The 65,012-nt window shown below is 33.9% G+C and overlaps 3 protein-coding genes and 1 long non-coding RNA gene across 5 annotated transcripts in view; 2 read left to right on the top strand and 2 right to left on the bottom strand.

Moving 5' to 3' along the window:
• The first annotated feature begins 19,029 nt into the window (after positions 1-19,029).
• On the top strand, positions 19,030-25,270 carry LOC144845331 (uncharacterized). The gene is made up of 2 exons (XM_078702596.1): positions 19,030-19,499; positions 22,996-25,270. The coding sequence occupies exons 1-2, from the start codon at positions 19,160-19,162 to the stop codon at positions 23,847-23,849; spliced, it is 1,194 nt and encodes a 397-aa protein (XP_078558722.1). The 5' UTR covers positions 19,030-19,159; the 3' UTR covers positions 23,850-25,270.
• A 6,824-nt stretch (positions 25,271-32,094) lies between these two features.
• On the bottom strand, positions 32,095-53,506 carry LOC144845355 (uncharacterized). Its single transcript, XM_078702625.1, has 18 exons — positions 53,381-53,506; positions 50,898-51,194; positions 49,191-49,310; positions 48,597-48,710; positions 46,763-46,888; positions 46,506-46,634; positions 45,827-45,973; positions 41,172-41,294; positions 39,373-39,484; positions 38,753-38,886; positions 38,273-38,398; positions 37,602-37,905; positions 37,235-37,471; positions 36,032-36,290; positions 35,294-35,438; positions 34,103-34,294; positions 33,243-33,419; positions 32,095-32,430 (listed from the first exon to the last, which is right to left on the bottom strand). Exons 1-18 carry the CDS (start codon positions 53,436-53,438, stop codon positions 32,399-32,401), a joined length of 2,832 nt encoding a protein of 943 aa, XP_078558751.1. The 5' UTR covers positions 53,439-53,506; the 3' UTR covers positions 32,095-32,398.
• Positions 53,507-53,858: 352 nt separating this feature from the next.
• On the top strand, positions 53,859-55,765 carry LOC144845357 (uncharacterized). Its single transcript, XR_013612544.1, has 4 exons — positions 53,859-53,881; positions 54,653-54,741; positions 54,902-54,993; positions 55,376-55,765. It is a non-coding gene; the product is annotated as an uncharacterized LOC144845357 (long non-coding RNA).
• Positions 55,766-61,219: 5,454 nt separating this feature from the next.
• The window catches only part of LOC144845356 (very low-density lipoprotein receptor-like), an 11,946-nt gene continuing 8,153 nt past the window's right edge, over positions 61,220-65,012 (bottom strand). For both annotated transcript variants that reach the window (XM_078702626.1, XM_078702627.1), the window contains 7 exons: positions 64,733-64,858; positions 64,414-64,539; positions 63,436-64,081; positions 62,911-63,311; positions 62,221-62,611; positions 61,791-61,926; positions 61,220-61,290 (listed from right to left, as the gene is read on the bottom strand). In XM_078702626.1, the coding sequence (XP_078558752.1) occupies positions 61,273-61,290; positions 61,791-61,926; positions 62,221-62,611; positions 62,911-63,311; positions 63,436-64,081; positions 64,414-64,539; positions 64,733-64,858 (1,844 nt within the window). In that variant the 3' untranslated portion in view covers positions 61,220-61,272. The remainder of the gene's footprint in view (positions 61,291-61,790; positions 61,927-62,220; positions 62,612-62,910; positions 63,312-63,435; positions 64,082-64,413; positions 64,540-64,732; positions 64,859-65,012) is intronic.

The raw sequence follows: 65,012 nt of genomic DNA on the forward strand, positions 1-65,012 counted from the left end.
ATAATAGTTATTAACTATCACCAAAAATTTGTCGAAAAAAAAATCATTTAACTGAAATACAGACGTTTTTTTGTTAAAAAAATAACTTTGACTTCCAGTCAAAGTTTTCGATCAAAACATATCCCATAATGAAACGCGCTTGTTTGGCTACTATGTATGCATAATCATAAAACTTTCTCACGATCTGTGTGAAAATACCTTCTCAACCGTGACGAGTTGTAAACAATCCTAATTAGCATATGCATAATGCGTACTCGTGGTTTGAAATCTTTGTTTACTTTCGCTCGCGACGATTTTCCAGACGAAATGTAATCAAACTAATTTACCTGTTAATTACGTAAACTTGTTGCTTTTGGCTCGAATTTTCGACTTAAAATGAATAACTTTAATATTACTTTGATATGGCGAATTTAAATTTAGAATATTTTGACCTTCATTTTTTTGTGTTTCAAGGGACAATACATCTTTAAGCTACAATTGAAAATAAGTCCCAGAGGATGGGTGTATTGTAATGTTATCAGAATAATGGCAATTGTTTGTAATGGGAAAGTTTCAAAACTATACATGTGAAATATTTGCTAATAATATCACATGCTATTAAAGATATAATTATTGTCCCCCTGACAAAGTAATTTTCACAAATATTTTTGTTGAATATGCAATTTTAATGTCACGTATAGTTATTCAATTTCACCAAAAATTGGATCGAAAAAAATGATATAGTGCATACCCAAAAAAAACTGTAATTCAAAGCAAAAAATAGGCTGGAAGTCAATGTGGTTTTAGTTAAATTAACCATTTATTTTGTCTTTTTATAAGTGATATTTACTCTATTTTTTAGATTAGCTGTTTGATTAAACACCTCTTCTAATGCAGTGAAGATCTTAGTGTCTCCTTGTCTTACAAATCTTCCTTAACTTCTCTTTGAGCGATCGTAATCAATATTTGTTGAGGTATAATAATTCCCTCTAATATGGTAATGCCTGTTGTATTGAGTCAAATGCTTTCTGATAATCTCTAAATCAAAGATTTGGTGATATTCATTTCATTTTTATTTTAGTTGATTGATAAACTGTATAAGATGGTCCTACTGTATGAAGCCTTATATCTTGGTTTATTTCTAGTCGGTCTCTGATTTTGTTTTTTGATTACTTTTGTAAATTATTTGTGTACATGTGATAATGTTCGTTTGGTCGGTAATGGTTGATGTCAGTTTTGTCATGTTTTTGTGGATTAAAGTATATCATTGCTTCTCTTAATTTCTTCTGGTTTCAACGATTTTATTGTATAGTGTTATGAGCTGGATGTGTTATTGCCTCATCTTCATCATCAGTGTTGGAGCTTTGTTTTCTTGCATTTGCCTTAAAGCCTCTTTCACTTTCTCTACAAGAATGGATGGTAATATTTTTGACTGCTCACTGGTTTGTTTTCCTTTTATATTCCACTACAGTATGTTCTTGGAAAGAAATCAGCTTTGTAATTAATTTGTCTTTGATACTTTTCAGATTTCTAATATTTTAAGCATATGTTTTTATTTTTCACTCTTTCCTTCGCTTTTTCCTCACTGTTTTCAACATTTCATTTTTTCAGCATACTTCAAGCAATAAATTGGTAATTAGGTCATGATTTATGAGTATCAAAACGCATTGGTTAATTCTTCTTTTCTTTCTTTAAGCTCTTGATTTTCTTTCTTTTTTTTTTAATGTTAATCAATTTTAAGTTTATGTAATTTGATGTTGATATTAAGTGTTGCTCTTACGGTGGGCCTACCATGCGATGGAATTAAATAGGATATTGTATTTAGTTCTGGTCCAGTAAATTTATATTTTGGGTATATTATTATAAGTATGACACACGCACGCTTAGCAGTATATCCTGGTCATACCTCAAACTGCGATAACTGGCATTTCCAGTAAAAGTATGATAATATTTTCTATTAGAGCTAATATAAATGTTTACATTCTGAACAATTTGACACCAAACTGAACTTTTTGTGACATTTGGTTACAGAGATAGACATACTCAAAGGTCAAAGGTCAGTAAATGACATTTCCTGTGAATTTGGAAGAACATGTTTAATTAGAGTATAATTTATATAAATATGTATACTCTTAACAATTCGAAACAAATTTCAAGAAAATTTGACCAGTAGTTATTGAGATATAGTCAGTCGAGGTCAAATGTCAGAACATTCAGAAATTACATTTCCGGTCGTTTTTTAAAAAAAAGTTCTATTAGAGCAAATATAAATATGTACCCTCTGATCTATTTGACACCAATATCATTTCAATTGCCAAACCCGTTGCCGAGATATGGCTATGATATGGATAATAACAATTGAGGTCAGAGGTCACAGAGGTTAAATCAGATTTCCAGCTTTGTTTTGGTATCTCCATATCATGTTCTATCAACATTCCAAAGGGCACACTTGTATCCACTATGGTAACATCATTTCACCTTAAGGACCGGACTAAACGTATTGTGATCTATTACTGAGGAAGTCCAACACCCAACTACAAATCGGTAAAGTTACACCCAATTCACGCATCTTGTCAAACAGTCTACGTGGAACCACTGTGTTGAATGCCGAGCTGAAGTCAATAAACAACAGCCTAAAATATCGCTTCTCACGGTCCAGGTGTTCTAGTACGGTACCTTATGCAACATGCATGTGACCGCATCTTCAGTAGACCTATTTGAACAGTACGCAAACTAATGCTGGTCGAAACCAACGGGGAGTAACTTTTTCAGATGATTTAGAACCAAACGCTCAAAGCATTTCATTACAGCCGAAGTAAGGGCTATTGGACGATAGTCGTTCAGTGTATCAATGGATGCTCTTTTAGGTATAGGTACAATATGTGCATTTTTAAACGTACCAGGGACTACATGAGACCAATTGAATATATACGTAAATATAAACGCGAGTTGATGACAACACTCCTTTAAAATACGAGGGCTGATACCATCAGGGCCAGGAGCTTTTTTGACATTTTGATGCTTGAATAACATACGAGTCTCATTCTCAGAAATCTCAAACGGAGTATTGATATCTGACTCATTAACAGTAATGTCATTATCATCATATGGAGTTTCGAAACGACAGAAGAACGTATATAGATTGTTAGGCAAGTTAACATCATTTGAATTAATATTTATTGACTTCGTTTTGTTTGTCATATTATTTACACCTTTCCAAATTTCGGACGATTTGTTGGATGAGGCATCCCCTTCTAATTTTTTTGATTTAATCTTTTTTCGCGCTCTTTATACCTTTACATGTTGATACCATTTTGGAATCTTCTTCTTCAGGTTTACGTGATTAAAATCCCCCATCGTAATAAGTGTTCCTTTTGGAGACTTTGTTTCAATATCTGATAGTATTGTTGACAGATTGATCGCTGCATCGTCCGGTCAGGGAAGAGTTAAATTACAATTTAACTCTTCCCTGGTCCGGTGAAGTTCTTTGCTACAATGGTTTATCAATTGACATTATTATCTTTATATACAGATGGTTACATAGCGCCCTCTAAAATATTATTTTAATCAAAGACCGTGTGTGATTGGTCAAAACTTCGCCGAAGTTTACATGTAATTCTAGCATTTGGAAAATATCGGAGATGTTTAAATCTTTCGTTAAACGAATACAAATTTACGTAAATTGTAGAATTACCGGATTATGGTCATGTCACTACGTCGGTGGCCCCAACACAATAAAAACAATACGTATTAACGTCATTAAAGCACGCTAATGTGCATGCTAAGGTGTTAAATTTACCGTCTCGTTTTGTATTTCAGACGTTAGTGCTGGGAATCATGAAAGTGCTTTACTAAGGAACATTAGTTAATAACAATTACATTTAATATCTTAATACCTACCGTATATGTAAGCTTGTTTTAAAGCTCTTTTTTACAAATGCACTGTAGTTATTTTATTGATATTTTAAACCATATTTTTTACCGTAGGATGGTAATTTTATACGTTACTGAAAGTTTCGAACGAAGTAATAATAGTGGGCCACCATACGAATGAGAAAAAACAATTACATTTATTTAGTGCATTTACGTAAAAAGGTATTACTAAATTGTTGCATGTACATAGATCCAACAAAAAGTTAAATAAAATAGAGTAGTGTTTAATGTGATCGTTATGTACTTCTTGAATATTATTATTACTCACATTAGCTGATTAAATGTAAATAGCTGTACAGTAATGATACATGCGACCTTCAATTGGCCTTTCTCAAGATGCTCTAACAACATAGTGGTTTTTTAACATATTGTAATAACTTATACTGTGCTTCTCTGTGGCCAAATTTTAATGTGAAATCTATGGAATCACTAAAGGTGTGCTTTAAAAATGCCTTACGCCTGCTCCTTACTAAACATGGTTATGCAGTGCCAGCACCATGTTTGTAGAAAACCACATTTTTGCTCATTCTATGAACTACAGCGTAAGGTGGTGTATGGCATGTTGTGTAGTTTGGGGAGGACAGGCAAAATGGTCACGAAATGCATTGATGATTTTGCTCTTCCATCATCCAATCTACATGGTAGATAGATGAAGCTATTGAATTTACCACGTGACTATGTGGCGTCGGTTTATTTATATATTTAAATATAAATACATTAGGCATAGAACATTAATTCTAAACTGCCCGGTGATAATTTAATTAATTTGAAACGATAAGATGAGGAAATCTGTGAAAATGAGAAAAAGTCGCCCCAACCGAGACTCGAACCCGCAACCTTCTGCTTGATATGCAGATGTCCTAACCATTTGACCACTGGGGCTTTCATGGTATAGTTCAAACCCAGCGACTCTTTAACACTCTCGGCGTGGTACGGCGAAACAGCACTAGTCTCTCAATTGTACGCACGCGCACCAGAGATCAAATTGTACAACCTCATCTATCAGTATTTTTATTCACGAGGCGGGATCTCCATAGAGATACTTTTCATATATATAAACACATTAGGCATAGAACATTAATTCTAAACCGCCCGGTGATATACTGAAATTTAATGAATTAATTTGAAACGATAAGATGAGGAAATCTGTGATAATGCCCCAACCGAGACTCGAACCCGGAACCTTCTGCTTGATATGCAGATGTCTCTCTCTCGACTTTTTCTCATTCTCACAGATTTCCTCATCTTTATCGTTCCAAATTAATTAATTAAATGTCAGTATATCACCGGACATTAGCTAGCGTTTGTGCTTTTTTCTTTATTTATATGAATAAAATAAAAACATACCTTTTGTCTGCTTGTGCTGCTGATATAACGTTATATTAGATCGAAACGTAAAGAACCCCAATACCTGTTTTAACTCTTTACTCACATTTGTTTGTTTATATAGCGAAAAAATACCTTACGTTAGCGAAACGTCAGATTGTTACGCGAATGTTACAGAAAATATAGGATAGATACGAGCTTTTAATCTAACCAGAACATCTAGTATTGTATTATACCTATTTTGTTTTGTTTTACCTACCTGGCATACGATTAAAGATATTATTGTCCTCCAGAAAAAATAATTTAAAAAATCTATTCGATTTTTGGGGTGTTTTTTTTAATTATTTAAGCGAAACCATTATTTTGTTAGGACAAAGGTGAATTTTTTTTAATACAAAATGGCTTATTCAAATTTTGATTTTATTATTTTTATTTTTCATGTTTTAGTTAGGGGAAAATAATATAATATATATAATAAGTACTGTACGGTTTACTTAAAATTATTCGAATTATATTTTACCATATAGCGATTGCTAGTATAATTTAATACAAACCTGAGACAAGCACATGCAAACGCATAAAGAATAATCCAATTGTTTTACTATTCAAAGGGAAATTGAACGTGTCTAGTAGTAGATTTATTTACGAATAATGATATTCAACCAGCTACTGTATTATACATCTGCTGTACATGTGAGGTCCATGTATATCGTTCGTGGACTTTGTTAAAGCTTATCAATACTAGTAATGTCTGACACGTGTCCCAGCGCATATTGTTTGTCTTTGCGTAAACTTTGCTTCCTTTTTTCTTATTCACTGTGAACTTTCGCACAGAGCCTGCAGGTATGACGTTTTCTAAGTAACCTGATAGGTTGTACTTTATATCACATGGTGATGAGGTGTTTGCGGTACCCGTTGAGGGTGACGTGATGGATATTTGTATTTGCACTACCTTTGTCTAATGTTATGCTGTTATACAGATACAACCTACAATTACACTTGATTGTCCTTAAAAGAGATAACGTAATGTGTTTGCTGTACCATGCGGGGCTAACGTGATGGATAGTATATGTATCTATTACAATATCACGTCATCTTGCATCACTCTTCCAATCATACAGGATGTGTTTGTAAACACTCCACCTTTATCATACACATAAAATAATGTGTATTTAATACACAGTGTTATTATTGTTGTTGATGTGTACACAGTTAAGCCTAGATTTTTTCTTCAAACGTCCAAAGGGACCTTATCATCAATTTTGTCATTTTAGGGACAATTTTTATGTAGATAAAAATTTTTTAAAAATGTGTACAAAAGTCAATAGCAATATAGTTCAATGTTATTTTTCCTTATAATGAAAATACTTTCCTGCTGCCATTTCAACATTCGATCCAATTACTGGCATCTGATTGGCTGCTGATAAAGCAGGGAGGGATCCAAGATTTTGTGAGGGTGCAATTGTAGAGAGTCCACACCCATGGTGGGGCTGAGTTGAGACGATTTTAAAAATAGAACACCTCTAGATGGTCGGAAATAGCACTCTCAGGTTATTGTAAATGTATTAACAATTGATATTTTAAATATGAAAACTAAAGTACTAGCCTATTAAAGGGTGACATTTTCCCCATAGGCCTATTTTGAGTAAAAGCGTCACAACAGAGCGCTTCATGCAAGTCAGTGTTTGCACATGGCGGAAAAAAGGTGCTTGTCCAGGGCCGTCGACAGGACCTGTGGCGAAGCGAACTTTGTTAAAATGACGCCCCAGATGGCCGGAAATGGTACTCTCGCACATAAAATTCATTATAAATGGCACCTCTAATTTGCAGGAAAAGACACTCTCATAATGTAGCATGCTACCAATGAGCAAAACGATCATACTTTTTCCCTCCAATAAACACACGTGACTAATTACAGGACGATATAGCATTTTGTTGCCGATTTCATTCACTCAGTATTTAGTTTTGATTGCGTTGCGTTCAAGTTCAATGCGAACGTACATCTAGGGGAAGCGCCGAAAAAGCGCAAAATTTAATGCGTATTATAGCTCAATATTTATTTACATCAATTTGTTGAAGAAATTAAATATATAAATATAAATAGGTATTGATACAGTTGGGTCGGTGGCCTAAAAAATCGGTTTCTATAATGTATACTACAGTACACAGTTACCACAGTTAGTATACTATATTATTATTAACATATCCTATATGATGATGATCTGTAGGTAACCACGGCGTTCCATTTTTGACGTATATACACTTTTATTTATGCTTGCTGACTGCCAGCGATCTAAACAATAGGCCTACGGGGCGGTGTCAATCGTTCGTTCCCCGGCTCGCTGTATGGGTACGATACAGTACGCGTCAATATAATGTTACATCCAGGGACCAAAATGCGTTTATTTTTCAGGTGAACATAGGCAATTCATTTCGCAACGGCAATGGTGACCTCAAATAAAAAGTAAATTAGCACAGCGCTGAAACAATGTGTTTCAATCAAAAGTGAAAGTACTTTACTCTTTTTTTATGCTTTTTTTCCAATTTTTTTTTCCTTATGGTAGGATCATTTTTTTTTCTTCAGATTTATAGGGGGGCGTGCGGAGGGTGCAGTTATGTATTTAATACCAGGCCCTGCTTTATGATCAAATAGAGCATTTTAGACTATATGTGTAGGTATTGCTGATTGTTAAACTGTAATAATTGATAGTAAATCATTAATTATTAAATAGAATATCAATACATTAAATGAAGAAAGAACAATAATTAAAACTGTTACGTAAGAAATATTTCTTGTTATAAATAGAACATTGTACACTTTTCATCATGCAGTTCTCCTTTTATACACAAATGAGCCGTTTCGAGATTTAAAATTACGGTATTTTCATCCATCAATACGGGTTTCTTTTGGAAGTTTGAAGAAAAAATGTAGTATATTATGATAAGGTCAGAGGTCAGAGTATGAGGCAACATTGTATTCAAGTGCAAGCTGATAAGTCTTAAAATTTCATTTGTTCTCTCTTATATTTTGGTTAAGTTTTCACTGCATGGTATTCTTTAATACTTTCTAGTCACCATTAAGGAAATAATCTTAGTAGATGAGTATTCTTAGCAAAGATTAAAGCAGATTTAAAACCTAGGCCCAACACAAAACAATATGGCCTCCAGAGGCATGCATGGTAGCTCATCTAGAGAGGCTAGCCCCTCTACTGCTAGGCCTAACACTAGGAACACTAAGAAGAAGGGAAGCGATAAACAACCCAGTTCTAAGGCAGATGCTGAAACAAAATGCACTAAATGTTTTAAACCAGTGGAGGAAAATATGAAGTTTTTAAAATGTGACTTTTGTGGAACAAAAACTTGTGTTGATTGTACAGGCCTAGCAGAGTCAGTGTATGATGCCATAGTGTCTTGCCAGCTACCAAACTTTATTTGGTCATGTAATTCTTGCTCTAATGCAATACCTACGATCAAGAATGTTAGTAAAATGATGAAAGGAATTATAGATGATCAAAAATTACTATCAAAAAAAGTTGAGGATCTTAATGATAAAGTGGATACCATGGAAAATCATATCGAGGAAAAGAGAAGCTATTGATGATTTTAGGGATAGAGAAGCAAGAAAATGTAACTTGTAATCATACACAATGTACCTGAATCCCATCATGAAGACTCAAAAGATAGAAGGAAGGAAGACACTGTGTACGTTGAAGATGTTTTCAATGCCTGTCAGGCCACTGGTACGACGTTATCCTCAGTTATAAGATTGGGAAAAAGAGAAAGAGAAGGAAACAAGCCAAGGCTGCTAAAAGTGACAGTTGATTCGGTAGCTACAAAGAGGAACATCCTTGGCGGAACAAAAAATTATAGGCCAAGATCGTCTCCTAAAATAGCTAATAATCCCGCCGTTTCCAGAGTATTTTCAATTGCCCTCTTTTTATTTTACCAAGGGCTAGCCGCGCAGAAAAGTTTATTTACAAATTTACTAATTTAGTTACACTGAGCATGCGTTGCTTTCCTGGGACGTCGCCACGCGTGTTGTGAGTGTGATGGTCGACTGGTCCTGGCTTCAACAATAAGATTTAAAGAGATTGGCTAAAAATACTTAGTATGTCTATTCTTGCTTACCTAGGGAGTTGTTCTAATTTGCAACTCCCTGCTTTTACTAGATCTTTCTTGCGTCCGGCTGCGGTGTATCTATTTTCTACCAAAAATAGCCTGATATATAAGACCAATTTCCGAGCACCTATGCCAGTGCTGACCTATGCGCTCAATTTTTCAAAATTTCTGGTGGGTAAAAACAACATTGGTGTTTGTCTAATTCATGATATTTAATTAATATCAATGTTTGCTAAAGAGCAAATCAAGTGTGGGGGCGGAGGAGGAGGATGTGCCCTTAAAAAAAAAGAACCACCCTGTAAAAAATCCTGGCTCCGGTCTTGATAACTTTCCTATCCAATCTGTTACCTCTCATAAACACCTTGGTATTATCATTGATAAGAGTCTTACCTGAAAATCCCATATCTCGTTGCTCTTCAAAAACTAGCTCTACACCCTGCTACTAAGTCTGTCAAGATTACTTCTAATGGGCGCATGACAACACGGCAGATCACTAACGGTGATCTCCTTATCCCCAGACCGTAGAGTACTTCAATGCTCCAACTTTCTCTTCCGTTAAATATCTCTTCCTCTTTAATTGCTTCCTATCTCCTGTTCTATCTTCTATCTCAGATGGCCAATTTATTGTTTGACTGATTTTTCTTAGACATACTGTTACCCTGCTTGGTCTCGATGGTAAATACCCTCCGAAACCTACCCACCTCATTTTTTTAAACTTCAGATGTTGGGATGTATGGCAACTCCAAAAATAGAGTAAAAACAACTGACCTCCTGTTGGAGGCGAATAGAAGGACTGATCAAAGAACATGCCGCAAATTTGAGAAAACTATGTGTTGTGATTGACTATTAAAAATGTCTGCGTGAGAGAATTGTGGAGAGCGTGTGAAAAAGACTGCCATTTCGGAATGTGTTTTGATTACCGATCAACTGGACCCAATCTTCCGACAATAGACCTATCAAGGTAGTAGTCTGGGAGGTGCGATGGGTACGCCCGCATATTGCGAAGTATAATAAGTGCAACTTCCGAGGACCTAGCAGTTCTATTTTCCTAGCTCAGCCCCAGTCAAGGTCTGGCTGCTTCTGGAGACATACATTTGTTTCATAGAAGTAGGCCGGTAATAATAAGTCCAATTTCTAGGGACCTGGCAGTTTTGTCCTTAGCTCCACCCAAACCATTGTGGGCTGGTCCTGTAGACTTTTGTTTCATATTTCAATGTATAAGTACAATTTCTGGGGAACTAAGCAGCTCTATTTTTCAAAATTTTTGAAAATGGTGGAGCTGCAGTCGTGGTGAGTCTTATTTGGTTTTATATTCCAACAAATCATGTAAAGTGCCATTTCCGGGGGCTTAATAGCTCTATTTTTTTTTAATTTAGGTCAGTCCCAGAGGGGAGGAGATTAGTACCGCATTTACATTGTTCGCATCTATAACCAGACAGCAACCGACATATGCCTCTGCAATACTTTATATCATATATGGTGATGAGGTGTTTGCGGTACCCGTTGAAAGTGACGTGATGGATATTTGTATTTGCACTACCTTTGTCTAATGTTATGCAGTTATACAGACACAACCTACAATTACACTAGATTGTCCTTAAATGAGATAACGTGATGTGTTTGCTGTACCAGGTGGGGTGACGTGATGGATAGTATATGTATCTATTACAATATCACGTCATCTTGCATCACTCTTTCAATGATACAGGATGTGTTTGCAAACACTCCACCTTTATCATACACATAAAATAATGTGTATTTAATACACAGGTGTTATTATTTTTGTTGATGGGAAAACACAGCTAGACGGTTTTTCTTCTAACGTCTAAATGGACTGTGATTAATAGAATAACAAGTGTATGAATATGTATGGTGGTCCACAATCCACAGTAGATTATTACTTGGTTACAAATGTTGTAATTTAGGGACAATTTTTATGTAGGTATAGTACTAATACAGTTCTAGTAATCACAATAAGTTTACAATGCGCTTAATGAGCTTAATTTGTTACTGTTACATAACATTAATTCAATGATTAAATTTGATTACAATGTTATTTTAACGCTGGTTAAATATAATGTTCAGTTACTGGCCATATGATTGGCTGCTGATGTAAAAGTTTGGTGTTAGATTTTTAGAAATCAAACATATTATACACTTTTCATTATAATACATTGTTTAGCTCGTTTTTATACCCAAAACGAGTTAGATTGTACCCTTAAGTTGATTCGAAATCAGTAATTTTTATCAATCCATTACATGTCCCTTTTAAGAAAAATGTGGTATGCCGAGCTTAAGAACGAGTGTAGTTTTGAACATTATATTGAAAAAAATAATTGTGAGTACGGTATCTTGAAAAGTTACCATTAGAAGAGGATCTTTCAGGATGATAATCTTCCACCGTTGTTATTTGTAATTTGCATGATGCCAATAACGAAGGTCCTTCGAAAATCAGGTTATGCTAATCTAAAAGGAAAATTTGATGGTAACCCATCTCTTGTTTCTGAATGATTTGAAATTCTTTGGAAAGAGTAAGCGGGAGATCGGCAGTTTGATTAGGAAAATTTGATGGTAACCCATCTCTTGTTTATGAATGATTTGAAACTCTTTGGAAAGAGTAAGCGGAAGATCGGCAGTTTGATTAGGAAAGTAAAAGTAATCACTAAAGATATAGGAATGGATTTCGGTTTAAAGATATGTGGTATAATTCAATTCAGTAATGAAAGGATGGCTATAAGTACCTTGGGATATTGAAGCTCGATAAATCAAAGAAAGGTAAATGAAACACAGATTGAAAAATGAATATGAAATGGACGAGATTACCAGTAAAGTCAAAATTAAATGGAAATAATACTATGAAGGCAATAAATATATGGGCGATTTCTCTGATAACAAAGAAACTCATGGATGAATATGATGATAAATAAAAATCTGGGGAAATGATGACTTTAAAGCTTGTACGGAAGCCTTAATAATGCGCTGCACAAGATCAGGCAATAAGAACGATTTAAGTGAAATAAATAAGAATAAGGGTTAAGTTGACACGGTGACGAGTTTGTTTATTTATTTGATATAGACACTCACAATTCAACAAACATTCTTAAGTATACACATAGTATAGGCCTACAATTAATACAGTTATTAATTAAAAATACAAACATCGAACGTTAAGCCTATACTAACTAAACTAATATATAAGAAACGATGACAACTATTAGATTAAATCTGCATATTACAATATAAACACAAAAGTTAAAATTAATCATTGGTTATCCACACTTTTTTTCTATCTGATTCTTCTTTCTTTCTACGAATTGTGTTCGCAGTGTATCTCTAATGCTTGTCAACATAAGATTGTATAACTTTGTCAGAAGATTGACCTCTAACTGTAGATGAAACATCGTTAAAAGCGTAAGTTACGCGCGATTTTTTGAAATGTTATGGTTGATCATAAATTCTGAACAAAATTCATTTTTTAATGAAACTTTACAGTTACAAAAGTGTATTTCATAATATGGAGCAATTTTTGACATTATGAAGAAATTGTTGGCATGCTACGCACACAATTCCGCGATTACGCGTATTTAAAATTTCAAAATGCGCAAAATTAATTTATAATCAATTTCGCGCACATTTCAGGTTAAGAATATGTAATTTAATGCAAACTAAATTGTGTAAAAATATACCTATTTGTAATCAGTTATAGCTCCTCAGGATGGCTGGTTACGTATTGTGTTATGGAAGCTGATGAGTTGTAGATATCAATTCATGTAAAATTTGTAGCTACCGGAAGTTTTGACGTCACCTTATGGGCCACTCGAATTTAAAAAATAGAATTTTTTCAATTTAATAGAGCGCATCGGGCTAATGCGTTCCTCGTTTTCTCCTAGATTTTATTATATTCTTTCTCAATCAATTCTCTTTCACATGAGTTACAAACACGTTTATTACGTCATCATATAAAAAAATTACTTCATTTCATCTATACAGTAAATTTCTATCTGTTACATCTCATCGGAATGAAAAGTGACCCACGTGAATAAAACTTATGGAAGTTGAATTGTAGATATGAATTCATATACAAATTTTGTATACCTGATGTCATAACGACATCATATGGCCAGTTGAATTCAAAAAGTTAGATTTTAATTTCTTTCATAAAAGAGAGCGCATCTCACTTTTACGTGCCCAAAATCCTTCAAATTTGTATTAATGTAATTATTTAGATAATTATCTTCTAAAATAGTTATCTTTATATATGTCAATTTTATGACGTCATCGTGTTAAAAATTGATTTAAAAGATGGGTCTCGTAATTTCATCTATGCTACGCTACATATAACATATACAGTGTATTCTGTGAATACTGTAAGATACAAAATAGAATTCAGCACTGTAAATATATTTAATTCATGACATTAGGATGGCATAATAATTGTCGACGTTCATAGTTTAACGTATGTGCATGTTGCATTTCAATTCCGCGGATAACCGTACTCGTCAAAGTGACAAGTTCAAATCTATAGTTACTATTTAATGTTATTATTAGAAATATTTTGTTTAAATATTAATCTAAAGGCAAATTACTGAAAAAATGACAATGATGTGGGTATCAGTGGCTGGATCTCAATGGAGATACAAAAAAGCGAAAAGCTAAATCAAAACGATAAAGTAAAACAGCCAGAAAAGCTAACAGAGCTTTCGGACAACACTAGCCCTTCATCAGTGCAATTCTTTAAATATTATATATACAGGGTTAAAATAATCATTATTATTAAGTCTTCTTATAAAAAATTATAAAAAATATTCAAAAAACAATTAAAAATTCCATTGATTCCAAGGATCACTATGTAAAAGTATGAAATACTTACTGAAACTTGTTGAAAGATTTCACTCTCAGGTATTTTGCCTAAACTATGTAGAACCGTAACCTTAATTATTATTAGTTCTTCTAGTTTTAGTTCTACTGCACTTGGAAGAGTTAAATCTGCATAACGGTTAGACCTACCGAGTGTCTTATAATGCTATAAGATGTTCTCTCCAACAACAGTTCTGTTTCTGACTCTTTTTAGCTTCATTCCATGATCTCCACCCTAATCTATCTCTTTATTTCTCAACCAGGTCGACCAACTCGTTTGCCTTCTGGCATCCATGATAATGCGGTCATACAATGGCATTCATAAATCATTCTCTACTATCACCCATCCACTACCACAATTTTCACTTCATTTTATTTTTGAGATTCGTCATAGCATTTTAATTAAAATATATCCAATGTATTCTTGTCTCCCTCATTGATTTTCCATGTTTCGAGGCTGTAGTAGTGAGGTTTTCAGTAAGTATTTGTTGAACTTCCATAATATCTGAGCTAGTTTCGCAAATGACGTCATTGCTTTCCTATTATGTGAATTTGTTGACTTCGTTAAGCTGATGGCCTGACCAATCTCAATAACATTTTTTTTGTCTTTTCGTATTTATTTTAAGTCTTGTTTTTTAGCGAATTCATTAATTTTAGTTTTGTTACCTTTGACAAAATATGCACATTAGATGAATTAAGCGGAGTCATCCGCAAAATTTAAGTCCTTAAGTTTGGTCGTAAATTTGGTATGGTATGGTAGAGTAATGGTATTACTTTCATCAGTTGTTTTCCTCATAATCCAGTCAACTATCAATCAATAATAAAGATCCAGACATCACATCACCTTGCTTCACTCCTGATTTGACTGTTAACCACTCTGACTTGACTTCATTATCTAAGACGACACATTCGCTTTCTTAATGAATCTTTATCCGTTTTATAATTTTGTTTGGTACATTTTTGTGATTTTCCACTTTCTTTGTGCACTGAATCGAAAGATTTTTAAACATTCGCGAATGTAATTATGTCATTTGTATAAGGTTTACTGCCATTCTACAACTTGCTCAACAATATTTCGTAGGACAAATATTCGTTCCAATGTGCTTCTGCCTTTTCTAAAACCAGCTTACTCAGCTCTTAGCATGTTGTCCAGCCACTTGATGCTTGATTAACAATCTACCAAATGATTTGCTAGGATCGGTAAGTGTTATACCTGTCCGCATTCAGCAAGGTCATCTTTCCTTGTTAATTTTAAGCTCCCGTATACATGTTTTTGAAACTTCTTCTTTATTCCACATGGTCTTAAATAGATTTTCGAGACAATCAATGTTTATGTCGGCTTTTAGCAATTTAGCTGTCTAACCCTCCAGATTTACCATTTTTCATTTTCTGTACTGGTGTTCTGATCTCAAGTTTTGAATTATATTCGGTACAAATTTTGTTGTAATTTTCTCTCATTTTCATTAACATGAAATCACTAGGTGTTTATGAAAGCATTTTATTCCAATCAATTTAAATTGATGTATAATTTTCATAAAATGTCATTCTTAAAACGAAAAAGTTACATTGTGGCATAAAGATAAATACAGATGAAGATAAGAACCGTTGATAAAATAATTGGTGAAATATACAATATACATATTTCATATTTAAAATTGTAGTGTACAGATAATTAACAAGGCCATATACATGGCTGTAGTCGCGTGCTCAAAATTTGAGTTAGTGTTTACTGACCAACCGACCGACCAACCAACCGACCGACATAGTGAGCTTTACATAGTAGTAGAAAGTATAATATTTTATCGAGTGAAAGAGTGAAATTACACTGCTTCCCTGATTTTGTCACACCCCATCGCCTCGGTCCTGTTGACCTGAGTGATGGGAAAAGCCCTGTACTATTTAGCAGGTAGCGGGACGATTCGGCCCTGCGAGACGATTGGCCCCAGGACTAACTTACACGCGAACGATGTAAACAAGTTACGCCCTCTGTTGGCCGTTTGGCGAATGCACGAAAAAAGCTTTCGAAATAATAATTGCATATATAAAATTACGGGTTTTTTTGTAATTTGTTTTATATGTTATATCAACATTGGCAATATCAATAAAGTATGTTATTAAACGGTAGTTCCAACACCTTTAAAAACTTGATAAATACCCCAAAAAATGTATATAAACAATCATTTATTGGTTTAGACTAAAGTGAGACGTTTCGGCCCATAAAGTAGGACTTTTCGGCCCAAAAACTGGCCCGAATCGTCCCAGGGCCGATCGTCCGGGAATCCATAGCACGTAGTTTCAGCAACGCACAGACCTCTCTCTGAGCGGCGTGCCGAAGACATTTTCTAGAAAATCAACAACACGTGTAGGCCTACCTCTTTCGAACAACGATGGCCAGAGGAAATTCAATAACTGGTGGTGAATAAAAGGTAACTGATATGCCAATAATCAACAACATTCCGAAAAGAATAGAAAAAGACTATGTTATTTGATTGGCTATAAAAATTGCGAGAGAATTCTGGAGCGTGTGTGAAAAGGAGTGCCATTTCGGAATATGTTGTGATTACCGATCGTCTGTACCCGATCGTCCAACAATCGACATAATGATACTTGGCCTAAAATCAGACTTTAGCAAATAAGCTTAGCCCTAACCTAGAAGTCTATGTAGACAATAATTTAATCAATTTTTATATTATAATAATAATTAGTGTAATCGTAAAATTTAACTGGCCATACGATGACGTCACAACATCCGATAGCCAAAATTTCATATCTATAATTCAGCAGCATCCATACGTTTTAATAATAATAATAACTTTTTATTCTAATGAGATTGAAATATACTGTAAAGATGACATTTAGTAACCCATGTTATTCTCATTCCCTCCTAAAAGCGGCCACCTCGTAAGCGATCACCTCCACCAAGGCGACTATCCATCGTATGCGACCACCCTTTCTTAAACACGCATGCACCTCTTACAAACGATCACCTTTCGAGATGACCACCTCTCGTAAGTAGCCATCTCTCTTAAATGACAACCATCTGCTTCTCCTAAACGACCACCTCTCGTAAAGAATCGCTTCTCTTAATTGACATCTCTCGTAATGACCACCACCTCTCATAATCGACCACTTCTCGTAACGACCATCTCTTTTAAACGACCACAAAGGACCGCTTCTCATAATCGTAGGCAACCACTTCTAAATACAGTGGTTGTTGTGTGCTTTGACAATTGATCTGTCATGTTGAATCTTTTTCTTTTATTTTTGTATATATTCAAAAACATATAATTATTGGTGACGTTAAAGGCTATATATACATACATACACTTATGCCTAAACTGATCATGGGAAAGTGAGACTAATGCCATTTAATATATTCCAATAAATAAAGGATTGTCATTATACTAATATACATACATGACAGTTTTAGTTTTCTTTATCATTGCAATAAATATTCATTTATAATTTATTTCGTCTTATTAAATGTAAATTTTGAGTATACGATATTTTCATTAGGATATTTCCAAAATGAAAGTTATACTTTAGCCTTTAACGTAACATCTAATTTTGTATAATAAGTGTTTTAAACAAGCCTACATCACAAATTCAACATACCTTGAATTTTCGACACGTATGCCATCAGTAGTATCCTATCACATAGTATGTTATGTTTTAATTTTAAAAAATGAAATGAAACATATTAAAAATGGCAAATAAATTCACAAAGCCGCCAGAAACAATTACTACAAGCGTGGTCTACATTACCACTCCAGGTTATATTTCCGACCTACGAATTTTGTAGACATCTGTTTTTTAAACAGAAAATACTACAATACTAAATTATACTAGAGGTGCGTAGACCTGTTCAATAAGGTTTATAGCACCAGTATTGAAAGATCCACATGATGGATATAAACTTTAAATCAGACCTACTGTTATTTTAATATTATGGAGCTTTCAATTATGGCATACGCTTTGATGTGTTTTGATCGTCCACCAAAACTGTGTCGAGAGGTGAGAAAGCTTTCCTAACTTTCCCGCTTGCGCAAAAATGAATTAACATGACCTAACTTGATCAAATGGTTGCCCTACTCTGACGTAATTTGTACTGTATACTAAGTATATTGATAATAATAGTCGGAAGTAATTCTCAGGTGGGACTTGAACCCACGACCTAATACCTCTAGACCACCGAGCTTGCGCTGATGGCTAAATATTAGATTTAAGCCCAAGTAAGCAATGGGTAGGCCTGCACCAACATGATTGTAACTACTGTGGTGTAGCTAGGGCACACAACTGATCAACACACTGACGCAAAGCTACTCCACAGCAGTTAAAAACAATTACAATCATGACTTAACTTGAATCGAAGACACCCCTATTTGTTAATTGAGAAAAATTAGTTAGCACATTTTACTTTTATTAATTGATTTACTGGGGATGACGTAACAATTGATGTTTCCGTAAATCAATAAACAAATCGATAATCCTTCACTTTTGGAAGAATAAACAGGAAGAAAAAACAATGTCTGCTGTTTATTTTGTGGCTATTGGTGCGTTTAAAGTAAAGTTTATCAACCGACACAGTAACCCCGCTAACGTTACTTTGCTAATTTCGGGAGCGTGAGCTTGTTTAATCAATGAATTGAACAAGGCCCTTGAAACGAAGTATTTTGTAATATGTTTACTGCAGTGACATTACAATTTTACCGCGTAACCAGCAACTGTTGATTGATTATATTAGGCCTATATTAAACAAACGCAAGTTCAAAGATAACAAATTCTTTCAAAATTAGCGGGCTCTCTGTTATAGTAATCATCCAGTAGAACTTTGGTTTATTCTAGAAGCGACCGCCCACTTTTGCTCGGAGCTATATATAATAAGAAAACGATCCACTTACATTCAGTCGATAATCTTTGGTACTTAAAGGTCCATTAAAATATTATGTATTCCCAGGCCGTTCAACTAGTGTGTATCCTGTTAATCGCTGCAGGCGCTAAGGCTTGTTTGCGTGAGGGTGTGCACACAGACCGCCAGCAACGTGGTATCGGCGAAAACGATTCAAAAAGACCAAGAAAAAACGACATTGGCAAAGCTTTAGAGTTAGCAACAAAACAAACTATTATGAAATTGCTTTCAATCGATGAGTCATTCATTAACGAATTAAACAGAGTTCCTCCTGAGCAGATACCAGAAGACAAATTAAGAGAGTACGACAACTTAGTACTAAAGAACCAGATACAGAGTGGCAAAACAGACATTCGTTTCAACATAACAGATGAAGGTAAGTCGGTTCTATCATTAAGATAAGTAGTTTAAAGTGGTGGTTTAACATAATCAAGAAAATCGGTCGCACAATGTTTGTTGAGTGGAAAAGATTATTTAGGAGGTTTGTTCATTTTATTTACGATTTATGTATGGGTTAGGTACTAAAATGTTTCTTTTAAAATCGTACGGCCGATATAGTTGATTATAGTATGATTATTAATTTGACAACATTTTGAGAGTTATCACACCTCCTAGTTTTATTAACATCACCATTCAAGGTCATGTATCTTTCCACAATAATCTTTAAAATACGGATACAATTACAATGTGTAGGTGATGCTTGACGTCCCCGCTGCCGTACTGCCTTCCTCCATACCTAATGTTCCAATGAAAGACAATGGCTTTGAATTGATAGTATGTCTGTCTGTCGTGTGTCATCCACAGCATCGGTCTGATATAAAAATTAATTGGTGGTTTAGATAGCTAGAACTTAGTTCAAGTATTGTTTATTCTTATTTAGAACCTTATTTGTTCACTAAATACGGCATTAATCTAGCAAACATTGACAGTTACAATAATAGTATGTTGATTGCATTGTATTTGCAAATATAATAGGGCTATCAATACTCAATTCGTTTACTCCTACACAAATATAACCTTTAATAACTTTAGGACGCATGGTATTGTTATACAGTTAGGGGTACGGTACTGTATGCCAATAATACAATATGTTTATGCATTTATTATATTTAAGAGTTCACTGAATGTTTTTATCAGATGTATTATGATGTTGTATACGACTTGACCATTCGCATTTAAAAATCAAATACAATTATAGAGGATTTGACATTTAGCCTACAATAATTTATTTTCGATATATGACTATGACGTTATCCAAATTCCTTCACTTGCACTGATGAAGGGCTAGTGTTGCCCGAAAGCTCTGCTAACTTTTCTGGCTGTTTTATACTTATCGTTTTGATTTAGCTTTTCGCTTTTTTTTTTGTATTTCCATTGAGATCCAGCCACTGATACCCACATCATTGTCATTTTTTCAGTAATTTGCCTTTGGATTTATATCGATATATATATATAGTATACTACGATGCCAATTTATAAATCATTTGCATAATATTATGCACTCATGTTAAGCTTATTTTCCACTAGGCGAGTTTGTTCGCGCGATTCGAAAGCGCCAGCATGTGTATTCATGTTTCCATCTTCCAAATCACTCTATACGCATGCGTATAAGCTGACGCTTTCGGTTCGCGCGAACAAATTCACCTAGTGGAAAATAGTCTTTAGTGTATATACTTTATTTTATGACAATTCGCAATAATCAATTACAGTTAGCCTCTACCCTAGACATACATATTTTTTCTAAATTTGTAAAAAAAAATAGATTTTGGTATATTTTAAATATTGTTCTATACTACCTATCTAAAAAATGTAAATAATACAAATGATATGTATTCAACCTCTGACCTCAATTTTCTCGTTTTCATATTTTTTCAACTTTCTGACCACATATGCAGGCGGCAATGCCTTTTCCAAATTTAGGTTTTCCCAAAAACAAACAAAATAATTTTAAAACAATTAATTAATTAAAAAAACTAATACTTGCGTACAATCTAGGTCGTGCCCACAGATGGTTCTTGAATACACAGTAATTTCAGTGTAAAAAAACTGGCGATTTCAAATGTACGTACCGCAGCACTATAATACATTGTCGTTTACAGAAACGAATAAATAGACACGATGAGTTATGTTAGTCAACTAAAATTAGCACCCTGGGAATTAGGCCTACTTCCGAACGAGAAACTTGTCATTAAAATTTGTGATTTGGACTCATTTAAACAAACCCAATTTGTGTTTTGTATCTAACATTAGGGTTGAGGGATGGGGAAGAAAATTGGTACAAAGAGGAACCATTTCTAAATATATTCTTTATCCACTCAGTAACGAAATAATATTTTGTTCATGTTTTATAGGCCTATAAATAATATACCACTAAATACAGTAAAACATTTGCGATTTAATTCTTTGTTAAAACTGTCACTGTCATAGTCGATTGAAATAGTAAAGTACATGTAACGATACACCACTACGATGTTTATATTTTTTTGTAGTTATTAATTAATACAAACGTTGAGAAGCAACTGTCAGTAAAGTTTATTTGTATATTGTGCGTGTATATATATAACAGTAGGGCCTACCCACACTCAGAGTAATAAGTTTATTTGTACATGTGTTTATATATCTAACAGTACCCACACTCGCAGTAAGAAATTTGAGATTCAAAACCCATTTTCAGTTATCAAAAACAATTATCGTAGAAGGAGATAGGTAAATGCAAAACATCTTCGTATTATTATGTGCGCGTGGACATCCATTAGACAGTCATGTATACTACGATCGGTAAACACCCCTATATGGGGCAAATCGTTGAACCTAAATTTATTTTAATTGTCAATAACTAACTACCTAACTCACTTTAGGCCTAATTAGTAAACAGGGTTAGGGCCTACATTAGGTGGTTAAATTAAGTACCGAAAGTACGAACCAACTTTATATAGGCTTAACATCGAGTAAACATTCTAGAAGTAACGCGCGATTTACCGAATTTGGCCTACGCTGATTTTTTTTTTAACCATATGTATTATATTTTTTGGGGGTAAAAGTCTATTAATATGTAAAATAAATGACCTTTGACTTCAAATATGACCTCAACATTTTTTTTCTCAATATGATTATTGTTAGTAGGCCTATAAACCCTATCCCATGATTTTTTTTCAGTCAGGGGTAGCGGCTATCCTTAAATTATAGAATGAATAAATAATATTTTAATTATCAATTATAATACATTTTAGAGTCAGTGTATTAGCTGATATATATAGATTGATTAATTATTAATTAATTTGAGACGATAAATATTAAACAAATCTGTGAGAATGAGAAATCCCCTACCAAGATTCGAACTCTGAACCTCCTGCTTGATATGTAGATGTCCTAACCATTAGACCACTGTGGCTTTTATGGTATTGTTTAAATTTGGTTTTTGTATTTGTGCAACATGCTTTACTTACAATTTATATGATGCTAGGCCTACACATTACATTCACACTTTGAAGACACCGTTTATTACAGTAATGGAAAACTTTAGAAATTATCTTTCGTCCTGTGACTGTTTAGGTTTAGTTGTTCAATAGACCCATTGCATATTGTTAACGTATCCCCGTTTGTAAAGATCATGTGGTTATCTGTAGGCCTAACTATACATTTGATGTTAATAAAATTGTCGTTATGAAGAATAATACATACGTTTTATATCTGGACATTTGATGATTGCTTAGGGATGTATTATGTTAATAAAATAACATTTATATTGCCTTGATTTTCGAATAATTATACTTGACTTACAAGCCTAGGCATATCTAACTTCTCACACGTTCGGAAATTTGAATGCGTTGTGAAGTTAAAATGATAAAATCTCTTTTGATTGTATTTTACAGGGCATTCGCCGTCGTTACTTGAGTCAAGACGTTCATGGAGGTCAGACGGTTCCACTGAACGGTTGTATTTTCGTACTCATTTTGCCGAAGCACGAGGTAGGAAAAGGAGATACATAACAAAAACAGCTACGTTGACATTTTATGTAAAGGCACTTCCCAACGTGAACACGCAAAGTATAGAGATCGGTGTTTTTGAGTTTTTCAACACAAGTTTGACAGCTCGTGGTCATGTAAAATCACAAACTGTTCCGCTGATCAATGATAAATGGCAGAAATTTTCCATTGACATCACAGATCTGGTTGATGATTGGTTAAAATTTCCAAGACTGAATTTTGGAATAGAAATTGGAACTACGACAGGAGAACCACTCAATAATTATTTACATTTGTATAGCCGTCGTTCGAGAAGTAGAAAAAACAACTCAAACGAAATACCAAACATTGAACAATACCCCGTTATAACAATTGAATTGCAGAAAAGAAGTAGAATAAATAGGGACACACAAACTTCAAAATTAGATTCACATGGAATGTGTTCAAAAAATCAAATTGGATGTTGTCGAAAAAATTATACAATTGATTTTGAGAAGCTAAATTTTGGTAATCTAATTCTCCGTCCTACATCAGTCAATATGTTTTATTGTCATGGTGCATGCGGAGATAATAATATTTTTATGAATGACATGCATACATTATTCAAACATTATGTGCATGAAAAAGACCCTGAGCTTAATGGTCCGTGTTGTGTACCAACAAGATTTAACGACTTTCCAGTAATAATACGCACTTCGGAGCGAACACTCGAAGTAATGGTACTTGAAAATCTAATTGCAAATGACTGCAAGTGCTCATGATTGCTGGGGGTTATCTCAAAAGTATATTATACTGCACACAATATACATTATATTTCTAGCTATTTTACTAGCTTTTTTTATTTAGCTTTCTGCCTATTTTATTTGTATTTCTATTGAGATCCTACCACTATATATAAATCCAAAGGCAAATTACTGAAAAAATGCTGTGGGTAGATCTCAATGGAGATACAAAATAAATAAGCAGAAAGCTAAACAACAAGGCCATATATACATGGCTGGCCCAGTCGCGTGTTCAAATTTGAGTTAGTGTTTACCGACCGCGACTAAAAACGATAAAGTAAAACAGCCAGAAATATAATCTCCTCGGAGTTTCCGCTTCGTGAGTTAATATACTGAAAGATGAGGGCGTGTAAATTTGATCTCTGATAACACTCTCTGCACGGTACGGCATATAAAATGAGGAGTAGACCTAAACGGTAATAAGTTATTTATATTTATGACTGGTTATCTTGTAATATGTTACGACCAGAAGCTTGATAATAACATTTATATTTGCTTTTAAAGACCCCCCAAAAACATGAAAAATTAAGATTAATAAAATCAGACTTTGAATAGGCCATTTTATTTTGTTAATCACTTCCGTAGCAACAAAAACTAATAAAAAAATAAAAATACATAATAATTTCTTAAATTCATCCAAAACTCAATTTTTGTTTTATTGGTTTTTATTTTCAATCCAATTTTTTGTCAAAGTGAATATATTTAGGTGACATTACAATGGCAATTGTAACCCCATACTCGTCTCGAATGATGAACTGGCTCCTTTAAAGTGTATACGAGTAAACCATGTACGCTGGACAAAGCAGGGAAGAGTTAAATTACAATTAATTTAACTCTTCTCCATACCGTCCCCCCAAAAACATGAAAAATTAAGATTAATAAAATCAGACTTTGAATAGGCCATTTTATTTTGTTAATCACTTCCGTAGCAACAAAAACTAATAAAAAAATAAAAATACATAATAATTTCTTAAATTCATCCAAAACTCAATTTTTGTTTTATTGGTTTTTATCTTCAATCCAATTTTTTGTCAAAGTGAATACATTTTAGGTGACATTACAATGGCAATTGTAACCCCATACTCGTCTCGAATGATGAACTGGCTCCTTTAAAGTGTATACGAGTAAACCGTGTACACTGGACAAAGCAGGGAAGAGTTAAATTACAATTAATTTAACTCTTCCTTGGACAAAGTAGATAACTATTAGGTGACATTATAATGGCATGTTCAGTAAACCATAATTTATTTTTAAAAAAGTTTCTGGGGGACGATCTTTAAGGAACGAACTTAATTATATACAATTTACAAAAAATACATGATTATAATTAGAATTTTAATTTATACAATAAATATAGTTATTTAGCTTTGACGGAGGCTTGATGCCTATGACTGAGTGAACGCTGCTTACTATACATTGTCATTAAGTATACTTCATTATTAATATTTATTATTTTGAATAGATTATTTTAAAAATCGTAAGTCTTCGTATGCCTTTTATTACTGTGTCTTGTGTCACAACCGTAAAGCAGGACAATCTACTGCTAATGTGTAATAAAACATCGAACTAATGTAGAAACACTAACAGCTGTACGGTTAACAAAAAAAAAGCTAGTGCATAATTGTGGCAATATCAGGAGACTTCCATAATTATAAGGATGACGGTTGCTGTGAAAAGAGGCGATTTTTAAAAAAATATGGACATTCGCAACTTTCTGTCATCAACCACCATAATTAATTAGGAGCGAGACGGCCTCAAACCGATGCCGAATGATATTGTTGGCTCTTTAGGTATGGTAAAGAGCACCCCTGTCTTAGCTCTCGGCCCTTTCACTCGCTGATATGATAATAAGAAGCCGATCCATTATTTTTACCACTGGGCTATCATGGTTCAAACTCGATTATACAAAATATAAGAACGGTGTAATCTATTCCGTTTTGTTTAGTAGCTTTTATTCAAAGTTGATGAAAGGATATATCAATATTAATACGTTCTGTCCAAATTATATTTTATTGCGTTCACTTTACAGCAGCTAGGCAGACTGAGAGGAGGTGACTAACAGAGCCTTTTAAAACGTCATCGTTTTGGGTACGGATGATTCAATGGACGTGATTTGCTTGATTCTTAGAAACTTTTATTCACATATAAAATCCTATTGTCTGATGCTGCCATTACAAATACAATTTGAATGTGTGTTTCGTAGTAAAGTTGTTTGTGATGATATAATGATCTGAGTAAACAAACACAGAAATCATTTGCGACTACTGTACATGATAATTGAGTCTTGAACTTCAAAACTGTCAGCGTGATGTGATAAATATTGCTTATGTTCTCTTTTTAAATAAACATAATCATACCTTGAAGGTCGTCAAATACGTAAGGTTTACAAATTGGGGAAAAGTTGAAGCATAGGCACGTCGTCTGGAGTAGAAATGTTTTTCATTCGCCCGATTGACTGATGGTCGATTACTGTTTCATTCATTAATTTGGCAGGCTACGCTACCTTTATCACGCAGGCGATTCTCGTACTGCATCATAATATTTAGAGACAATTTGAGGTATGTTGTGACAAGAACACCATTACCGTAACGTAAAGTTTACTAGGTTATTGAGTGTAGTGCTGTTACCTTTACCTCGTTATAAATAGTTCTAGGAAACAGAGTGAATCCGAGTGATTCAACACCCGCACCTGTAAGTTGTTTATGTACGTCTAAATACCGGGTCTAAATACAATTCAATTTTAAACCATTTTTTTATTAGTTGTCCGCACTTGTTATGTGCCTGTCCTGTTTCTTTTTTAGTTTTTTATATGCGCACTTAATTGTGGATAACTCGTTGTATTTGTGTTTTTTTTTATAGTTTTTTTATTATGCGTACTTTGCGTCTTTGTTATTGTCCTGTTTCTGTTGTTTATATTTTGTATTATGCGGACAACTCGTTGTGATTGTGTTGTTTCACCTTCGTTTTTGTCTGTATTATTGGTTATTCAAATGGTAAGGTTTACTAACCAATCTAACTTTTTTATTCGGTATATAAAAATATATTACAAAACGACAGTCAAGGACTGAAATGAATTGTATTACAAAATAATTAAAAATTAGTTAAAATTGCTATAAAAATAGAAACATCTTATGAGAGGGTGACCAGAATTAACACTAAGTCTAAATATATACCTAATTAAAGGATATGCTAGTAAAACTTTAGGCCTACATTACTAAAAGGTGAGTTCGCTTCGCTCGCTCACCCTCTACTAAGTTTTGTAACAGAATGTTCTGGCTCATAGACCTTTCGCCAACTTCTTTCGTTCCATTTTCGTGGGTCGGCTGAAATGCGTTTATAAGATATAGCCTAGGCCTATACATTATGAATGAATTTATTCGTAGAAATAAGCCTCATATAAATTCGTAAAAATAAAACATATCTGTTTCTCAGTGTCTTAGATGAAAATACAACACAATTAATATTAAGAAGTGATAAGAATTATGTTATAATACAAAATTGTATGTATAAGTTATATGTCGAGGGACGTAATTATTCCAAATGATGTTTTATGGGAAGGGGGCGGTTGCTTATTTGAGGGGGAGTTTATACAAATAATTAACATGGTTCTGTAACGGCCAAGTTTATTTCTTCTTGTACTGGATGATTGTTGATACTGAGCTGTCTGAGACGCAGTAGTATTATAATTAAAAAATGATATACATTTATAATACATTATTATGCATTTCAAATATTTTGTAAAAATTGATTAAACAAATACCATACAAAAATTAATGTATATTGCCATCCGCGATATATAAAAGTAAGCCTTTTCGGCCTTTAAAAATTCGTTTTAAACGGCCTGCAAACATTGCTCTGATTGTTTCAAAGCCTAACCCGATTTCAAACAATCTGTTAGGCCTATTATCAGTTCTCCCGATCTAATTTAATATTTAGACCCGAGTTCTATTTTCATCAGATATGCAGATCCCGCAATACTCTTCTGATGATTTATTAATTTTTTTTATCTTTTTTTTTTCTCTTTTGTGGCGCAAACACCACTTTTATTCACATTCATATTATCTCATGTCATTAAATAAAATCATATTATTTAACACATTTTTGTTAATTCCTAATGTCATCAGTAACATTTTTATATTTATGAATTCTGTATTACCTCCTTTTTTCATTAATTTTCTTATATTTTTCTATACACTTGACAATGATCATCATTATCATCTATCTCGTTTTAAAATATTTTACACATAAAGAACAATCCCTTTGTGAGTTTTTCATTTTCATTTGTTTCTTTTCATTTCACAACCCGGATTATACAATGTATTTATATAGCCTACAAGATAAAACGAAATAAAAATCATAATAGATCAGTACCACCTGTAACTCGTATCACAGTAATTCCTTTTCTGATAAATCGTATCAAATTAGAAATTATATTAGCATAATAGTATGTCTTAAAGCTACCCATTTTTTTATACTTTGTTTCTTCAATGTTATATAACATATTGCTTTTAAATGAATTCCATAAAGATTTACCGACTGGCTTATTTATTGCTGATAAAATTTTTCTTCTATAAATAGTGCAAGTGATTTATTAAGTATTGATGAGTTATTATTTTATTATACAATGACAATGTCATTTTCATTTTGCTAATGTTAATCACGGCATAAAAATAAACAAAATAGCAAAATGTAATATCGCCACCAACGGCCAACGTTGTCAGCTAGAGAGGGCAGCCCGGAAGTTGCAAAGTGATGACGCACCAACCAGAAATTACTTCTACCACGCGCCGACGGTTAAAAATCTACCGATGAAATCAGAAATTTCGTTTTAAAACCATTTATGATTCAATTCAATATATATTCCAGATTTTACATGAAAAATATAAACAATAAAACATATATACAATACACATGCTAGACCCGAGGGACTCCAAACGCACTATTTAACGGTTGTTCAATAGCACTTTTTTTTAGTGTGTGAAACAAAAAATCTTTTCGCGTTTGGAAAATATTGTCTATTGCTTTTGAAACAGCGCCACCTATTTTATACTTATACTTTTATGACTGTTTTCGCGATGGAAGAACATTTTTGGAGATATATATAATTATGTACTACAGTAATTTCGTATTGTAATATTATTTGGTTTTCTCATATCAATGTTAACAGCAAAAGTCAAATTCAAAGAATTGTAAATAAGGCCAGCAAAGTTATCGATGTCGAAGTGAAATCTAACTAACTTAGAAAAATTTACTAAATTAAATAAGACTCAACCCCCACCCATTACACACTTTTTTGTGTTTATGTGTGTTACCGCTGCGTCGGTCCTGTTTTTGTTACTATGAAATATGAAATACATTTTTTTAAATAAATTTTTAAAATATTACTACTAAAGTGTTGTTATGGATGCAATAATGGAAGGAGTAACGATAGATCAGCATGGTGAGAATAACCTATAAATGGTGACAAAACCGATGTAGAATTTTCAATAATTACAACCGTTTGCTTTAAAGCAGACGGAATGTTAAATACGTAAACGTTAGAGGTCTTTCGGAACAACAAAATAATGATGTTGAAACTAATTTTTAACTAACCTACCTGGACGGGTGTCTAGAAAACTCAGATATCTGACTTTTCTAGATCTAGAAAACTCAGATATCAATATCTGAGTTTTCTAGTTCCAAAATGGAACTTAGAAAACCCAAATCATCAAATGGATCGTTCCATTATTATTAGAGGGTAGCATATTTGAAATACTACACAGTATTATACGTTTTCTTACTAATAATAATAAGTATTGTAACTTGTAGTAGAAGCCTACTTCTCATAAAGAAATACAGTATACTTTACCCCTTTTAAAATGTAGGCTTAGCATTTAGGCCTAGCCTAGCTAAGCAAACTCAATTCAAGGCTCAACGTGTGGGCGCTATTGCGATGTATCGCGAAGAGTAGGCCTGGGTTGGCATTTATCAATATTTGCTTATATTTTTGCTTAAGCTGAAATATTTAAGAAGTGCTTAAGCAAATTACTTAAGCTTATTTATCAAACCGTCTTAGCAGAAAAATTGTCTTAGGTAAATTTTACTTTGCACATGCGCAAAATTAAACTCTAGAGGGCAGCAAATTATGTCTTAAGACAAAAATTCTTGTTTACGCATGCGTATTAGCTTTTTTCTCTTAGCGATGGCGGCGCTATAACATTTTATCTCCGTATTTTCACTCCCAATAGAGGGCGCATTCTGGCTACTATTGTTTTTATTACTTGAAATAGAGAAAGAGCACAACAGTCGGAAATACATACGAAAATCATTCGCTCTAAACTTAAATCAAATCAACATTTATTTATTTTTAGTCGCGTGGACGCGACTCTATAGTTCACTATGTCGGTCGGTTGGTCTGTCTGTCTGTCTGTCTGTCTGTCTGTCTGTCTATCTGTCGGTCTATCTGTCTGTCTGTCTGTCTGTCGGTCCGGTATCACTATGCATTGTAGCACGCGACTTAATGGCTGTTGGCCTTGTTATCAATGACAGCGACCCTTGGCAGCCGATACAGTTTTCTAAAAGTTAGTCAAATGGGTCGTACCTATCCCGAAAATATTAGTTTTGCTCGTCCAATTTCTAGGCCATCTTTATGAAGATCGATATCATTATTTTAGCGTCCGTAGTACAGTGGAAAACGCACTAGCGTAGCCTTTCCGAATGTTCAATGTTCCGGCCTAGCGCGCTCGCGTTGTCAAAAAAAAATGTTTCTGTTGCAGAAATGAGATAAGACGAAATTTTTCATCTTAAGGCAGGGTGTTGTTCGTCTTAGATTTAAGACAAAATTAAGCAAATTTTTTTGCTTAGATATATTGATAAATCTGACTTAGTCAAAATCAAGGATTTAAGACAAAGTTAAGACGATTTTTTTGCTAAGCAAGTTTGATAAATCCGGCCCCTGGTGCTACTAGGCTAGAAGTGGTCAACTCGTACCCAAAATAACTCGTACCTATTCCCAACTTGACCAACTCGTACATACCTCATTTTTAAGCCTACATTTTAACGGTAACATGCACTGTATTTTCTTTATGATTTAAGCCGCTTCAACATATTACAATATGAAGCCTGGTTTCCATAAAATCGCTACACCGTGTCGCCGACTGCTGTCGCCGACAGATCGTAGAGATTCTATGGAAACGCTAGAATATATCGGGGATCTAGTACGCGAGCGCTAAATATTCTTTAGTACACGCGTATACGATTCATCGCCGACAAAATCGGCAAAGTTGAACATGGTTGAACTTTGCCGATTTGTCTGCGATGAATCGGGGAGACCTCCCCGATGCGCGTCGGCGACATCTGCGCGTGTAGCGATTTCAATGGAAACGGTGTAGCGATTTTATGGAAACCAGGCTTTAGTAAGAAAACGTACCCAGTAATCAGTTTTAATAATACTCTAGTATTTCAAATGACCTACCTTCTGATTAATAATGGAATGATCCAAATGACCTATCAACCAATCATTTGATGATCTGAGTTTTCTAGTTCCATTCTGGAACTAGAAAACCCACATATTGATATCTGAGTTTTCTAGATCTAGAAAACTCAGATATATCTGAGATCTGAGTTTTCTAGATCTGAGTTTTCTAGAAACCCTACCTGGACGGATGAATCTCGGTGAACACGACGTTGCGTTAACCACAAAGAGTTACCAAACGGTAAGCCTTATCCAATTCCGGTCGCCTTACGAGAGCAGTTGGAAAAGAAGTAAAAACTAAGCTATAAATGAACCTAATTATCTGATACCTCGTTTGCTTCACCTATAGTTTTAGGCAAAAGCCCAGATGATACAATCAGATTTTGTGTCGATTTTCTAAAATTAAACCGGATTACAGTTGTTTTGATGTTGAGCCGATACCAGATGTTCGGTAAATCTCTTGCGTTTCCTACTCCCCTCTACCAATCAGATTTCTGACATGATGTTTTTAAAACTATATTTAAAACTTCGCAGCTACATTACCTCCATCTTTATTGGATATGTTGAGCGCAAAAAGAACATGCTTATAGGGGAATGTTTTTAATTTTAGAATAAAATGTACCAGGGGATCATCATAACGTAAAACGTTAACCTCAAGTTATCTCACAGCTAAAAAAAACAATGGGGTAATATGGACGGTGTACTGTATCTGGTGGCGCTAACAAATAATAGAGCCGCAATCCATCAATACATAAGTGAATTAATTCAAGATTTGTTGCTAATTGTTACATATTTATTAGGTGACAAAAAAATATAGACATGCAAGCTTCTTGTTAGTTACCATTAGTTACGTAAACCAATTAAACTTTACATAAAATTGGTAATATAAAAAGGATAGTAATCATTGCAGTCTAAATATCATAGAGGGCAGTATAGGAAAATAATATATCCTGAAAAGGAATCTAATCTATATGTTTATAAAAGGAAAATCAGTAATATTATGTGTTTTGATTAACTAATCGCAATCTTTGCTTGTAATCGTGAGCATCTTTGTTGAAGTCGTTTAAAATCTTTTCTACAACAAACACTTATTTGAACCAATCAAATCTGTAAGTAAAACAGAATACAATACCAGTGTCAGTTTATTATTATGTTTATGCCAAGAAAACAAGCTGGGAAATTAGACTATATAATTATTATATTAACCATATAATAGATAAATTACCATTCTTAAAAACACGACAGACGAAAGTGGAAATAAAATCTACCTTCAGTAAAAGAATACCTACTAAAAAGGTAATTAGGGAACTACATAATCTAATGCTTGTCCCCTCAATGCTATTTTTTACTAAATATGGGGCGGATTGCTATAAGCGGTCTATAAACGGTCTTAGGCGCTTAGCCGGCTATAATTCGTGACGTAGCAAGTAGTCATCTTTATTATAGACCATTGCTATACCGCGGTCTAACCTGTAAGCGGTCTTTAAAATTAAAGCCTACTCGAAGGAGTCTTAAAACAGTCTTAAACCTCTCTTTTTGTTGCTTTTACGTATTATTTATCGTTAAAGACAACCAATTGAACGAGTTTTAAGTGTTAAATCAAATAATAACGGTGATATTATTCTTATATAGGCCTAGAATAGATTTTCTTGCGTAGAAATGTACATACTGTTATGATTGTGAATTGAACAAGCGTGATGAACATTACCTTATTTGGTATTCTACGCGCAAAGTACGCCCTCAATTTGTTACTTTACGCGGTCTTATCTAAGACTGTTTTATAGCAATGGTCTAGCAGGGGTGGCTTTAGTAAGACCGTCTATCTGATAAAGCCGGCTTTAATCGGAGAGTTTAAGACCATCAATTAAGACTGTTTTATAGCAATCCGCCCATGATGGGGAATGTTTTTCTGATCTCACCTGGGGCTTGGCAAACATGCGTAGTGACATGTACATCGATATAAAGCGAATCTGATGGGTATGCTGGGACACAAACGACCGCTTCATCTCTTGAGTAGCACTCCATTGTGAACTGTTGAGTTTGACTCTCTAAAAGGTCGCTTGTCAGCCCTTTGACGATTATTTTCTTTACAATTTCTGAAATAATGAATTTGAACTTCGTTAATGGTTTATTGTATTTATAAATTAGCCAACCGATAATGTAGCTTTTAAATGTTTTGTTTTTGTTTTTCCATAGACCGTCAACTGTTATTCCAAGGACTTTCACCAGGATAGGTAAAGGTGGGTAGGTAAAGTTAGTCTGGCGCCTTCGTTACCCAAACGAGCTAGCTTCCTGCCCTCCAAAGTAATTGATTTGTCAACTACACAGAAGTCTCTCAAAAGTCGCGGGAAAAATTCTTCCGAATGGGTTTTTTCGACCTTCGGACAGAACTTATTTGTCTTTTGTAGGATTTCAAAATTTGAAAACCAACGTAATGTATGGCATTAGTTAACTAACAAACAATTTACATTTTTATTTTATTTTTGACATCAATTGTAAATTCATTATCTGGTCATGCTTGCATAACGTTTTCTAAAAATCTTCTTATGGTATATTTACGATTGGAAAGAAACTCATTTCACAGGCAATAAAACATTGGTACAGAAAAACCATGCATTAAGAAGTTCATGGTGAAACATAACTAATTTTCAGGGGTGACAAGTGAGTGTAAAGCTCTGTCTAGACTATCAAACGATGACATCATATCACTACCATATTTGGGCACATCACATGTTTTGTCACATAAAGTTTAATATAGCTTTAAACTATATATACTTACGGGAGTTCAGAGTGCCATCTTCATTTACCCGAGAATGGATATCGCTGATACAGTTTCTTCCGTCGTCTGATAAGGTATACTCAACTGGACAGGCACACGAGTATAATGGAATTGTGGAGTCTGATGTGCGACTAGTGGGTAAGCAAAGGTGGCTACACCCACCGTTTAAAACTCCGCAAACATTACTAGTTCCTTTTTGGAAAATTAAAAAAATACGTATGGCTTTAGTTCAATTTAAAAAAATGTACGTTCAATTTTTTTTTAAAAGATATGAAATGTAATATTCAGCATGAAATTCTACTCTTTTCTGGGGTTCAGTAAGTAAAATATATAAAATAAAATAATATGAGTAAAAATATTATTAAAGCTGACGTAAAGAAAACAAGATTCAGTTATTTATTAAATAGGACGGCTATCTTGTCATTCTTGCAGTATTCAGGATTTCTGCCTTAAACGTTCTGAGAACAAAATTTCTGAGCTGTGTTCACTCTTCCCTGGTTGAGACAACAATATCTAAACAGATCGGAAATTAATGTTGGTTCTTTTGATCTTCGACTTTCCTCTCGGTGAATTAATTGTTAATGTCATGTCAATAATCGAACCATCCTATCCCCTCGCTGGTATGAGCATGCCCGCTTCAAGCACGGTCCTTGGGCGAGTAATTTATATCAACACGCTGCATACAGGCCTACGGTCAATAGGCCTACTTCTCGAGACGCACATGTCTTCAACAAATAAGTCAGGATTTCCGCTTGTGTGATTGATACGGTAAACTTGTTATCCAAACGACATAATTTTGATTCATTAATTAGTTTTTAATGATATTTTAAAAAGATTTTGATATAGCAAAAAAATGCTATAGTTGCCATGTTTCGAATCATAGCTGACCCTGAAGTCAATGAAGATCGTGCTCAAAAGCAAGGTGTATGTCTGGAAGGAAAATTCGGCCACGGTTGAGGACATGCATGTTATTGATTTGGCATCAATTAAAGAAATTAAATTTGAAATTCATAGCCTGAAAGCAGAGTGCGACAAAAATTGCATTTTGGGATAACATTGTTCTTCATTAAAACACCCTATTCGGAGCAAACGGTTTAACCTAAATTCGTTTAATCTAAAAAAACTAATTTATATACGGTAATCAACGTAATAACTCACTTTCTAAACTGGCCATAATAATTAGATACTTACGGTTTCGGAACATGCGATCAGCTTCAGCAACGATTATTCCCATAGGTGATTGGAAACCTAAATGAAGGACTTGAAAGTTACCACCTGTATGCTTATCAACTGACAGAATGGCCTGCTTATCCCAGTCGGTCCAATAAAGTGTGTCCTTGGTGTGTTAAAAAAAATATATATTATTATTAAAATATTATATTATCCTATGGCCGTATTCACCAATCACACTTAAGTGAGATATTTCCCTTAACTTAGTATATTTTCCCCTTAAAGGACCTTAGAGGTCTCTTAAAAGTTTCTTTAACTATTCAGTACCTTGATTGTACTGACGATTCTGTATGCGCGAATGTTATGCCTACTTGCAGATAGGCCCAGTCTAGACTAGATGAGATGAGATGTTGGTCTGCACAGTAACCATCTTTCACGAAAATGTAATAATGGCAGTAAAAACAAAAACAATTTTGTTTTTGTTTTTACTGCCAATAGTTTCACTTTCAATGCATTTCATTCACTCGCGTTATAAAATGCATATTTATCATCAATGCATTTCATTCACATCGCATCATGAAATTTATATCATTGATGCATCTCATTCATATCCCGTCATAAAATTAATATTATAGAAATGTTGTATAAACGGTGTTCCATGGGAGCGCGTGGGATCGCAATAAAATTCGTAGATTTTAACCTAGTTCAACAGGATAAGCATCATGGCATATCATATTTTGGTTTAAGAATAGAACTTACATCAAATACTGCTAGACCGAATGGATGAGGTAAGTAATCTTCACCTTCCAGGACAACGCGAACGCCTTCACCTTCAAGTCCCGAGCATGAAATTCGTCCAAGTTTCGCATCGGCCCAAAAGATCTTACGCATTTGGTAATCGATTGTCAGACCATTTGGCCAGTGTATGTCTTCGGTTATAATAGTACGACGATTAGTCCCATCCATACCACTCTTTGAAATACTTGCAAACAATCCCCAATCTGACCAGTACATATTTCTGAAATACGTCATCAAAATGAAAATTGTGGTAACCCATGAGAAGGATAATTGTTTGAGTAAGAGCATATTACAATTTGCTAGAAAATCTGGCATAGATATGTAAGGTGCACTTAGTTGAATGTAATAATCTATGACGAAAAAGAAAATATTCTATTTTTAAAATTGAAAAAAATGACATCATTATGACATATGATTGGAAATGTGAATTCACAAAATGGCACTTTATGACGTCACAGTTGAATGATCACGCTGATTTTATTATGGAAAAGATATTGTGAAAAATAATTTTGAAATAATCTGGCCACAAAATATGTACAGAAAGAAACAAACAAGAAGAAAAACTAGATTTGAAATCATCACCGTGACGAGTTCGGGTTATCCGCACAACGCAACACCGAACAACTCATAAGCTTTCTTCATCAGTTTTTAAAGAGGTATGGTCACGAGCTATAATATATTTTAAATAAGCATATAAAACTTTGTATATTCTTTACGTTAAACCATTCATGAATACGTACGTGTGCGACGTTTCGATTTGTTTCCAACAAAGATGTTAGTGGTTGCTAGGAGTACTGTAGCTTTTCTAGTTGTAGAACAGCGCCCCCTATTCGTAACCTTAGTCTGCAATTTGCCGAAGTTCTTCGGCTTTTCGATTAAAATGAGCTGATCATACATAACACGTGAGAAAGCGCGAACCCACCGTCATCCCTATTCTTATTCTTGTTTTCTCTGATCTATAGAGATTTTTTATTAAACATTTTTGCCATGTGCTTTCTTTTTTAAAATATTTTTGGTGGTGGTTCAATCTGCTCATGTGGTCTGTTACCGCAGACGTACGTGTTCATGAATGGTTTAACGTAAATAATTATATACAGAGAGTTAATATAAAAAGAAGATGAAAACATTTTTCGAACAAAAAACTTCTAACACGAGTTTACTAACCCATCGGATGGATCCAAAACAATAGCTCTTGGTTCATCGAGGTCGCTAAACAAAATCTTACGTGAGCTTCCATCCATGTTGGCAACCTCTAGAGTGTTGGATCCAGTATCAGTCCAGTAGATGTGGTGATGTACCCAATCTATTGCGATTCCATCTGGCGTCATCACGCCATTATTCAGAACAGTCACGCTTGATCGACCTTTTTTCTGGAAGTCATCATCTGACGTCAGTGGCACGCTGGTATAAATATATATTAACTTGATTAATTATTAATATTGCAGATAATTATCCCTAATCAATATCATTGAAATTGCCAAATTCGGAAGGTTTTTCTTTTGAGCTTGGCGATATTCTACCATATCAATACCTTATGATTTTTTCAGTAGCTACGTCAGTGTAGTATAGTAAATGCTGGTACAGATCAACCTCAACGGATATAGCTCCGTTTGTTCCCCCAATTAATGTTGTAAGACTTCTGGTTGCTGTGTCAAACTTCAGTATTGATCGTCTGTTGGCGACTATGAGCACCGGTTGCCTTGGACTATTGTGAATACACGTTCGGCTATCTGATGCTAAACTGTAGTTGCTTGGACAGAGGCATTTGTATGTTGCTTCCTGATTGATGCATGTATGCATACACGGGGTCGGCCATTCAGAGCACTCGTCAATATCTGTTGATATCAAGTTATTGTTAAAATATTAGTAAAATAGAAATTACGCTAATCATGTTGTTGTTGCTGAAACTGAAACTATTGATTGATTGAATAGTTATTATAATTACCTTATTTTGCAATTATACTGGAATAATTAACGAACAAGAACTAAAAAGTCGAATAAAAATTTAAAATGGAATCTTCTTTTTTTTTAAAGAAGAACATGTTTATTTTCCCCTACGATATTAGTAAGACATGGTCAGTAGTAACTACATTTATTAATTATGGATAACCCATTCTTTCCTGTCAGCGTAACGTCATGTCAAACAATTTGCAGTCTTAATAAACCAACGGAGGATATAGTTTTTAAAATATGAAATTTTACCTAGGCAAGTCTGTGTTGCTTCGTCCATCTTGTAACCAGGGAAACATGTACAGTGTTGTCTAGTGATGGATACTACTTCACATTGCTGTTGACATCCACCGTTATTTAAGGTACACGGGTGTGGATCTGTAAAACAGAATGTAAAAACTGTAGAACCACACTTTTTAGGACAACCGAGAATATTGGATTCATTCATGTCATTTGGAATTAAATAAATGCAATCTTCCGAAAATACAAATTTACCTTGTAATGGACAAACACAAATTTATACCATTAACAAAGTGTGCAACATTCATTAGAACAAATTTACAACGTAAGAAAATGTCCCACGGTAAAAAATAAACAGCGTAAAGGAAATGTTATCCAGTAACCCCATAGACTAGTCATATCATATTTTTAAAATATTTAAAATATCATATAAACATTAATAATAATTAACAGTTAAAATAAACAATTCATATTTTTTTCAAATGCAAATACCGCAATTTTGTTCATCGGAACCGTCTGGACAATCATCAACACCATCGCAACGCCACCTCTTAGTAATACACGATCCACTAGAACATCGGAACTTGTGTTCTTCATCACATGCCGTGTTACGTAATACGGAACATCTACAAGTATAAACATTATGACGTAGTAGTTTTCATCATTATAATCGTCAGTACATAATTGCACATGCGCCACCGAGCGTCAAAATGAGCTAGGCTGGTTCAAAAACCATTTCGATCATTATTCAGGGATTAAGATAGCTTCTACTCGGTTTCCACAATAAATTCAAACGTTTTATAATAATTTATTTCAAACACATCCAACATCAAGTATCTGGCCAATTTAAGGTTGGATAGCTATATCATGCTTATAATTAAACTCCTCGTCGCTTAGATAGTCATTTATCTCGTATACTGTAATATTTTGTGGTAAACATGACGTCGAAGAAACGGAAAACACTCTCCGTGTGGGAATGACCGGGTGGTTTGGAATTAATGTTCTGTCCCTGTTGTGTTTATAATTAACATTACAAACCCAAACTGTTACAATGTGAGCAGCATAGATTGTTAACACAACAAACTACTGTACTATGTGGTTAAAGTACTTACGATTCTTCTTTTTCATCACTTCCATCGCTACAGTCAGTCTCACTGTCACAAACCCACATATGTGGTATGCATGATCCACTAGATTCACATGTGAATTCTTTCTCCGTGCAAGCTAAAATATGAATAATATCTTATCGTAATATAATACTGTACATGGTTGGAATATATTGCCTCTAAAATTATTGGTTATCCGCAACTTTGTTGCGGATAACCCTTGTGATTTTCAAACATCATCATCTTTTTTTTTTTCGTTTTCTGTAATGTTTGTGTCTCGCGTATCTCTAAAACTTGCAAACATAACATTTCGTAACTTTCTCAACATATCGTCACTTTCTCAACATATCGTCCTTCACGAAGTTGTGCAGCCAACATTTTCATGACGTTTGCAATTGCGCAACGTAGCGTGACTTACGCACGATTTTATGAATTTCGCGTTTTTAACATAGGTCGAAACATTTTAAATTGAACTTAGCAAAGTGTAATTTATATTATGCGCTAAAAATGCGAAAAATCAATTTCATTTTCAAAAATTCGTCAAAATTATGCATTTTTTTAAACAGTCATAGTTTCTAAACTAAACGGTAAAAGTTATTTTTATTACGTATTCTGGAAGTTGAGTTGAGTAATTATCGGATCATGCATCAATATGGCTAACCGGACATTGTGACGTCATCGTATGGCCACCGAATATAAACTATAGGATTTTTGTCTCTTTTGTCATTGCTCAGAACATTTAATAGAGCGCATCTCCACTTATCCGTTTTCCATTTTCCCCCAGATTTTGATATTGCCTAGGTCAACCAATTATATTTAGCATGATTTACAATTTTTTAAATTTTGATGACGTCATTATATGCAAAAGCGTGAATAACTTTGGTCACTTATTTCATCATTTCAATAAATATCAATATGTTATAGCTCCTCAGAATGAAAAGTAATACTCTTGATTAAAACGTTTTCTGGAAGCTGTTGAATTGTAGATACGAATTCATGTACAAATTGTGCGCATCGGATGTTGTGACGTCATCATATGGCCAGTTGAATTATAAAAGTCGTATTTTCATATTTTGCGTCATAGTTCATGAAATTTAAAAGAGCGCGCATCATATTCTACGTATCCAAATTTCTTCAACACGTTAATATGTTGTTGCTCAGATATTTTCCTTCTACAATTACTATCTACGTGTTTCATTTTGATGACGTCATCATGTTAAAAATTGGAATAAAAGGCGGGTCCCGTTATTTTCACCTATTCTGCACTGTATGTAGTATGTATACAGTATATAGTGTATATATACTTAAACACAAAATAGAGAGGGCACACTAACATTTTGTTTTCTTCAGCTCACAATGGCATAATCGTTTTTCTGTGCGCAATATTCTAACGTATGACGTGCACGTGGGGTTTGCGCGGCGGATAACCTAACTCGTCCATAGTGACGAGTTCAAATATAGTTACATATTTAGTCTATATTTTAAGTAACCATAGAATAGAATAATAAGAAGATGTGCAGAAGATAAATGATAATAATTATAATGAATATCATATTTTTCGGTTTTAAAGATACACAAAATATTATATTGGATTTAAAATTGGGAAAATTACAAATTGCATCACACTATCATCAAACTATTTTACTATAACTGTATATTCTAAATTCAGAAATGACTAGTACGGTAAATAAAATGAAAATAAATAATAAATTAGTCACCATTTTTTATATAATCATTAATTTAGACAAATAAATAAAATTAAAATATTTATTTTATTTAAAATGTGGCAAATGCATTATTCTTACAGCAGCCTTCTTCGTCTTTACCGTTGCTACAATCACGCACACGATTACATGTCAGCTGTTTAGGAATACATACACCAGTGGCACATTTAAACTGTTCAGATCCACAGGTAATACCTTGAGAATCTAAAACAAAAAGTAAATTCAAAACATATATTTCTTCATTTTTATCGTTTCAGGTTAATTGATACATTTTCAGTGTACATGGCGGTTTAGAATTTATTCTGTACCTGTCGATTTATAAAAGTTTTCTTCGGAGATCCCGCTTTCCGGGAATTATTATACTACACACACGAAATTTATTAAAGACCTTGATTCTATAGTTGTTATGTTATAGAATGTAGAAAGAAAGAAAGAAATGGAAAGGAAAGGAAAGGAAAGAAATAAAGAATGAAAAGAAGGGAAAGAAAAAATGAATGGAAATAAAGGAAAGGAAGGGAAGAAAGGAAAGAAAGAAGGGAAAAAAGGGAAAGAAAGGAAAGAATGAATGAATATAAGGGAAAAGAAGGAAGGAAAAATAGGAAAGAAAGAAGGGAAAGAATGAATAGAAATAAAGTAAAGAAAGGAAGGAAATATAGGAAAGAATGAATGGGAATAAAGGAAAGGAAGGAAAGAATGAATGGGAATAAAGGAAAGATAGGAAAGAAAGAAGGGAAATAAAGGAAAGGAAGAATGAAAATAAAGGAAAGGAAGAAAGGAAAGAGTGAAGGGAAAGACATTAGAATTTAAGTGGGTCCCGTTATTTCACATAGTATGCTACACTGTATGTAGTATATACTGTATACAGTATTACAATATCAGCAGCACTGTAAACCGACTTCATGTGATAGAATTGATAGAATTGATAGAATAATTTAACATATGTGCATGCTGCGTCTGCGCGGATAACCCGAACTCGTCAAGACGAGTTCAAATTTAGTTCTTATTTTTTTCCACCCTATTTTTGTGCGTCGCGTTTCTCTAAAACGTGTAAACATAACATTTCGTAACTTTGTCCACATATCGACATTTACGGGAAGTTGTGCACCTCCTATTTTTGAAAAACGTCAGAGTTGCGCAACATGATTTGCGCGCGATGTTATGAATTTCAATGATTGATCATTGATTAAATACCAAAAGTAATTTTGTATTGACGCTTGGTGAAAATTTAAGGCATGTTTCACACAAAGTTACGTGCGCACGGGCATTTAAAGTTTTAAACTGCGCCAAATTATTTTCTAATCAACTTTCTACGCGAATCATGGTATTTTGCGCATGTCAAAATTCCAACGCGCGCGAACATTTTTACGGAGCATACAAACATGTTTTTTTTTACTTGAATTATAATGTTTCCAGCTTTTTCTACTAATTTTAAAAAATCAAACCATTTTCCCCTTGAAATTACATCATACGAGCACGTTGAATTAGACAATTTGCGCGCGATTTAGTTACAAATGTACAAAATATTGTCAAAATCATGCTTATATTTATTCTATTATAGCTCCTCGGGATCAACCGTGAACCCAATTTTTTAAAACTTATTTACCTCCGCCAAGGAGGTATATGTAATCGATCGCGTGGGTTTGTTTGTCTGTCTGTTTGTTTGTTTGTTAGCAGGATTACTCAAAAAGTAATTACAAAAATCAAATAAATACAAAAACCAAAATAAATATACGGATAGATATGTGGTCAAGGACCATTCCATTAAATTTTGGGACCATTTGGGACCATGGTCCCAATTCTGGACCACTTTTTTAGTATACTATTCAGACCTGCTAGTGTTAAAAGATAGGACAGAATTTTCCAAAAGCCGGCGAGCAGTCTTAAAGTAACAAATAAACTAAAATTGCATTTTCTCGAGAATCTCATTCTCATTTTTGTACTAGAGGCAAGAGTTATAACTTGTGATATGTAAATTTTAAACATAATTCGATTTAATGTGCACGTTTTTTTATGCGAGTAGTTTAAAAAAACCTATTTCATTTCAAATTCACTCGTTTGATTTTCGCGTTGCTGTTCTATTGTTAGTCAACTGAAGCTATTGTTAATTGAAAGGCTTGTTACATAGCCATTAAACCAAACTCGCATACACATGCTTGTAGTGAAATTAGCCTAAATCAACAAACAGCATTAAGACACACACAAATATATATATATTTCTTTTTTACCGGAGAAATCTTATGTAGGAGAATTTTACAGTAGGCGGAGGTATGCACTCTCGGAGTGTCTTTCTAGTTTATAATTGTGGTAGAACGAGTCTTCTCGGATAAGGACTATAAACCGTAGGTCCAGTGTACACATCTGGCTCATGTGCACTTTAAAGACCCTAGTACATCTTTCGAGTAGAGGGTTACCCCGGTGTACTTATATAAATTATGTTTAATTCTGACATAGGCGAGCACAATGGGAAAACTTCGGGACAAATCTCTGCCTTGGATACCTACCTGATCTATCTTAGATGTAACGCGAAATGTAAATTTGATAACATTAGTTTTCACTATTACGATATTGTTCCATATTTCTATCTTAGGAAGATCTTATAAAGAGTTTTAAAACAAAATATCTGATTTCATCCGGGTAGATTTTCAACTCAATTTCAATTGTACGCGGTCAAAGTAATTTTCGGGTGGCACGATGAGTTCACGGGTTCACCTTGCAACTACATCTGGTTTCAGCTAAGTTGGCCGTTAGTGGCTATAGCCATTTTAGTTTTTTGTTTATTTTCGTATCGGACCGCGCGTGTGAAGGTACAGTAGTTAAAAAATAAAAATTATACTGCAAATTAATAAAGATCAAATTAAAAATACGCCATAAAGCATCGGAATATATTGTGGTACTATAAAATTACATAGGGAGATCTGATGATCGAGTGAAATCCCGATAGCTGAGTTTTATTGAATAACTGTAGGCTATCTGTTTCCCGTTAGGACCGGGATGTCTGCCCATGTCGCAAGCCGTCTAAAACGTCTTCCTTCTTGGGCCGAAACGGCCTACTCTGTCGCGGAAGTTAGTTTCAAAAGATGTTTAAATTAAATAATGTATTAATTATTAGGATGGTATTTATTTGAATAAACGTCTCCCCAATAAAACATAACTTTGAATAATAATCGCGCCAAGAGTAGGGGATCGTCTCCCGGTGTGCTGATCTGGTAGGCGCTGCACTGCTGGCTGCCGTGGGTCCGTGGAGGGCCTAATCCGAATTTCCTCAGTTTCCAGTTAAGCTTGAGGACAAATATAAATACCTTTACCTTTACCTTTACCCCCAACCCAACTATCTAATAAACGCCCATCCACATTTATACACACAATATTGTATTATATTTATAATAACACAATTATACTATTTGTAGTAGAATTCATCGCACTGTTATTTACAATTTACCAAGCATTTGTTATAATTTTTTACCATTTTTCATATCTATTCATATCTAGGATTTTATTTGATTATAAATGTTACCATATTATTAAAACTAAAAAATTAAACATATCCCTCGAATAAGCACCTCCCTCAAATAAACAATAATAGACTGTTATTAATCATCTAAGACACTGTGAAACAGAGTAGGTTTAGTTTTTCGAATGTCAAGCATTTTCAATAATGGTAACCGACAGAAAACGTACAAGGAGAACGTCCTTCTAAAACCTTTTTACCCGAGACATTATCATTCCGAGAACCATCGTCTACACTTCCTAGAGGGGGAGCAAGCGAAGCGAGCTCACCCTCTAGTAAAATAAAATACAAGTAGATAAGTTGTAGATATAAATTCATGCAACATTGTTGCATCCGAATATAAAATATAGGATCTTTGCCTCTTTCGTCACATTTAATAGAGCGCATCTCGCTTATCTGTAACTTATCTCTCAGAAATTAATATGTGTTTGCTTAATCAATTATCTTTTGTAGGAGTTACAAACATTTTAATTTTGATGACGTCATCACTTCAAAAGTGTGAATAACGTGGGTCACTTATTTTCATCTTTACAGTAAATTTCAATATGTTATAGCTCCTCAGAATAAAAAGTGATACTCGTTATTAAAACGTTTTCTGGATACTGTTGAATTGTAGATACGAATTCATGTAAACATTTTGTGTATCGGATGTTGTGACGTCATCATACGGCCAGTTTAATTTAAAAAGTCGTCTTTTGCGTCAAAGTTCATCACATTTAAAAGAGCGCGCATCTATAGTTTACGTGTCCAAATTTCTTCAACACGTTAATATGTTGTTGCTCGGATAATTTCCTTCCAAAATTGCTATCTTGTTTCATTTTGATGACGTCATCATGTTAAAAATTGGAATAAAAGACGGGTCCCGTAATTATAATGCTAAACTGTGTATACAGTATATACACTACACTGTACACTGTTTAGACACAAAATAGAGAGCACACTAACATCTTATTTTCTTCAGGTCATAATGGCATAATCTATTTCTGTGCGCAATATTCACGTATGATGTGCATTTGGTGTTTGTCGTGCGGATAACTAACTCGTCAAAGTGACGAGTTCAAATCTAGTTTGCCTAATACATTTACAAACAACAACTTTATTTGTAAATTCGCTATACTACTACTATTGTACTATAGGCCTACAGTATTTCTACTGAAATTGTTTTCTTTGAATTCTAAATTATTAGATTAAAACAATGATTTCTTTCAATAATGAAAATCTCCCTTACTGCATTGTGCCTCATCTGACCCGTCGATACAATCTCGTTTGGTGTTGCATTTAACAGATATTGGTAGACAGAGACCGTCAACGACACACTTAAACTGATCTGGATGGCATGAGGAAATCGGTGTTGCGTTGGCTTCTTGTTCATTACCTCGTAAAACAAATGCATGATTATATTAATGGCGCTATCCTATTTTATTAACAATGTGTGTTGCTATGCTTGTTTATTATTGATATTATTCAATGAAACATTCACATTATCATCTACTATTTGTGACACCAAAATAGACAAGTATATATCAGGAATTTAAAAAAATGTTTCATGTTCATGGTTCATTTCTTAGAATTTAAGCAAAATATTTATTATCAGACAGTGTTTTACTACCGTACCACACTTAGTAATGAAGTTTTAATGAGTGATTTAAATTGGTATTGTAGTAAAATATATTTGAGTTATTATGTAATGTTGCACACCAAGAATAACACATTAAGTCCTCCTCGGTGCGTCCTTTTGGTGGTGAATTGGGCAGTACTGTGGGAGACGATCCCATACTATTTTCAAAGAGTTGACTGCGTTCTTTAACGTGCACGTGAGCCATGTTGCACACGAGACCAACGGCTTAACGTCTTTTAAACGTACTATTAAACGGAACAGTAGTTCAATTGTTTCTAGTAATACTTACAATTATGTTCATCACCACCACCATAACAATCAATCTCTCCGTCACAAAACCATTCAGCAGGAATGCATCGGAATTTGTTGCTTTCCTGAGCACGGCAATGCTTGTGACCATTCGGGCACTCTAGGTTACCTATAATTAATATGAATAGGTTAATATGTGTGCAGGAAATATGGCCATATGTTATTACATAATAATATTGGATACGGGGTTTTCAGATGGAACGAAAAACTTGTGTAACTCAAATTATATCTACTCACGACACATATCATCAAGTTCATCAGAACCATCGTGGCAGTCATTGTCTCCATCGCAGAACCATCTTAGAGGAATACATTGTGAGCTATTGCGGCACATGCGATGGTGCGCATCACAAGTCACCGTTGCTAATAAATAACAGAACAAAAATATGTTTTATAAATTACCTAACCACATTGCTACAGAAAACAAGGCCATTTAAATGGCTGCGCAAATTTGAGCTAGTGTTTACCGACTAAAAGCACAGACGAACACAGTTATCGCTGTAGCAGTGTCGGATAATCAAGGTACAAGTGTAGATGATCTCGGAATGGTAATGACTCGGGTAAAAAGGTTTTAGAAGGACGTTTATAAGATGGTTGGGGGGATTTTTTTTATTGAGGAGGTACGGTGTTGGGCGTTTATTCAAATATATACCATCCTAATTAGTAAATTATGTAGTTTAAACATCTTTCGAAACTAACTTCCGCGACACAGTGGGCCGCTTCGGCCCAAGAAGGAAGACGGCTTAATTGTAACATGGGCAGAAGTATCCACGGGACCGTGATAGCCCATAGTTATTCCTGCCTGCTTACTCAACAACATGGCTATCGGGGTTTCATTCGATTTCAAACAAACGGTCTTATCATCAGATGTAATTTTATATACTATTCCCCACAATATACTCCGATGATTTATGAATATATTTAATTTGATCTTTATTAATTTGCAGTATAATTGTTAGTCACGTGCGTGCAACGCGACTCTACAGCTCACTATGTCGGTCGGTTGGTCGGTAAACACTAACTTGTATATGGCCTTGTCTTGATATCAGTTTCACCTAGCTAAGTCAATTTTTTACAGTATATTCCTTATGACCAGGAATCGATGTGGTTATGTTTTTACGGCATGGCAATACAATTACGTGCATAGCGCATATAAGCGCATATACACGCGCTTAAAATTGTCAAAATTTATTTTCGATGAAATTAGAGTACGTTTCAGGCAATTTTAAGCGCTTAAAAAATTGCCATGAGTGCGCAGTTTTTTCCGCGCGCACTGCGCGTTAAACCTTATTGTGCACTCTTTTTGCCCGATTTCTATTACAACCTTTCTTTAATAATATCATCAAGAATCTCCATGTAGGGCTTTCTCTTTCCAGCTCTTGGTTTTCTCCTCTTACCACCTCTTGTGATAATCTATAAGATTTCCTTTTTCATCTAACACCTTGCAAATTGCAGCATCCACTGTAGTATTTTTACTCTACTCTACAGCTCACTATGTCGGTCCGTTGGTAGGATGGTTGGTCGGTTGGTCGGTCGGTCGGTCGGTTTGTCAGTCGGTAAACACTAACTCAAATTTGAGCACGCGACTTCAGCCATGAATATGGCCTTGTTATTTTGCCAACTACTGTACCTTCACACGCGCAGTTCGAAATCTAACTGGCTATTGCCACCACGGCCAACTTAGTTGAAACCAGGAAGTTGCAAGGTGAACCCGTGAACTCACCGTGAACCCGGAAATTACTTCTACCGCGTATGGTTAAAAATCTACCGATGAAATCTGAAATTTTGTTTTAAAACCCTTTATAATATCTTCCTAAGACAGAAATATGAAACAATATCGTAATAGTGAGATATTATTAATATTATCAAATCTACCTTTCGTGGTACATCTAAGATAGATGAGGTGTGTATTCAAGGCGGAGATTTGTCCAGTTTTTAGTCGCGTGCAACGCGACTCTATAGCTCACTATGTCGGTCGGTAAACACTAACTCCAATTTGCGCACGCGACTGCAGCCATGTATGTGGCTTTATTATTAACATTGATTTTACATAAATAATATTAAAACATACGGCATTTTTCATCGGAGTTGTCTTTGCAATCATTCTGCCCATCACATTGCCATACAAGTGGTATACATCTCTTATTAGCACATTGGAATTCGTTTTCACGACACTTTAACTCATCTAAAAAGAGACAGACGTTTAAACTCATTAAATTAATAATTGATTTTATTTGCTTTGTAGCACTGTAGAAATCATATGTACAAACATTTTTCGAAAATCAATGTTTATATTCAATGTTAAAATAGAGATACCGAGATATAAAATACTATTCTCCTTCATTGCAAAAAAAATGTTTAAATAATATAGATTGAAACGATGCATTTGCCAATGTTTAAAGTACAATATATTGAAGTCAGACCTGATTTTATAATTGTGATGATGTGTACTATTCTTTGCTTATCTACCGTACTGTAGATAGGCAAATAATAGTAAGAATCATTCTAAGAATGTATTGGTATATTGATACTTAAACAAAACTGTTTTATTATTTGTATTATTATTTGTATTGAGGATGGGAAACTTAGGCCTACCATACATAAGAAAGATTTCCAAATCCTTGCGATTAAAAAAAATCAAGCATTGTTATAAACATAATCTTACAGTTATCACAGTCCTGTTCATCAGATCCATCGCTGCAGTCCGACACGCCGTTGCAGACCGTTTCTTGAGAAACACATTTTCCACTTCTGAGGCATCGGAATTCTTTAAAACATTCTGGCTCTGAATATAAATGATAAAATTCAAATTTAAAAAATATCAATACATACTTCTGTTATAACATTAACTAAAATTTAATTCGTCAATTTGACGAATTATTGGTGAAATTTATGATAAAAGATCATTTTACCGAGACATTTATTAAATTTTAAAAAACACGCAAAAAACGCAAAATGCATGACCTGAAGCACATACTTTATAGTGCTGAATTGTGTCCGTTATGTGTCATATAGAATATGCAGTATATACAGTATACTATATAGTGTAGCACAGGTGAAATTACGGAACCGATATACTAAGTTTGAAAGATAATTGTCAGAGCACAAACATATTACAATATGGAAGAAAATTAGATACAATGTTTAAAATACCACCACAATTATAGACGATCTATGTGATTGAAGATATTTTTATCTTCATTTTTAAAAAACGCGCAAACGCAAATATGCACGTACAGTAATGTATGTGCACAGACATCCTATGACCTAAAGCGCCGTTCCGCAACCTATGGGTCGCGACCCAACGAAAAAAAATGATGGATCGAAATTGTTTCCGATGCTGAAACTTTTTATCAATTATACACTGATCCTAGATGTTCTCAGTTTTGTAGAATCTACAACACTGATTACATTTAAATCTACAGTGTTTTTTTCCTATGTTGAGGCGAGTTAGCAATGGACGACGGTGCAATGGAGGCTTTTGACGCATATTCGTTGTTAATATACAAGTGGGGAATCTCCTTTTAGGACGTGGATTTACCTACCAACTGATTCTACCTCGCCGCTAGTTTTCTGTAGTTTGCAAAAGAGTGTGTAACTTGACTGAAAAACTGCGAACTTTGATGTACCGGCGGTGGGAACTTAAACAATAAACATTCAATAGAAAAACAGGTCCATCCCAAATGATGTTACACTCATAGCGATGTTATTCAGACTCGATCTAGCAGGGGAACTTTTTAGGGGTCGGGAGAACCCCTTGACGTTAGCATTGAACGCAAATGTTATCCTTATAGTCGCGTGTGTTTATCGGCGGAAGAAGTATGCTACGATCGTTTTTCCAATTGTGGGTGCGCTATTATTAGAGTGTCATATCCGGCCAACTAGGGTTGTCATTTAACAAATTTTGCTTTGTTGGGTCGGGAGAATTCCCAAATTAGGATCATGCAGTCGATCGCGGTCAAAAAAGGTTGCGGAACGCTGACCTAAAGCATACGGTATAGTGATATGTGTGTAATGTGTTACTGAACATCAGTTTTCACTCCAAATGGACTCATTGCAAATCTGTTCGGACCAATCGAGGGATGTCGCCATGATGCCTTTATTTTGAGAGAATCAAACACAATTAGTAGCTGAGAGTTATGCCGTACGGCGAAATGGAGATCCCTCTGTATTTATGGCGACCGACTCTACATAACCCCTTCGTGTCCATTTACAGGCTTCTTTTTAAAGAAAACTTGACGCTAGCTCCTCATGTTGATTACAACAGATCTATGAGCCAGTTTAAAGTGTTTATTGAATTTCTGTTTCGAGCTATTGTAGAAAACTGAAGACTTTAAGAACTCATAAATTTGATACGCCCCACTTTACTTACCTGGTCGAAAGTAGACTGGAACAGAATATGTTTCACTTGTTTCCTTCATATAGCAATTGTAGTCTCCTGAATCCTCTGGTTGAGCCTGACGTATGACCAATAAAAACTCCCAATTATCACCATTTTGCTGAACAGGTGAGATATAATATTTAGGACTGGTGGATAATGGTTTGCCATGGTTTTTCGTCCAGTAGAGATGAGGGGCCACTGGACTGGTTTGTTGAACTGTACATGTTAAATGATGGTCTTGATTTGTACCCGCGTTCAGTTGTTTTGGCTTCACCGTCACAGTAGAGTCTAAAATAAAACAATAAGTTATTTCAACGTAAAGGGAGACCACCATGGAGGAACACTGTAAACTACCCACGACAATGCTGATGAAAACGTCATTTTTGTTCAATTATTAAAAACTTTTAGTTCTAGTAATTGGCCGTTATGTTTACTACGGAAGTTGGAGAAAACTAACTTATTCATTAAAACATTCAATTATTTTAACAACAGTTTGTTTTATATTCCTGTAGGCCTAATGAGCCTATTTATCTTTTGTGAAAGAAATGTAAGTGTAACTTTATCATTTTACGATTTTACATAATACTTTGGTTTAAGAAACACCAATGTTTATAAAAAGGAAGGAGGAGAAGGTATACTAAAGGAGGGTGAATCCCACGAAAGATAAAGACAATTCTATTCCATCTACGATCCACGTATTCTAAACAAATTGTTCATTGCCCTCATTAATTATTATATAATAAAATGTTTGATCCTTGTTACGAAAAAGACAAAATTGCTTTGAAAATAATTTGTTAAATCATAGAAAACATCTTATATCTTTCTTCTGTTAGAAGTCAATGTATTATTACTATCTCTTAAGAAAACGTCACTCATACTATTCTGTTTTTAAGGTTTATTCACCTTTATTCTTTAAGATATTTTAGTTCAATAAACGTCGATCCATTTAATCATCTCTTTTTCCGTTCACAGGTGGTTTAGATCATCATACTATCCCTCTGTTATCTCTCACAAAATATTATATATTTTAAATACAACATTTTCCAATACATAAACAACTTATTTAGATTTCAGGGTTTTTTTTCTGTTGTAATTAGTTAAGGGGTAAGTAGATCGTTTGTAGTTATTATTTAATCAAGTAAAACACTAAAAAAGTAAAACTATCTGTATGTCTGTTATCTATAATGGAACCCTGAAACTGTGCAGCGCATCAGTAGTATATCTTGAACATCAATCAATCCAATATAAACGTCTAAATTCTGTCAACATACACGCTCTTAAATTTAAATAAACTGCCAAAAAAAAGATTTTGTTTACGTTTGAGATAACAACTGGATGGTTGTGTCAGTGAAATTGGGCTGAGTGAACAACAGGGCACCTTAGGTTGAAAACTTATTTATATAATAAGTAAGTGATATATATGTTGAGCTTGATATTCAAGTCATCATTTGAACCGATTGTTGCCCCCTGGTGATTGTGTATTTGTCTACCACACATGGAGATATTTTTGTATGAATAGATAAAATAATAATGTCAATCATCTATGTAACGTTCTTTAGTTCATTGTGATTGTGACCAGACTTAGAAAAAAAGGCCTACAATATATTGAAATATTTATTATTATTATTTTATATTTCAATATATTTCAATCAATATGGACAATAAAGGCATTACTTTCACGTTATATTTATCACCTTCTTTTGGTTTTCACTTTAGGTAAATTCGTAAACACACATTTTGTTACAGAAAAAAATGAATTAAAAGTCTATTTGAAAGATAGAAACATTTTGAATGCAGTACATGTTTAAACATTCATTGTCTATTAATAATAATATACTATCTGTTTTTAGGAAAGAACGTGGTCTGATTCGATGAAAACATGATTTAATAATTATATGTTACGAACTGTTGACATATGTCGCACACTTCGATTAAAAAGAGCTCAAAGGGAGAGATAATATGTTCATCATCAGTGCGATGTACCCAATAGACTGTACCCCTGGTAAAATTATAATTATCCAATTTCTCACTAAAGGCATATATTGAAGATCATCAATATTTGCTACCGTAGCATTCTGTTTGCTATTTATTAAAATCGAATAAAGCACACAAAATGAAAATTAAATCAAACGTTGTAATCATTTCCTTGCTTTACTTGTTTTGTAGCAATTATATCATGTACCATTATTACATTAATATCATAGACTATTTTATTCCGTTACAATCATTTGTCAGGATTCAAATGCTTTAAATGTTGTTCGCATGTTTATTGTGCTTTAGTGTAACATCAAATCATTGCTTTCTGCCACTTCTGATTTCAAAAAGAAAAGGTAGATGAGTAAAAAAGGCGATTGAGTTGATGTTCGAGTGAGTTAACACTCATTATCACTTACATATCACTGCAAGGCGATTATTAAAGTATTTTGTAACTTCTATAAAATGTGTGAAGCAAATTATAAGTAATTAGTACTTACGCTTAGAAGGAGCTCCAAATACAAGGACAGGTGCAATTAGGTAGATATAAAGCAACATTTTATTACCGCAAAATCAAATAACCATATAGCAATAAACACAGCTACCTGCTCAAAAGAATATTCTGCCAGGTTTGAAGAAGTTTAAATTTTCAATTGGATATAAGATATTTGAGAACACAGGGTGTGTGTAGCATTTAAAGTAATTGCAACGTGTCACCCTTGCTGTTTATTGATATTTTACAAACTCCCTCTGTTAGACAAATAACCAAGGCTGGTATTCATGAAAGGGGACTAACTTTAGTCCTGGACTATCTCTGGATTTAGTCCTGGACTATTTTGAAATGGTATTCATAAAAGGGGACTATCTTTAGTCCTGGACTAAACCTGTACTAAACCTGGACTAAAACCGGCAAAAGATAGTCCACCCAAGGGGTAGGTTTAAGAAAGTTAGTCCTGGACTATCTCAAGAATAGCTCGAAAAAAATGGCGGCCTGAGGTAAGGTAGGTTACAAGTGTGACAACTTTAAAACCATATTTAAGAAACAAAATATTATTAATCATTTTTATTTGTATCAAATTAGTAAATATAACGTATATTTAATATAATAAAGTACTTTAGAAAGTAAAAAAATTATATTTAGTAAGTTAATTTAGTGTGTTTAATCTAGGCCCAAAAGCTAGGCCCACAGTTTCAATTCTGACTGCGCTTGCCTAGGGCGATATTGCCTAGCAACCACCCTATACTGCTAGTGTTAAAATGATTTGTTCTACATTAAGCGCACATTTAACTTATTTTAAAGATGTAAATCACTTTATATATCTTAATTTGTAATATATTTTACATTATTATAATTTTTTTTTTAAATGATGATAAATGGATATAGCCTAGCTAGCTAGGCCGAAGTCTAGTATTTAGTACCGTAATAAGCCTAGCTAGCTAGAGTACCTAGCCTAGGCCTACTACTAATTAACTAGGCCTCTCTAGACTCTGCCATTGGCTAAGTCGATGGGCATTGCAAGGCCCTACACCAGGTAGTCATTAAACAGTAGTCTTAGCCTATTGTAGGCATACCTTGTATTACTTAGTATGCCTTGTCTAGGCCTAGACTGGAATGCAGTTTTAGGTATTATATCAATTGGATCAATTTACATAGGACGTCCTGTTGAAGTAATTTTAATTTGGCATAATAAATGCAATAGGCCTAGGCTAATAGTTAGTAGTAAATATTAGACTGTATATATTTTAATATCATTTATTTATTTTTCTATTAGTATTGGTTTAGACAGCTCGAACAAATGTTTGGTGAATATTATATGCCTCCACTACCGTCCTAGTTACATAGAATGCTGCTGTTGGTCAGGTAAGGTATTAATATAAGATAAAAATAAAACAATTTATATACAACCTGTTGAATTAATTTTAATTTGGCATAATAAATGTAAATAGGCCTAGGCTAGTAATAGTTTCAATATTTTTTTAGATAATATAGTTTAATTTCATTTATTTTTCTATTGGTTTAGACTGCTGAACACTTATATCTGGTCAATATTATATGCCTCCTCCACTGCCGTCCTAGTTAGGCTACATGGAATGATGCTGTTGGTCAAGTAAGGTAATAAGATAAAGAAAAATATTTAAAATGTATTAATAAATTGTCTAAAAAAATTGCATCCTGCAAACTACACAAGATGGGTGGGGGATTGAATTAAAAAATCCTGGATCCACCCACTGTATAGTTATATAGGGGGAAGGCTTAATTTTCTGGATATTTTCATCATAATTATTTGAGTACAAGTTAAAGAGGTATTATTGAAAACAAAAATGAAGTGGAGTATTGTGACAAATTATCTAGGCTTGTAAGCCTACAGTCTTTATTGGCCAGGGCTAGAGATTGTCTATCATCCACCGCTATTATCTGTACTGTCTTTCAGTTGTTAAGCTGTTTGGATGTAATTTAACATTATTTAAAAATTTTTTTTTTATTATTTTTTTAGATACAATTGCTAACAAACCTGGATGGAGTGCAATAATCATGCAGAGAGAAACAGGACTATCAAAACAATTGTATACGTTTTAGCAAGTTGTACTTGTGTAGTAATAAATGAAAATAAGAAAATCCATATAAAAACCACATATGAAACTTTTTAAACTACTCTATTGTTTTATTAAAAAACAGTAAATAAATAAATTCAAATACCATACTGTAGTACATTCATGTTCATATCACAGCATTCTGTCCAACTTTTATTTAGATAAATAATTCCTGACTGAAATATTATATTATAGACAATTGTCATCAAAATAAATAGTTTTGTTACTTAAAGATGGTCATCATGTCTTGAATTATTTATGTCCAATTCTCAATTCTGCAGTTTATACTCTGATAATTTTGCAACCACAGCTCCAACAATGAAAATAGTAGTATAGTCCTAATAACAGTATTTAATTTAATCAGTCTTTAAACAATGTTGATGCCTTGCTGACTTGAAAATCTGTGTAGATAAAAAAGGTAATTTACAATAAATATTGGAAATTAATAATTACTGTATTATTGTTTTTTTTATATTTTCCTGTGAAATTACCTTTTATAATCAATATTTCTTTTGAACATGTTTTTCTTATTTCTCTGTTTTTTTGTTTGCTTTGCTATATTTATTTGTTTGTTTTATGTATTTATATGAGGGCTCCTTGAATTATGGTCATCATGCATACTGTATGCTGTTTAGGTTCACCATTTAACAAAAATAAATAAAACATTTGAAATAATTATATATAAGGTAGTGCACTATTTAAATGTGATATCTCATTGTAAATCTTATGGAACACAGATCTTCAATTAAATAATGCATGTTTTTGTTATGCCTACTACCAGGAGAGACTACCCTGGTCAGTAGCTAGTAGAAGGCAGGCTATTGCTCTAGTCTAGTAGTAGGAACTAGATGGACAAGGTTGCAGCTAGCTAGGTTAGGCCTAGTTTTTTTTAATTTAATCATCATATTATTATTATTATGAATCAACCTACTGTAACAGATCAATTAATAACAAATGATACATCCATTTTTTTAAACAAAATATAAAAAAGGACAAAATTAGTAGTACTACTAGGCCTAGTACTAGCCCTTTGGATAGTAGCACTACTACTAGTAGTAGCAGTAGTAGAAGGAGTCTGCCTATAATCCTCCTATATATAATATAGGCCTAGTAGTTAGCTAGGGCCTAGGCTAGTCTAGATCTAAAGAAAAGAGTAGACAGTAGTTACTACTGGAACTAGCCTAGGCCTAGGTAATAGGCCATATTTTTAGTGAAATTAGTGTAGGCCTAGGACTATAGGTAGAATAGTGGGTAGGAAACTAGGCCTAGATAGTAGTTGCGCCTAGGCTAGTCTAGGTAGGCCTAGAGAGAGGTAGGCTAGGCCAACAAGGTAGGCCTACTAGCTAGGCTAGCTAGCTAGGCATATGCTAGGCCTGAAGTTCGCCTTAAAATTCAATTTCTTTACATGAAATTCAAATAAAATTACACAAGAGTCTTCTTTAAACATTCAAGACTTACTTTGTTTTCCAATGATTTCATTTATGCTTCTGGTTTAATGGCAAAATTGGTTGTTTTATGTTACTATTTATTCATCAGGCATCTGTCACACGTGTACACGTACTGTGTGCAGAACCTATAATCTGACCTCTAGTTGAACTTGTGCAGGGTAAATTATACCCTGGACGCGTAGTACGCGAATGCAATGCTAGCGTGTTTAGAACAAGTTTAGAAGGAAACATCATGGACCACCTAGCTGCTGTAATTTTCCATGGCTTAATCCAGGACTAGTTAGTCCAGGTTTCATGAATACGATATCAAGGATAGTCCAGGATTATCCTTAGTCCTGGACTAGATAGTCCAGGACTAAGGATAGTCCAGGACTAAAGATAGTCCCCTTTCATGAATACCAGCCCAAGAGTTTTAAAAGTCGCTATCCATGAAAGCCACAGGGGTGCTGAGGACATAATGTATGTCAAGTAGAGAATTGAAAGAAAAAAGTAATTTATTGGTTATCCGAAACTGTTGTTACAGATGGCCCTTGTGATTGTCAGGATCTTTCTTTTTTCTTCTTTTTTATTTTTCTTTCTTTCTCTACGATTTTTGTTGCAGGTGGATCTCAAATTCTTGTGAACATGAAATTGTACAACTTTGTCATAAAATAATGACACACGTGCAAGGAAAAATTTTAAAATCGTGTGCTCTAAAAATGAATCAACATAGGCCTACATCACTAATTTTTGTTTTGCTAATCCAGTCACCTATATTGATTGAATTAAGGAACAATAATTACAATTAACTGGTATTTAAAGATGTTGAGTCGAGTTGGTGAACATCAGTCCAATATACGCAGATTTTTCTTCCAAAAAACGTCAACTTGAGACCACGATTACATTTCGATCAATACGAAAACAGTGGCCCTTGTAATGGCTCAGATTCAATAAACGACACTGCCGCTATCAAGAGTTTACGACTTTGAATTAAAGTCACGTGATATGCAGATCAAATTGTGTCAAAATTGTCTCCATTATTGCATGTAAAGTATAGAAGCAACAAAATCCTTTCACCTTTTTCTTATATATGGGCATTATAACAATAATAATACATTAATCGCAATTCTAATATACTTTAACCACGTTACACTCCTGACATTTTGGGGTAGTTGATAGGCAATTATGAACCATTCATTTACTAAATTGATAACTGCATTCAATATCATATTTTTGAATGCCACAACAACTACTGTCAACATTCAAGAAAGAAAAATGGCTTAACTTCCTACCTTATTTAATATTTTTAATATTTTTTCCAAATATTGCAATTTGTCCTTGTTTTTTAAAAAGTGGTTTATTAATGTCATATCAAATATTTTAAGTAACGTATACAAGATAAATGTCATCATGATTGCTTTTTTAAAATGTATACAATTTACTTTTTCAGAAAACGCATCTGCCAGTTAAATTTGAGTTTCAATTTAGTTATACTAGGCAAAAACTGAAAGGAGCCATTTTTTTCAAAACTGCCCATATAAATGTAATTGCATATTATTTGACGGTGAAATCAAAGATACAATCGATGTGCTGCAACAGCGTACAGAAGTACTTGCGGCAAAGAATATTGCGCGCGCGTGCGCTGGTACATTTATAAAGTTCGATTGATTGATTTTGGAAAGAAACATCCCATAAATAGGAAATTTATCCAACTATTATCCGCTATCAACTTGAGGGCGCTATACTAATCAAAAATACGCGAGTCTTTCCAAAATACGTCAACTTGAGGGCGCTATTCAATTTCCTAAATCAGAGCCATATATATATAAAGAGTTACGACATTGGATTATAGTCACGTGATATGCAGATCAATTTGTGTCAAACTTGTCTCCGTTAATGCATGTAAAGTATAGGAGCAAGAAAATACTTTAAACTTTTTCTTATATTTAAAAAATGTAATTGCACATTTTACGGTGAAATATCGATGTGCACTGCGTACAGAAGTACTTGCGGCAAAGAATATTGCGCGCGCGTGCGCTAGTACATTATAAAGTTCGATTGATTGATTTTGGAACGAAACATCCCATAACTACGTCCTATTAATAACAATTATGTAATATTTTCAATTCATAATGCATGCTTTGATGACTAAATAAAATAATAAAGTGTCGTGGATATATTTGTTAATATATGGAATAGGGTATGGACAATATTAAAATAATAAAGGCAAATTATTACAAATGAAAGGATGAACGAGTCTCTGAAAGTTTGTGTCAAAAACACACAGAGAGCCATATACTGTATAAAAAGAGGGGTGAATTTGTGTGTTTTTTGTATTGGTTCAAGCTTGATGTATCCTGACTTGCATGTAGGCCCTAGCATTTATTCTTTTGTTATTATAGACACAATATATATATGTTACCAAATTAATACCATTAATAAAATTAATTACTAAAATAAAAACGGAATATAAGCGTTATTTCATAGACAAAAAAAATCTAAAAATAATGCATGAACTACAGGAAAACGCTATACAAAATAGACGCGCGCGCCCTCAGCGTGCGAATTCTTTGACACAAAAATGGCTTCTAATTTTCAATGTCGTAACTCTTTATATATATGGCTCTGTCCTAAATACGCAATTTCTCACTGGAAAGAAAGACTCGCGTATTATGGATTGGTTTAGTGCCCTCAAGTTTACGTATTTTGAAAAATAATTCTGCGTATTTTGGAAGGATGTTCTAATGGGAATGTCATACTTTATACTGTATGGTTCTGAGAAACCATACCGAGAGCCTTCATTTCCAATGAATCTTGTGAGCATACAAAATTGTAAACAAAACTGAAATAAGGAAGCACAAGACAAATATTGTGCAGGATAATTTGTTTTTTATTAATTGGAAATATCAACAAGGGTACTAATAATTAATAACAAAACAATTTGTATCTATTATATTTTTTCTGAGAAGATACAACTGAAACATTTTTACAACAGTCACAAATACATAATTTACAGTGTTTTAACATATAGGTAGAACTGTCAACTGCAACACAAACCACTACACAGTAGTAGAATACTTTAACAATGGTACAACTTTAATATTATTTCATCTATAGTATACCAAGTTTAATTTTGTCACCAAATGTTAAACTTCTACTCTTTCTTGGCAGTAGTAGAAATAAAAGCTAAATTTTTGAATGTCTTTACATTTGATTTCAGTCTCATTTTATAACTCGACATCATGCTGTATTCAAGTACAATATAACTTTCCTTTTTTCATTTTGTCCCTAGTAAACATTTTCACACAAAAACAAATAAATCCAATACAAAGATATATTTCTCTGCTTATATACAGTAAACAATATTTTTATGCTCTACTTGTACTTACTATTAACTGCCATAAATCAACTTAATATTTTACATTTAATTTACAACATATCAAATAAATAATTTTTTTTTAGTACTTTACAGAAACTAGTAAATTAGTCTTGATACGTTACATGAAAAATATGTTACATTCTGGAATAACTGGATAGCAAGAGCTTCAATAGCAATAGGTTTTTTACCCAAAGTTAAAATTATAGATATGGGGATAAACTTCACATGACGTTGAGGAAATAAATAATTTTACAAAAGCTTACAATGAATGAGTTATTAAATATTTACAATTTGTATCAATTTCTGTACATTCAAGCTTTATTTCAACACTCATCCAAAAACTAAATTCTCAATATTTCTCACAGACTTGCATATCAATTAATTCGGAAATCATACATCTGAAACACTAAATATACAACACCATCACACACTCTATCACACAAGGTATATGCGCCACTCATATTTACAATCCTTACCAGCACCTTGTACCAAAATTGCTTTTTTTTAAACAAGTTTTCACCATTTTTATGATTTTTTTTGTCTTTTGTTTTTAAATGTATATTAATCATTATTATAATAATATTAATTACTCCTGTGCTGTGTTTGCCCTCTTTTAATCATCAGTTAAATGAATAGTTTTTACAATATTTTGTTTTATTTGTTTTTAACAAGAAACTAAATATTGATGGAACAGAAAACAATCTAATAATTTGCACTTACAAAAATACATATACAAAATGGAGCTGCATCTCAAGGGTTATCAATGTTCAGGAGCTTTTCACAGAAATGCCTAATGTTTAACATTCACTCTGTAACAATAAGCTATACCCTGTATAATAATAGACAACCAAGGCTAAACATTACATTTAATGGCACTTCATCAATATAATTGGTGGCTGACACTTGCTTACATTTTTTCTGGTTTATCATTATTACTAGACTCCCATCATTAATACTCAACATATTATATTTCTATATCTACATAAAGGTCTTGTTATGCCATTGTTTTTATCTGGAAGAAAAAGAAAATGTGCATGTTTAAATACAAAAACAATTATTTAGGCATATGTTATCATCTAACTATAGAGTTCACATCATCAACTGTGCTACCACATGATTCACAGGGCTGTTTGCTATCTGGCAGTGGACAGGCGTTTCGTGCTGTGGCGACATCCATGTCAGGCATATTAATAAGGGCTAAACAAATTTAAAAGGTTAAAAAAAGCCTAAGCCTATGTATTTAGCTCGTCAAAAAAAAAACACATCCGCCTACTGACTGGAATATTTTTGGCAAACATATATTAGGTATATTAAGTATGTGGGTATTCAATATTTAAGCACACATGCCTCAGCCACAGTGTAGTCAAAACAATTCTTCTTTCTAGTTGCATCTCTAAATTGAATGGTTCCTTTCATGATAATTTATACTTTTGTAAAAGTATTAATTGCATTTACATGCAATTAGAATCAAACAGGCGAAATATTTTTTAAATATAACAATATAATACTTACAGGTAAATATTGGCCAGGATTGTGTTCATATTTTTCTGGATGGTGTAAAAATAGTTGTTGATCATCTTCAGTTGTTTTTCTGTATACTGGATTATCAAAGTTCATTGACTTTCTTCTATTCTTAGAGCTTAAATACCTAAAGGAAAAATTAAATGTAAACAAAATTGGCTTTAAAACCAAATGATACAGGAAACTGTAAACATAAAAAACAAGTAAAAGGTAGACCGTAATTAGTTTGGACATGAGGGCTTGCCTGATCTTATGTCTGGCTGCGACAAAAACCCAACAGTAGGGTACAATGTGCATATTTTCCGCGGCGCGCAGTGTCTGCAGTGTGGAACTGATCATGTCGCAGCCACAGATAAATCATTTGATCTCCAGAGCTCAGTATCCTGTTAGATATTGCCTTTGTTTGAAAAAGTGTACATACCTCCACCCTACGAAAGCTATAATGATGACAACTATAATGATGAAAACCAGACCGCCAACCACTCCACTTATAATGACGGATGGACCTGTATGTCGTCCCTTGTCTTCCAATCTATCATTATTGGACACCTCATTTTCATGGTTGTTGTTTTTATTGGTTACTTTGTTGTCAATCTCGTTGCTCAGTGTGGTAATAGATGGCACACTTGTGGTAACAGGTGGTGGTGTTAATGGATTCTTTTCAGAGCCATGACATGTTCGAAGATCAGATGTGAGTGAAGAGTTAGAAGGACAAAGACATGAATATTTAGCCGAACCCTCGCTGATTTTAGGAGCAGCTACACAGAGGTCAGAACATCCACCGTTATGTCCTTCACATAAGTTAACAATACCTGTTAAAAAAACAAACCCTCTTTAGCGATCATTATACTATAGTACACAAAATAATTATCTCAAATTATTATTATTTGCAATAATTATTATAAATGGCCATAAATAAACCACAATATTTGCATAATTGATAAGACATTATAAAAATATAAAACATCAAAATAAGAAACCTTACTATATATAATAATAAAATGATTAAATTGCAATATGAATTTTGATTACTTTAAGATTCAAACCTTATGCAACGAATCATACCATGTTTTAGTAATGCAATTATTTTGTTTAGAGCAATATATCTTACCATCTATTTGTTTTTGTGGATGATATATCTGGATATCCATTGGTGAGTAGAGTCTTTCAACAAGAGTGGTTCGGTTTCCACCATTGAATTTATTAGCTCTAATAATGCTCTCCTTCTGCCAATCAGTCCAGTAGACATAGTCTTCAAATACAGTAATTGCAAATGGATGCGGTAAAATAGTATCGGATTGAAGGATGATGCGTCTTGCTTGGCCATTGTAGTCCATACTGTTTAGTGTATGTCTTTTAGCATCAACCCAGAAGAGAAGATCTTGTACAAGATCAGAAGCAAGACCATTCGGCCAGTCAATGTCTGTGTCAATAAGAGTTACCCTGTGTTGTCCATTCATTCCTGCTCGTTCAATCTTTGCTGCTTGTCCCCAATCAGACCAGAACATGTACCTGCAAATGTATCAAATATACTATATTTCATATCCATTTTAAAAATTAAATTACCAAATGTAAGAAATATATGTAATCGTTTATTGTTGGCAAAAACATTTTCATTGTAAACACATTTACTTACCCTACTCTTGGGTCAATAGTGATAGCTCTAGGCTCATCTAGATGTTCAGAAATCAGAATGGCACGTTTGCTGGGATCTTCAAGACTTGCTACTTCAATGGTGTTGGTACCAGCATCTGTCCAATACATATTTCGGTATACCCAGTCAATACAGATGCCATCTGGTGTGTTGGCTACAGTGATAACAGGTTCAGGTTCACCGCTGCCATTGATGTTGGTACGGAAGATCTGTTCAAGGTTCACGTCGGTCCAGTAAACTTGTTCATTCTTTATGTCATAATCAAGAGCAACAGCACTTCTCTGATGGTCCACAATCATTCTGTATTCCTTCTTTCTCGGGTCATATTCACGTAAATCAACACGGTTTGCAAAGATGACCAGTGGGTCAGGACCGATTGCTCGGCAGTATGAATCGTGTTCAAGAAAATAACCCGGCTTGCAGAAACATTTATAGCCACCATTAAGGTTAGTGCATTCTTGGCTGCAAACCTTTGGATTAAATTGCTTACATTCATCAATATCTATACACTGGTTCACCTCATTCAACTTAAAACCAGAAGGGCAGGAACAGTAAAAGCCAATGTTTAAGTCATGGCAAATGGCACTGTTGCTACAATTGTGTGTATTTGTGCTACATTCATCAACATCTGTAAATAAAATAATAGTATACTGTTAAATAGAAAATTCTCTTTCAATTTAGAAATATATAAATAATTAATGTTTACGAGTGCAATGGCACAAATATTTTCAAGGTGAAAATAGAACATTTTATTTTTCAAATGAAAATTGCTGTTCCATTGGATGAATATTGATACATATCACTACCTTCAAATGATAACAAGAATAAACATGCATAATATCATAGAATGCACTCCATATCATGTAACCCACGCTATAGTCGCAAAACTGGCAGTTGCCATTTTTTGTTCTCAACCTAAGGAGATATAGTTATATTGAATGGCTAAACAGAAAAACTTACTACACTTAGAGGGATCTTCATCTGATCCATCGCCACAGTCTGGCTGACCATTGCAAGTCTTGGCCGCATTTATACATTTGCCATTGTTGCAACGGAAATCATCATTTGTATTGCATTCTTTAGGAGCTGTAAAAAAGAATTTTAAATTAATTGTTGAAGTATGCTATCCAAAATATGACAGAAAATAAGTAAAATGTAACTGTGTCGGAGACGTTTCCCATCATCCTACCATACATCTTCGTTATTGATATTTGAACTAATTTGCACCTTCCAATTGGCAGTAGAAAAGTAGAAAGTAGAAATGTAGTGATTTACTTACCAGCAGGACATGAAGCATGTTCATCGGAATTATCTGTGCAATCAGCGTGTCCATCACATTCACGGATTCCATCAATACATTCTCCATTAGTACAGGTAAACTGTGTTTCATAACACGTGACCACAGCTGTTTATAAAAGAAACACATTTTTAATAAGACTTAACATTTCCATAACAAAAAATGACTTGTTTAGGACAGCAAAATCTAAATGTGGGAGAAGAACCTACAGGGCTGAATTTTGCACAACTTTCTTTTCCCCTGAAGTGTCATAAAGCTACCA

Source organism: Antedon bifida, chromosome 6, assembly GCF_963402885.1.
Source record: "Antedon bifida chromosome 6, ecAntBifi1.1, whole genome shotgun sequence".
NCBI lineage: Eukaryota > Metazoa > Echinodermata > Crinoidea > Comatulida > Antedonidae > Antedon > Antedon bifida.

Excerpts from the sequence above, each read along its gene's own strand:
- LOC144845331 (XM_078702596.1), top strand. The coding sequence starts at position 19,160 with ATGTATTCCCAGGCCGTTCAACTAGTGTGTATCCTGTTAATCGCTGCA. Across the intron at positions 19,500-22,995 it reads TTTCAACATAACAGATGAAG|GGCATTCGCCGTCGTTACTT; the intron begins GTAAGTCGGTTC and ends TGTATTTTACAG.
- LOC144845355 (XM_078702625.1), bottom strand. The coding sequence starts at position 53,438 with ATGTTGCTTTATATCTACCTAATTGCACCTGTCCTTGTATTTGGAGCT. Across the intron at positions 37,472-37,601 it reads GCTACTGAAAAAATCATAAG|CGTGCCACTGACGTCAGATG; the intron begins GTATTGATATGG and ends TATTTATACCAG. Across the intron at positions 32,431-33,242 it reads GCATGTTTGCCAAGCCCCAG|ATTTGATTGGTTCAAATAAG; the intron begins GTGAGATCAGAA and ends TTTTACTTACAG.